Genomic DNA, 72,089 nt, shown 5'->3' with positions numbered 1-72,089 from the left:
CTTCCCCGCAGACGAAGGCAGACCGGTAATAAAGTCTAAGGCGATGTGAGACCATGGTCGAGAAGGAATGGGAAGCGGTCTGAGACGACCGGCAGGAGGAGAGTTACCTGACTTAGTCTGCGCGCAGTCCGAACAAGCAGCCACGAAACGGCGCGTGTCCCGCTCCTGAGTAGGCCACCAAAACCGCTGGCGAATAGAAGCAAGCGTACCCCGAACGCCGGGGTGGCCAGCTAACTTGGCAGAATGAGCCCACTGAAGAACAGCCAGACGAGTAGAGACAGGAACGAACAGAAGGTTACTAGGACAAGCGCGCGGCGACGCAGTGTGAGTGAGTGCTTGCTTTACCTGTCTCTCAATTCCCCAGACAGTCAACCCGACAACACGCCCTTCAGGGAGAATCCCCTCGGGGTCGGTAGAAGCCACAGAAGAACTAAAGAGACGGGATAAGGCATCAGGCTTGGTGTTCTTATTTCCCGGGCGATAGGAAATCACGAACTCGAAACGAGCGAAAAACAACGCCCAACGAGCTTGACGTGCATTAAGTCGTTTGGCAGAACGGATGTACTCAAGGTTCTTATGGTCAGTCCAAACGACAAAAGGGACGGTCGCCCCCTCCAACCACTGTCGCCATTCGCCTATGGCTAAGCGGATGGCGAGCAGTTCGCGGTTACCCACATCATAGTTGCGTTCCGATGGCGACAGGCGATGAGAAAAGTAAGCGCAAGGATGGACCTTATCGTCAGACTGGAAGCGCTGGGACAGAATGGCTCCCACGCCCACCTCTGAAGCGTCAACCTCGACAATGAATTGTTTAGTGACGTCAGGAGTAACAAGGATAGGGGCGGATGTAAAACGCTTCTTGAGGAGATCAAAAGCTCCCTGGGCGGAACCGGACCACTTAAAGCAAGTCTTGACAGAAGTCAGAGCTGTGAGAGGGGCAGCCACTTGACCGAAATTACGAATGAAACGCCGATAGAAATTAGCGAAACCGAGAAAGCGCTGCAACTCGACACGTGACTTAGGAACGGGCCAATCGCTGACAGCCTGGACCTTAGCGGGATCCATCTGAATGCCTTCAGCGGAAATAACAGAACCGAGAAATGTGACAGAGGAGACATGAAAGGCGCACTTCTCAGCCTTCACGTAGAGACAATTCTCTAAAAGGCGCTGGAGTACACGTCGAACGTGCTGAACATGAATCTCGAGTGACGGTGAAAAAATCAGGATATCGTCAAGGTAAACGAAAACAAAGATGTTCAGCATGTCTCTCAGTACATCATTAACTAATGCCTGAAAGACAGCTGGAGCATTAGCGAGACCGAACGGCAGAACCCGGTATTCAAAATGCCCTAACGGAGTGTTAAACGCCGTCTTCCACTCGTCCCCCTCTCTGATGCGTACGAGATGGTAAGCGTTACGAAGGTCCAACTTAGTAAAGAACCTGGCTCCCTGCAGAATCTCGAAGGCTGACGACATAAGGGGAAGCGGATAACGATTCTTAACCGTTATGTCATTCAGCCCTCGATAATCCACGCAGGGGCGCAGAGTACCGTCCTTCTTCTTAACAAAGAAAAACCCCGCTCCGGCGGGAGAGGAAGAAGGCACCACGGTACCGGCGTCGAGAGAAACAGACAGATAATCCTCGAGAGCCTTACGTTCGGGAGCCGACAGAGAGTATAGTCTACCCTGTCACAAGCCGGCTCATAGCCTGTGACAAAAATGAGGGGACACGAACAACAGGTATAGGCCAATTAAAAGTGTTCTTTATTATAAACAAACTATTAACTTAAACTAAGAAAAAGGTATGAGGTGTGGAAGTATCATGATGTAAGGTGTATGTAAAGTGCATGGATGTGTGAATATGTGTGTGTGAACATGACTGAGTGAAAACTATGCAAAACTTCAAAGGAACAAACAAATCATGAGCATACCTGGAGGAGCAGAGAGAGAGAGAGAGATGATTAGTAAGCAGTTTTATACCCTGAGCCCAGGTGGCTCCAATCACTAACGACACTCCTCTGCCTGCAGGAGGAACCGCCCCCTGCACTGCAGAGGAGGAGCCGTGACACCCCCCTCCTTAAAATGAGGGTCCCACCCTCAACCCAACTTCCTCCAACATATTCAAAATAATTCAAATTTCCCAAAAAACAAATAAACAACAAAAATACCAATCCCGGCTCCTAGCAGTAGCCCCGTGTCCCCCAGCTGACTGTCCGCCCCTCAAACTCAGCAGCCTTGGTACCTGAGGAGCAATTTAAGAGGAAAGAGGCGCAGACAGCCCGTAGGGGTCAGCAGAGAAAAGATACAAGCTAGGTTAAAGGAGCACGGGACAGAGCATCAGCAATGATATTATCCTTACCACTAATATGCCTAATATCAAGGTTGAATGGTTGCAAGAACAAAGCCCAACGCATCAGGCGCTGGTTGGGGTTTTGCAGGGACCTCAGAAAAACAAGTGGGTTGTGGTCAGTGAACACAGTTAAAGGGGTCAAACCAGAACCAACATAGACCTCGAAGTGCTGTAAAGCCCAAATGAGACCTAAAGCCTCCTTTTCAATTACAGAATAGGTTTTCTGATACTTATTAAATTTTCGGGAGAAGAAACTGACTGGACACTCAACCTTGTCGTCATTCTCCTGGAGAAGCACAGCCCCAGCACCGATTTGACTGGCGTCTACCTGCAATTTGAAAGGTTTCCCAAAATTTGGTGCTGCCAACACAGGTGCCAAACACAAAAGAGTCTTAACTGCATCAAATGCCTCTTGACACTGGGTGGACCAGATAAATTCAGCCTTGGCCTTCAACAGATTGGTCAGTGGGGACACTACTACCGAAAAGTTTTTACAAAAAGCACGGTAGTACCCCGCCATTTCCAGGAAGCGCATCAGTTCTTTCTTTGTAGAGGGCTGTGGGAACTGCTTCACAGCCTGAACCTTGGCTTCTACGGGACAGACAAATCCCTGACCAACAACCTTGCCTAGGTATGTGACTGTAGCTTTGGCAAAGACTGCATCTCTGTTTCCTATAGACTGCATCTCTGTTTCCAGTTTTAGTCTCTTCTCCTCAGATACACGATAAAATCTGTGTTTGATAGGCTTAGCATCTCCGATGTCTATATCATGTTCAATTAAGTGGGTTTGTGATGGAGTGTCAGAAAACAAAACAGGGTAGTTTCTAATAAGAGCTACCAATTCATCACGTTTCTCAGAGTCTAAATGATCTACCAAAACCCCAAGGTTTTGCAAAGTCTGGGAGTTTTTCAACCGACCTTGTAAGACCTGGTTTGGCTTACTTGTACACTGACACGTATGACAAGTTTTAATAAACTGAGATACATCCCACTTTAAACGTGGCCAGAAAAAATAACGAAGTATACGATCATACGTTTTACAAACACCCATATGACCTGCCACATCACCATGTGAAGTTTGCAACACTTTATTTCGCAAAGTAGTAGGTACAACTATTTGAAAGACTGGTTCTCCTAGACCCTGATCATAGTGTGGAACCCATTTCCTGACCAACAGCCCATCAAGAAGAAAATAACACTGAGCACTATTCCTCACCACTGAATCAGGAACCACTTTATCAAACAGATCAGCCAAAGTAGTATCGGCTTTTTGCTCAGCCATCAATGAATCTCTAGAACTAGTCAACTGTTCTGTCTGGAGTTTGACTGGCAACTCAAGACTTTCTGGCTTACTCTCAATCTCCTTACGAGAGGCTGCGCGGGTAACCGCACAAACTGGAAATACCTCAGGAGACACACAGTTCTGATCCGGAGATTCCCTTGCAGGGGACACTGAAGGTTGCTTCCTACAGATGTTTAATTTGCCATCTGCCCACACCTTACTACCTGCCAAGTCATTCCCCAAAATCATGTGCACTCCCTCTACTGGCAACTGAGGTCTAACCCCAACATCCTCATCACCCTCTACCAGACCACATTTTAGGGTAACTTCATGTAAAGGACAAGAGAATGGAACTAAACCCATACCACATACCATTACACAACGGCCAGTATCAGACTCTTTAGAGAACGGCAAAACAGATTCCAGAATAAAAGAATCTAAAGCTCCAGTGTCTCTTAGGATCTTGATTTTAACATTCTGGTTGCCATCTACCAGGGACACTACACCATCTGAAATAAAGGCTGAAAAATCACAGCGGGAAAACTGAGAATCAAACTCAACTAGTGGCTGAAACAGCTCACCCTGGTGGTCAGAGGCTGTAACAGGACTTGCCATCACAGCAGGTTTAACTTGAACTGACTGTTTTGATTTAAGCAGAGGACAATTTTTCTTCCAATGTCCTTCAACTAAGCAGTAGCGACAGGTATTAGCATTAACCGGTGCTTTAAATCCTCCAGACCCAAACTTCTGCTGAGGCCTTTGGAAAGATGCCCCCAAAAAAGGTGACCTACTATTCCTAGGAGTAAAGTTATTTTCATGGTACATGTCACTGTTTGACTCAAAATGGCTTTTATGTGTTAGCCTGTACTCATCTGCAAGGATTGCTGCATCACTTGGAGACTTAACTTTACGTTCATTCATGTATGTAGCAACCTGGTCAGAAACAGAATTTTTGAACTGTTCTAACACAATCAAATTAGACAGACCCTCAAATGTACTAACTTCAGAAGCTGTACACCAACGATTAAATGCAGTAGTCAAATCACGAACAAACTCAGAATAGGTTTGTGAATCTAACTTTTCCCTGTAACGAAAACGTTGACGATATGCCTCTGGCACAAGCTCGTAGACCTTCAGAACTGCTGATTTAACTTTAGCATAAACTTTACTGTCAGCTACACTCAGTGCTGCAAAAGCCTCACGTGCTTTACCTGTAAGTACACATTGCAACAACATAGTCATGTCCAAATCTGACCAAGCTCTAGCTTCCGCAATACGCTCAAATAAAGTAAAGTATGTGTCTGGATCTGACTCATCAAATTTAGGCAACAAACGAAGATTCTGTGAAACATCAAACTGTGGTAGTCTTTCCGGTCTATTAGCATTTCTCAATCGCTCTATCTCTAATTGCATTTGCAACAGTTCCCTCTGCTGCTCAAAAGTTAATGAAGGGCTAGACTGAAAACTTGCACCCTCACTACTAGCAGACTGACCGCCAAAAACACCCATTTCCCTAAGACCCTGCTTTAAGCTAGTTAACAGTCTCTTTAATTTTTTTATCAACAATCTCAATCTGATAATGTTCAGCAATTTCAATTAACTGCTCCTTAGTACACAACTCTAAGGCTACCTCTGAAGGAGCTTGAACAAAACTACTCAAAATGGAAGACATTTTCCTCAACCAATAATACTCTTACAAATGCTCAAAAAAACACACAACTCACCTGCTGTCAGTCTGGGTTCAAGGACAGGAGCCACACCCCACTATCCTCCAAAAACTACTAACTAACTGGCCCTGGTCTTCGTGCAGTCACATGTGGTGGGGTTTTATGCACACAAAACCAGTGGAGTGGAAAAGACAACCAGAAACTGGCGGCCCTCCCATAACCACGGAGGTGCTCCCGAGCCGATGTAGGGGAAAAGGGAAAGGGATGCTCTACCCACGTTCACTGCCACCTAAAACAAAAACACCACAAGCCTCCTATTGACACTCGCTGATATGCCTGAACAGGAGAGGACTCCCACCTGAACAAAACCCAGAAAAACACAGAGTGAATTGCTTAGCTACCAAGCTAACTGAACCAAAAGAACACATGGCTCTCAATGCTCTCAACAAAATTGGCCCAACCAAAACATACCCTCAAACAAAAAAAATTTGGCAAACTAAACTAAACTAACCCAAGTTAACTACGATCCCGGATGAGTCCCCACTTGTCACACGCCGGCTCATAGCCTGTGACAAAAATGAGGGGACACGAACAACAGGTATAGGCCAATTAAAAGTGTTCTTTATTATAAACAACCTATTAACTTAAACTAAGAAAAAGGTATGAGGTGTGGAAGTATCATGATGTAAGGTGTATGTAAAGTGCATGGATGTGTGAATATGTGTGTGTGAACATGACTGAGTGAAAACTATGCAAAACTTCAAAGGAACAAACAAATCATGAGCATACCTGGAGGAGCAGAGAGAGAGAGAGAGATGATTAGTAAGCAGTTTTATACCCTGAGCCCAGGTGGCTCCAATCACTAACGACACTCCTCTGCCTGCAGGAGGAACCGCCCCCTGCACTGCAGAGGAGGAGCCGTGACAACCCCGAGGGGGAGTGGTCCCCGGAAGGAGATCAATACAACAATCATACGACCGGTGAGGAGGAAGAGAGTTGGCTCTGGACCGACTGAAGACCGTGCGTAGATCATGATATTCCTCCGGCACTCCTGTCAAATCACCAGGTTCCTCCTGAGTAGAGGGGACAGAAGAAACAGGAGGGATAGCAGACATTAAACACTTCACATGACAAGAAACGTTCCAGGATAGGATAGAATTACTAGACCAATTAATAGAAGGATTATGACATACTAGCCAGGGATGACCCAAAACAACAGGTGTAAAAGGTGAACGAAAAATCAAAAAGGAAATGGTCTCACTGTGGTTACCAGATACTGTGAGGGTTAAAGGTAGTGTCTCACATCTGATACTGGGGAGAGGACTACCATCTAAGGCGAACATGGGCGTGGGCTTCCCTAACTGTCTGAGAGGAATGTCATGTTTCCGAGCCCATGCTTCGTCCATAAAACAACCCTCAGCCCCAGAGTCTATCAAGGCACTGCAGGAAGCAGCCGAACCGGTCCAGCGTAGATGGACCGACAAGGTAGTACAGGATCTTGATGGAGAGACCTGAGTAGTAGCGCTCACCAGTAGCCCTCCGCTTACTGATGAGCTCTGGCTTTTACTGGACATGACATGACAAAATGTCCAGCAGAACCGCAATAGAGGCAAAGGCGGTTGGTGATTCTCCGTTCCCTCTCCTTAGTCGAGATGCGAATACCTCCCAGCTGCATGGGCTCAGTCTCTGAGCCGATGGGAGGAGATGGTTGAGATGCGGAGAGGGGAAACACCGTTAACGCGAGCTCTCTTCCACGAGCTCGGTGACGAAGATCTACCCGTCGTTCAATGCGGATGGCGAGTGCAATCAAAGAGTCCACGCTGGAAGGAACCTCCCGGGAGAGAATCTCATCCTTAACCTCAGCGTGGAGTCCCTCCAGAAAACGAGCGAGCAACGCCGGCTCGTTCCAGTCACTGGATGCAGCAAGAGTGCGAAACTCTATAGAGTAATCCGTTATGGATCGATCACCTTGACATAGGGAAGCCAGGGCCCTGGAAGCCTCCTTCCCAAAAACTGAACGATCAAAAACCCGTATCATCTCCTCTTTAAAGTTCTGATAAACGTTAGAACACTCAGCCCTTGCCTCCCAGATAGCTGTGCCCCACTCCCGAGCCCGACCAGTAAGGAGTGATATGACGTAAGCGATCCGAGCTCTCTCTCTTGAGTATGTGTTGGGCTGGAGAGAGAACACAATATCACACTGGGTGAGAAAGGAGCGACACTCAGTGGGCTGCCCAGAGTAACATGGTGGGTTATTAACCCTAGGTTCCGGAGACTTGGAAGACCAGGAAGTAGCTGGTGGCACGAGACGAAGACTCTGAAACTGTCCTGAGAGATCGGAGACGTGAGCGGCCAGGGTCTCAACGGCATGACGAGCAGCAGACAATTCCTGCTCGTGTCTGCCGAGCATTGCTCCCTGGATCTCGACGGCAGTGTTGCGAGAATCCGTAGTCGCTGGGTCCATTCTTGGTCGGATTCTTCTGTTATGCTGGTGAATGAGGACCCAAAAGCGACGTAATAGAAACAGAGTCTTTATTCCAGTCTTAAACAAACAATGATTCTCCTGGATACTATCAAAGGTAAATCCAAAACAGGAAACTGAAATCCTCTCGTCAGTAGAGAGGAACGACTGGAGACGCGACCACAGACTGCAGGTCGCTTCAGGAAGGCACAGGCCGTAGCTGACATAGACACCTGCTCACACGCAGCATCTGAAGAAGGCAAAAACACGACAGGGCGGAACAAGGACACAGAACAGCAAACATCAAACAAGAATCCGACAAGGACAGAAGCGGAAAACAGAGGGAGAAATAGGGACTCTAATCAGAGGGCAAAATAGGGGACAGGTGTGAAAGAGTAAATGAGGTCGTTAGGAGAATGAGAAACAGCTGGGAGCAGGAACGGAACGAAAGAGAGAGAGAGCGGGAGAGGGAGAGAGGGAGGAGGAGAGAGAGGGATAGAAAGAGGGAAAGAACCTAATAAGACCAGCAGAGGGAAGCACAGGGACAAGACATGATGATCAAAGACAAAACATGACACGCTTATTGAATATATTTTCAGATGTGGTAATACCATTTCGATTGTAGCCTAATTAAGACATGACTTATGTGAGAAGATAATTACATTTCAACAGCACTTTTCTCATAACACAGACAGGCCGTAGTCATATGGGCCGACAGGTCCGTTATAAAACGGTTATAACGGTCGCTCGGGTCTCAGTTCTTGATTGATTGGCGATCAGCTGGAGTAATGTGGTACCTGATCTGAGCACGCGGCTCTTGTGCCTGGTGTTGCTTGTTATCTTGGCTGCCGAAACCTACAAGCTCTCACAGTCTCTAGCTGTGTTCCAATACTCACACTAACCGTACTATTTGTGACATAAATTGAGTATGTAGTGTGCTTAATGGTCATAGTATGGATATAGTTAGTATCCCGGATGTCGTACTACATTTGCCAAAATACGAAGTATTTCCGCACACTATTTCCGTGCTTTTAGGGCCCATAATGCAATTCTTCAGAAAATGGGCGTGGCTTCACAACGTTTTCAGATTTGAAGAAAATGGTGGAAAATATGCAACATGAAGTCCGACGAGAGCGGATACAAATGCGTTGCTTTAACTAATTATGACAAATGTTAACAAATGTTGAATTTACAAACACACCCGAAGTCTAGCTAGTAATTTGTTATGCTAACAAGCTAGCAAGAAGTTGCCTAGCAACAGCATCAACTTCCGGTCGACCGAGTACGCTCAACTGAAAGGATACCCTTTGTTTACAGTATACTAAAAATAACTAATAGTATATAGTATGTAATATATACTCATGAAGTATGTAGTATACAGTATGTTAGTATAGGTATTCGAACACAGCTTCTGTCTTTCAGAATTAGTCTGAAACACCTGGACTCGGCCGCGAGCCCGCCTTTCAAGACACTTAGGCCTATTGTCTAACGAAAAAATAACAATTGTAGGCCTATGAAACCTAATTGTAACAATAAACACAAGAAGAGCACTATACAACAAACAATCTCTACATTTATTTGACATTACTGTCGAGTACAAAACAAACAGTAGCCTTGTGTCTTTCATCTTGAGACCTCAGTGAATTCAATCTCTCAGAACTGTGTCAAGGTGTAGTTAATGGTTTCGGCCGAAGACTGGCAGTCTAACACCACTCCTAAACCAGACAATGAATGGCTCTGGATACTATTTGACAGGTCGGCTACAGTGGATGGGACTGTATCTTTACTATATGAGAGAGAGAGAGAGAGAGAGAGAGAGAGAGAGAGAGAGAGAGAGAGAGAGAGAGAGAGAGAGAGAGAGAGAGAGAGAGAGAGAGAGAGAGAGAGAGAGAGAGAGAGAGAGAGAGAGAGAGAGAGAGAGAGAGAGAGAGAGAGAGAGAGAGAGAGAGAGCATTTAACACACTTTGTTTGGGGCTATACAATGGTGCTTACAATGAAAAGCTCTTTGAGACCTAGTGAATGTAGGTTAGGCCATTATTGTGTTCTAGTTGTGACACAGAAAGGAAGTGTTTTGACAGGTACTCAGAGTTGGCCTCTCTGAAATGCCCCTACTCTCCCCTGGGAACGGATATAAATGTTTTCAACATCAAAGGGACTGTGCCTTAGAACTGTACCGATAAGCTACATAGAACTCAGTCTCTCTCACTCTCTTGCTCTCTCTAACAGTCCGACACACAGGCTCTCTCTCTCTCTTACACACACACACATGTTTGTTTTACTATCCTTGTGGGGACCAAATAATTGATTCCCATTCAAAATCCTATTTTCCCTAAACCTAACCCTAACTCTTAACCTGAACCCCAAAACCCTAATACTAAACCTAACCCTAACTCTTAACCTGAACCCCAAAACCCTAATACTAAACCTAACCCTAACTCATAACCCTAAAGCTAACCCCTAACCCTAAATGTAACTCTAATTGTAACCCTATACCCAGGGTTTCCCAAACTCGGTCCTCGGGACCCCAAGGGGTACACGTTTTTGTTTTTGCCCTATCACTACACAGCTGATTAAAATGATCAACTAATCACCAAGCTTTGATCATTTGAATCAGGTGTGTAGTGTTTCGGCTGCATGGCCTTCGTCAGGAAGTACAAATGTATGATAATACAATGTCCTCTTTTGAACAGCTTTTCAGAATTCATTAGACAACACCAAGTAAGCAATACTATACACATTGAAAAGTGAAATACATTAGATATGTTATCAAAAATGCTAATCTAGACTAGAAGCATCAGAACCCCTTGAAAGGTAGTTCTAATCTAGAATATGACTGAGCAAAGTGTTAAGAATAGGAGAGCCGTCTATTTTATAGTACACTAGAGCACAGAAAAAATGTACCACAACAGTCTAAACATAGCTGAGGGCAATAGAGCAATATGTCCACTAGATGACAGCAAAGGGACCTATCACAGTGAGAAATACATATCTTAATTTCAACCAGGGTACTTAGTGTTCTGTAGTTTGTAAATCCCAAAACTTTCCCTTTGGTTTAACTGTTTAAGACGGTCCCCTTTTCTAATTGACGCCGGAACATGATCAATACCCATAGCTTGAAGAGAGGCAGGGTCGCCATGGTGTAAGGACTTGTAGTGCCTTGCCATAGGGTAGTCTTCATTTCCTGTCTGTATGGCGTACTTGTGTTCCGCTAAGCAGTCACGAAGGCGTCTCTTTGTCCGTCCAATCTAGAACGTCTTACACGGTGGACATTCCAATCTGTAGATGACATGAGTGGTTTTGCAGTTAATGAAATGCTTTTAGAAGCTGTGTCAGCAAAACACTTTATATGTGCAATATTTCTTCAGTGGTTGCATTTAAACGAGCCCCTGGGTTTGTGGTCTAGCCAAGTTGTTTTTAGCGTCACCAGGACTAATTTGTCATTTAGTGTCGGACATCTCTAATAAGCTTATGACTGGTGGCTCTGGGAAGACTTTGTGTAGTGGCGTATCATTTTGGATGATTCCCCAATTCTTTCAGTGTTTCTTTTAATTTTCTCTTCTTTAAATCAAATTTTATTGGTCACATACACATGGTTAGCAGATGTTAACGCGAGTGTAGCGAAATGCTTGTGCTTCTAGTTCCGACCGTGCAGTAATATCTAACAAGGAATCGAACAATTTCATAACTACCTTATACACACAAGTGTAAAGAAATGAATAAGAATATGTACATATAAATATATGGATGAGCGATGGCCGAACGGCATAGGCAAGATGCAGTAGATGGTATAGAGCACAGTATATACATATGAGATGAGTAATGTAGGGCATGTAAACATTATATAAAGTGGCATTGTTTAAAGTGACTAGTGATACATTTATTACATCCAATTATTAATTGTTAAAGTGGCTAGATATTTGAGTGAGTATGTTGGCAGCAGCCACTCAATGTTAGTGATGCCTGTAACAGTCTGATGGCCTTAAGATAGAAGCTGTTTTTCAGTCTCTCGATCCCAGCTTTGATGCACCTGTACTGACCTCGCCTTCTGGATGATAGTGGGGTGAACAGGCAGTGGCTCAGGTGGTTGTTGTCCTTGATGATCTTTTTGGCATTCCTGTGACATCAGGTGGTGTAGGTGTCCTGGAGGGAAGGTAGTTTGTGTAGTGATGCATTGTGCAGACCTCACTACCCTCTGAAGAGCCTTACGGTTGTGGGCGGAGCAGTTGCGGTACCAGGCGGTGATACAGCCCGACAGGATGCTCTCGATTGTGCATCTGTAAAAGTTTGTGTGTGGTTTTGGTGACAAGCCAAATTTCTTCAGCCTCCTGAGGTTGGAGAGGCACTGTTGTGCCTTCTTCACCACGCTGTCTGTGTGGGTGGACCATTTCAGTTTGTCAGTGATGTGTACGCCGAGGAACTTAAAACTTTCCACCTTCTCCACTACTGTCCCGTCGATGTGGATAGGGGGCTGCTCCCTCTGCTGTTTCCTGAAGTCCACGATCATCTCCTTTGTTTTGTTGACATTGGGTGAGAGATTATTTTCCTGACACCACACTCCGAGGGCCCTCACCTCCTCCCTGTAGGCCGTCTCGTCGTTGTTGGTAATCAAGCCTACCACTGTAGTGTCGTCTGCAAACTTGATGATTGAGTTGGAGGCGTGCATGGCCACGCAGTCATGGGTGAACAGGGAGTACAGGAGAGGGCTGAGAAAACACCCTTGTGGGGCCCCAGTGTTGAGGATCAGCAAAGTGGAGATGTTGTTTCCTACCCTCACCACCTGGGGGCGGCCCGTCAGAAAGTCCAGGACCCAGTTGCACAGGGCGGGGTCGAGACCCAGGGTCTCGAGCTTAATGACGAGTTTGGAGGGTACTATGGTGTTAAATGCTGAGCTGTAGTCGATGAACAGTATTCTTACATAGGTATTCCTCTTGTCCAGATGGGTTAGGTGTGATTGCGATTGTGTCGTCTGTGGACCTATTGGGGCGGTAAGCAAATTGGAGTGGGTCTAGGGTGTCAGGTAGGGTGGAGGTGATATGGTCCTTGACTAGTCTCTCAAAGCACTTCATGATGACGGAAGTGAGTGCTATGGAGCGATAGTCGTTTAGCACAATTACCTTAGCTTTCTTGGGAACAGGAACAACGGTGGCCCTCTTGAAGCATGTGGGACCAGCAGACTGGGATAGGGATTGATTGAATATGTCCGTAAACACACCAGCCAGCTGTTCTGCGCATGCTCTGAGGACGTAGCTAGGGATGCCGTCTGGCCCGGAAGCCTTGCGAGACATCAATCAAAACCTCATCCCAACTGTAAAATATAGTGGATGGAGCATCATGGTTTGGTGCTGCTTTGCTGCCTCAGGGCCTGGACAGCTTGCTATCATTGACAGAAAAATAAATTCCCATGTTTATCAAGACATTTTGCAGGAGAATGTAGAAGGCTATCTGTCCACCAATTGAAGCTCAACAGAAGATGGGTGATGCAACAGGACAACAACCCAAAACACAGAAGTAAATCAACAACAGAATGGCTTCAACAGAAGAAAATACGCCTTCTGGAGTCCTGACCTCAACCCGATTGAGATGCTGTGGCATGACCTCGAGAGCGGTTCACACCAGACATTCCAAGAATATTGCTGAACTAAAACAGTTTTGTAAAGAGGAATGGTCCAAAATTCCTCCTGACCGTTGTGCAGGTCTGATACGCAACTAAAGAAAACGTTTGGTTGAGGTTATTGCTGCCAAAGGAGGGTCAACCAGTTATTAAATCCAAAGATTCACATACTTATCCCACCCTGCACTATGAATGTTTACACGGTGTGTTCAATGAAGACATGAAAATGTATAATTGTTTGTGTGTTATTAGTTTTAGCAGACTGTGTTTGTCTATTGTTGTGACTTAGATGAAGATCAGATCAAATTTTATGACCAATTTATGCAGAAATCCAGGTAATTCCAAAGGGTTCACATACTTTTTCTTGCCACTGTATTTGTCATTCAGGACCGCATTTTTAAACAAGTCAAAGAATGTGCCATGGGAGCTTGCTATAGCCCTTCATATGCTGGTTTGTACTTGGGAAAGTAAATGGGAAAATGACTTAATGTTGGATCCTTCTAAAAACATTATATTGATGATGTTTTCCTGTTTTGGTCCGGCTCAGAAGATGAACTTATTTCCTTCCACCAATACCTTAACAGCATCAATCCTAACATCAAACTAACTATGGAGTACAGCAAGGATAACATACATTTTTTGGACCTTGACATCAGTAAAATGACAAAAGTAATTGGCACACATCAATCTTTAGGAAGCCTGCAGATGGGAATACCATTCTGAGGGCAGACAGCTTCCACCCCAAAAAGGCTAAAAGAGAACATTCCATGTGGCCAATTCCAAAGAATCCGCAGAATTTGTGATCAGGAAACAGACTACATTGTCAAATCTGCTGAATTGGAGAATCACTTCTTGAATCGGGGTCACAGTGCTCAGGTCCTGAAAGATGCAGGTATAAGGGCCGGAAGTCTTGTGATGCACCAGAGAGAGTGTACTTTGTTACAAAATACAACACTGGGCCTCCTGAGTGGCGCAGCGGTCTAAGGCACTGCATCACAGTGCTAGGGGTGTCACTACAGACCTGGGTTCGATTCCGGGCTGTATCACAACCGGACGTGATTGGGTGTCACATAGGGCGGCGCACAATTGGCCCAGCGTCATCCGGGTTAGGGGAGGGTTTGGCCGGGGGGGCTTTACTTGGTATATTGCTCTCTAGCAACTCCTTGTGGTAGGCCGGGCGCCTGCAGGCTGACCCCGGTCGTCAGGTATTGTATTTGTATTTATTATGGATCCCCATTAGCTGCTGCCAAGACAGCAGCTACTCTTCCTGGGGTCCAGCAAAATTAAGGCAGTTTATAACATTTTTAAAGCATTACAATACATTCACAGATTTCTGTTCATGAGGTTCAGCAAAATTAAGGAAGTTTATACAATTTTAAAAACATTACAATACATTCACAGATTTCCCAACACACTGTGTGCCCTCAGGCCCCTACTCCACCACTACCACATATCAACAGTACTAAATCCATGTGTATATGTGTGTATAGTGCATATGTTATTGTGTGTGTGTGTGTGTGTGTGTGTGTGTGTGTGTGTGTGTGTGTGTGTGTGTGTGTGTGTGTGTGTGTGTGTGTGTGTGTGTGTGTGTGTGTGTGTGTGTGTGTGTGTGTGTGAATTCATGTCTCTGTGCCTGTTTGTGTTGCTTCACAGTCCCCGCTGTTCCATAAGGTGTTTTGATCTGGGGGGTTTTTAAATCTAATTTTACTGATTGCATCAGTAACTTGATGTTGAATATAGTTCCACGTAGTCATGGCTCTATGTAGTACTGTGCGCCTCCCATAGTCCGTTCTGAACTTTGGGACCGTGAAGAGACCTCTTGTGGCATGTCTTGGGTGTCCGAGCTGTGTGCCAGTAGCTTAGACAGATAGCTCGGTGCATTCAACATGTCAATACCTCTCATAAATACACGCAGTGATGAAGTCAATCCAGCCAGGAGAGATTGACGTGCATATTATTAATATTAGCTCTCTGTATACATCCAAGGGCCAGGCGTGCGCCCTGTTCTGAGCCAATTCCAATTGCAAAAGTCATTTTTTTGTGGCACCTGACTACACGACTGAACAGCAGTCAAGATGCGACAAAAATCTAGGGCCTGTAGGATCTGCCTTGTTGAGTTGTTGTGTTGTTAAGAAGGCAGAGCAGTGCTTTATACTGTATGGACATACTTCTCCCCATCTTAGCTACTATTGTATCAAGATGTTGGGAAATAAAGATAGACATGGTTTCAAAAAGGTTGTGGTAATATTTCATTCGGTACAGAAATCAAAAAGGTTGTGGTAATATTTCATTTGGTACAGAAATCTGTAGGAGACTGACCTCTACAGGATCGGTGGGTCCCCCATGGGACGGTTGAGCTAACGTAGGCTAATGCGATTAGCATGAGGTCGTAAGTAACAAGAACATTTCCCAGGACATAGACATATCTGATATTGGCAGAAAGCTTAAATTCTTGCACTGTCCAAATTCCTAACTGCACTGTCCAATTTACAGTAGCTATTACAGTGAAAGAATACCATGCTATTGTTTGAGGAGCGTGCACAGTTATGAACTTGAAAAGTTATTAATAAACCAATTAGGCACATTTGGGCAGTCTTGATACAACATTTTGAATAGTCTAAAAAGCTGCACATACACTGCTGCCATCTAGTGGCCTAAATCTGCATTTCCCCTGGGCTGGAATAATACATTATGGCCTTTGTCTTGCATTTCAAAGATGATGGTACAAAAAAAATACAAAGAAAAACATGTTTTTCTCTTTGCATTATCTTTTACCAGATCTAATGTGTTATATTCTCCTACATTCCTTTCACATTTCCACAAACTTCAAAGTGTTTCCTTTCAAATGGTATCAAGAATATGCATATCCTTGCTTCAGGTCCTAAGCTACAGGCAGTTAGATTTGGGTATGTCATTTTAGGCGAACATTGGAAACAAGGGGCCGATCTTTAAGATTAACTCTGACCAGCAGCACAGTTTACCCCATACCCGGGGTAAGTTGTGACAAGAGACCACTTTTTTGGGACAAGCTAGGTTTTCAAAACTGTAATGTTGACATGAATTCTCATTATTTCCAGAGATACAAAACATCCTGAAATCTATTTCGATATCTTTGTTAGAAAGAATACTATATTTCCCTTGACGGAGGGATGCTGAAAGTAAAACATGGCTCAACTTACCCCACTGTCCGCTACTTACTGTTTGTGTTGGGATATGACATGTAGGTCAAAGCAAATGTGGTCTCCTTTCCCCTACCTTTCATATTCCTCCTACCAGACCTCACATTCCACATTATATGTTCTTTATTCCATTAGTAGGCTGATAATGAGCAGGTACAGGAAATGACATCACTGCCATAGAGGAAGTGTGGTGGTCTGCCAGTAACAAAAGGGTTATTTGTGTTTGTTCAATTTAATGTGAGGATACTCTACTACCTACTATAATCTTCCTCTGTTTTATTTTAGCTGAAGTATACTCTTAGAAAAAAAGGTGCTATCCAGAACCTAAAAGGGTTATTCGGCTATCCCCGTAGGAGAACCCTTTGAAGAACCCTTTTTGGTTTTAGGTTTAACCCTTATGGGTTCCATGTAGAACCCTCTGTGTAGACCAAAAAGGGTTGTACCTGGAACCAAAAAGTGTTATCCTATGGGGACAGCCGAAGAACCATTTTCGAGCCCTTTTTTCTAACAGTGTAAGATTGTCGTCACTTTCCCCAATGACATCACATTTACCTTTGAGTCATTTAGCAGGTGCTCTTATCACTAATAGAGTGACTTATAGGATCAATTAGGGTGAAGAGCTTTGCTCAAGGGCACGTCGTACATTTTTGTTCACCTAGTCAGGTCTGGGATTTTGAACCAGCAACCTTCCAGTTACTGGCCCAACGCTCTTAACCACTACTTGCCTCCCTACTTCCCTAACAAGCATGGAACCTGATATGTTGTGATGCGTATGCTATTTTTGGTGTTCAATTGGTCACGTAAAGTGTTATTGTACAGAAGGTCCCTGGTTCCAGCATTGGTCGGGACAGAGACGGAACCTCCTCTGTTACACAACACGTAGCCTACTCACATGCATGTGTGCGTTATACTCACGTGTGTGTAGTGTATACACTTATGTACAGTAAGTGTGAGTGAACATTCTCTTCGTGTTTCCTCCGTACAGACTGAGCTATAACCCAGGGTCACACAATGACTTCAGCTGGGAAATGGGTTACCTCAGGAAAGCCAGTTTTCTAGCCCACACACGCATACAGTAGCCCATTAAATACCGTATGTATTTTCCCATTCGCCCCCGCTGCAGAGCAGCCGAACTCGCTGCAGGAAGCGTTTATTGTTCTCAAAAAGCTATTTCTCCCCAGCTGATGATCAATTGCGGAAGACGAGGGTAAAAGGGTTAGAGAGAGCAAGGAGGAAAACAGTACTATTATAATTTGTTTTGTGCAGACTGATGTATAGGAAAGGGAGCATGAGTGATGGTGTGCTGGTGGTTAAATCAGACACTTAAGAATGTTCCTCTCAGTGCATTCGGTTTTTTTCTCCAAATCCAGAGGACGAGATTTACTCTGCTCCCACTGGTTAAGGATTTTTTTTTACCATAACTGTTAGTTGTTTGTTTTTGAAAGATTGATCTTATTATCGGTCTGGTATGAGTAAACAAGACAGAGTAGATAGGAGGGTGAGGGTGGGACAGGGGGAGTGGGCGGGACACTCATTCGTAACTCTATCTTAATCTTCACAAAGTCTTCTCAAAATGACTAATCTGATATGAGTGTTCAGAGGAGGGGGGGGGGGGGGGTACCGGAGAGAGGATAGAGGGAGGGGGGAAGGGAGAGAGAGGTAGAGAGAAAGGGAGCGAGAGAGAGAGAGAGAAATGCAGCTGGGGCTGGTGACTGTGTTATCTCTCTGATTGCTCTTAATGGGGCCTGGAAACAGTGCCGTTCTGAAGAGGAAATGTGCTGATCGGATGATAGGAAGGGGAGGAAAATGGCTCCAGAAAATCATAACAGGCCAGGAGGAGAAACAGCTAGTGGAGACCTGGGAGGGGTTGTTCAAATCATGGTGGAACGCAGCAGGAGGTAGACTATCTATAGTGACTCACAGATTTTTCAGTTTGTGTAATGACTGTAACTCAGAGATGAATACACCCAAAGAAGACCATTAGGCCGGGTGGTAAACAAAGCTATGAGCTGGATTAACGCATCCTGATGTAGCGCAACAGTGTGGGTTTACCTCATGCCTTTTTTCTGACTGGCAATAATGTTAGGCTGAAATTCATTGCAGAGCACTTCACATGTAAAGATCATTTCAGATTGAGCCGACATCTGCAGCGTTAACCGTGAATGCGGTCTCCTCGAATGTGGGAACGTTGCCTTCAAAAAGGCGCATTGTCAACAGCGCTCTACAATGCACCTTGGATGGAATCCCGGCCTTAGTCGTACCCCTCGAGACAGGCCTGCTGCTATTAAGACAATCATAGCAACCCCCTAGAGGCCTTCTGGCCACTTAGGTCTTAGAGAACCACTTGGGCTAACACACACTATCAAGATGACCGACTAAACTTTTCCATGAGATAGCATCATGGTCATCAGAGTGTTTAAACGTGATGGTAAACAGACAATACACTGTAGATGTAAACAGTGACATGTCTGTCACCGCGGTGATTACCCTGACAGGAAACACACAGCATTAGTCTGATTACTGCTAGCATCTCAAGCATCATTGGCGTAGTTAGCAGCATTAGGATTGTTAGCGTCATTAGCGTAGTTAGCATCATTAGGATTGTTAGCATCATTAGCGTAGTTAGCAGCATTAGGATTGTTAGCATCATTAGCGTAGTTAGCAGCATTAGGATTGTTAGCATCATTAGTCCTTTATTGAATAACATTCAAGTAAACCGAATGTCATGAGAATGATCAAAAAAACGTCCCGTTATTGTTCTTGGAACAATTGGCATAACGTCCCATAACTAGAATAGAAATCGTCCTGAGGATGTCCCCCTGAGAGATATCGGGAACTATGAACTGAATGAGGAAAGAGAGGGGTATTTTATATGACATACAGTTCGTGGTAAAAGGCAGTGCAAGTTTGTGAAACATTGTGACATTGTGGGGCTGCCCAAAGTCCTTGGGATGTTCTTGTTACTCACCCAAAACCATGCTAGCCGCAACCCAATCTTTAGCAGTGACTTGAGAGGGACTGGCTACGATGTGGCCCACCATTGGGACTCAACCCACTGTTTGGGAAGCACTGGTCCAAGGTTATCTGTGGTAATACAACTGGATGCTCTGCTATGCTGAAATAGAACCACAGAGAACAAAGTGACCACTAATTCAGACATGCAAATACACATACACGCACCAAGTGTCAGACCCAACGGGCACACGTACCAAATTCTGGACGCAAAACACATACACGCCAAGAGATGTTTCAGCGGGGGTGGCAGGTAGCCTAGTGGTTAGAGCGTTGGGCCAGTAACCAAAAGGTTTCTGGATCGAATCTCCGAGCTGACAAGGTAAAAATCTGTCATTCTGCCCCTGAACAAGGCATTTAACCCACTGTTCCCCGGTAGTTTGTCATTGTAAAAAGGAATTTGTTCTTAACTGACTTGCCTAGTTAAATAAAATAAAAATGTAAGGTGCCAAACTCAGACACACATGCCACACCAGGTGATATTTCAGTGTGTGTGTTCTGTGAGGTGGTATTCAGAGACAGGACATCTTAACTGCTACTCCATCCTCCTCTCTCAGCTGGCCCCTGCTACGTAACACACTCCCCTTCCCTTCCTGGAGAAGCTGTCACTCTGACCCCCTTGGTTGATCTTATGCTTTATTCCTCCACCCACATATACAACTTGTTGTAGCAGTTAAGATGTCCTGTCTCTGTCCTACCGTTTCCCCTGAGCTGATGGTTCTCTGGTACCAGTGATCAACATTCCTCCTCACTTTCCACATTACTGCTTGAAATGGCTCCAAGAGTCTTCAACAAGTGAGAGGAATATAACAGTGTGTGTTTCAGTCTATTTTAGCCCCGGTGGATACATTTGGGATGGGCATATCACCCACTCGTTCTCCTTTGTCCTACTGCCTTTGCCCCACAACCTGCCCCCCTGTCCTCTTGTCCATCAGCTTCTCACCAGGCCTCCCAGACTTGAGGTGTGTTTGTCTGTGCACAGCCAACTACCTTCATCCCAGGCTCTGACGTAGATTATGAGGCCCAGAAAGCTAAGTCAGAGACACCTGGTGCTCAAGCAATACACATACACACATATCGGCATGCAACACACACACACCATAGCCGAGCAGAGGAAACATCTGGCCAGGATGCTAATACAACACACACACACACACAAACACCAAGCAGTGATTTCACGTCTGGGCCAGGGACCATTGTATAGATAGCTAGTGGACATCCGTGACCCACTCACCCAGTGCCTGACGTCATACACTGAGTGTGTGTGTGTGTGTGTGTGTGTGTGTGTGTGTGAGAGAGAACTGAGAATGTGCGTGCGTGCATACTTCACTAATGATATTTTGATACGGATAAGAGCTGATTGTCATATGAATGGAATGTTGTTTGTCAGCATGTCGACAATCCCTAACGAACAAACATCTAGTGCATCTGTGAACTTTGCTCTAATACATTTCATATAAAACCCATTCAAAACCCATTCACCCTTCATCTTGTAAACTTTATTATGAAAATCAGACTGAGGGGGTTATATAAGGAAGGGGAAGTTGGTTATAAGCAAATATATTATTATTTCAATAAATTCTCACGAAGGCATTAAGTACCCTCAACCTACGAAACATCCACGACAAAACACAAACTTCATGTCTTGTTTTGTGATTCTTTCTCCTGTTTAGGACAAAGTTGTTATCTGGGAGTCCCAGGCTTCCCTCCTCTCTCTCTCTCTCTCTCTCTCTCTCTCTCTCTCTCTCTCTCTCTCTCTGTGTGTGTGTCTGTCTGTCTGTCTGTCTGTCTGTCTGTCTGTCTGTCTGTCTGTCTGTCTGTCTGTCTGTCTGTGTGTTTTTCGGTCACGGTGCCACTGTGGAGGCATTGGTGTGGTTAAGGGTATTTAGTTTTGCCACATGTTAATTTAGTAATTAGGCGTGGTCCACATCGTTATCAACATGCATCACTTCTCTCAGCAGTAAACACTGTGGGCCCACATTACTCATCACACACACACACACACACACACACACACACACACACACACACACACACACACACACACACACACACACACACACACACACACACACACACACACACACACTGATGAGTTTGCATCTTCTCACAATGTGTAAGGACACACACAAACATAGTGAGTCAGTGTGATTGTTACTTAGACTAACCAGTCACTTACTGTAAGTTTAGTGAGACCAGACAATAATAAAAGAACATTGAGAGAACGTTTGTCAACCCTGTAGGAACACAATAGTGAGAACCAACAGAGCCCTCCGGCTACCTCTGTCTGTCTGGCCTGTCTGACTGATGTGAGTGACAACCTCCATTAGTGCAGTGGTGTAAAGTACTTAAGTGAAAATACTTTAAAGTACTACTTAAGTAGTATTTTGGGGTATCTGTACTTTATTTACTATTTATATTTTTGCCAACTTTTACTTTTACTTCACTTCATTCCTCAAGAAAATAATATACTTTTTACACTATACATGTCCCCTGACACCCAAAAGTACTCGTTACATTTAGACATGAAAATGGTCCAATTCACTTACGAAAATAACATCCCTGGTCATCCCTACTGCCTCTGATCTAGCGGACTCACTAAACACAAATGCTTTGTTTGTAAATGATGTCTGAGTGTTGGAGTGTGCCCTGGTAATCCGTCAATAAAAATAAAATAAAAAATTGTGCCATCTGGCTTGCTGAATATAAGGAATTTTAAATGGTTTATACTTTTACTTTTGATACTTTATGCATTTTATCAATTCCATATACTTTTGATACTTAAGTATATTTAAAACCAAATACATTTAGACTTTTACTCAAGTAATATTTTACTGGGTGACTTTCACTTTTACTTGAGTCATTTTCTATTAAGGTATCTTTACTTTTACTCAAGTATGACAATTGGGTACTTTTTCCACCACTGCATTAGTGCACCAGATAGCATTTCAGGGAGATCGTTCAAGAGTGCCGTCTAAATTGGACATCTATCCATGTCCTGAGGATGTTGGGAAATGCCTTCAAACTGGCCACTAGGGGCAGCAGTGAGCGCTATTACCATCAAGTAGCCTTCGGTTTTACTAGGTGGTGTGGATCCCATGACTGTGGATCAGAAGGTTGTGTGTTCAATCCCAGTTGTAGACACTGTTTTTTAAATACATGTTTTAACCCTATCCTAAACGTTAACCCCTACCTTAACCATTCGGAGTGAGTGCCTAAACTTAACCCTTAACTTCGAAATTTGACATTTGGAGAAATGGAACGATACAGAGCAGCAGGATGAATGTTACAGAGAGCAACAAAAACACTTTGAAATTTGACGTTTGGAGAAGGTGGATAGACGTCTAATTCTGCAGTGAGACGGTGAGAGCTTGTTGTTCTCCACGAAGTCAACAGCTAGATCGCCTCCATGCAAACCAGATACAGCGCCTTCAGAAAGTATTCATACCCCTTGACTTACGATATTCCAAATGTTGTTATGTTACAGCATGAATTCAAAATGGAATCTTTCTCACCCATCTATACAGAATACCCCATAATGACAAAGTGAAAACAGGTTTTTAGAAACGTTTGCAAATGCATTGAAAATGAAATGCAGAAAAATACAATTTACATAAATATTCACAGCCCTGAATCAATAAATGTTAGAATCTCTTTTGGCAGCGATTACAGCTGTAAGTCGTTCTGGGTAAGTCTCTAAGAGCTTTGTACACCTGGATTGTACAATACTTGTACATTATTCTTAAAACAAATATTCTAGCTATGTCAAGTTGGTTGTTGATCATTGCTAGACAGCCATTTTCAAGTCTTGCCATAGATTTTCAAACCAATTTAAGTCAAAACTGTAACTAAGCCGCTCAGCAACATTCAATGTCATCTTGGTAAACAACTCCAGTGTATATTTGGCCTTGTGTTTAAAGTTAATGTCCTGCTGAAATGTGAATTTGTCTCCCAGTGTTTGTTGGAAAGCAGACTGAACCAGGTTTTCCTTTAGAATTTTGCCTGTGCTTAGCTTCATTCCATTTATTTTTATACAAGAAAACTCCCTAGGCCTCGCCGATGACAAGCATAGCCATAACATGATGCAGCCACCACCATGCTTGAAAATATGAAGAGTGTTACTCAGTGATGTGTTAATGTATGTTGGATTTGTCCCAAACATACGCTTTGTATTCAGAACATAAAATTCATTTCTTTGACACATTTTTTGCAGTTTTACTTTAATGCTTTATTGCAAACAGGATGCATGTTTTGGAATATTTTTTATTCTGGACAGGCTTCCTTCTTTTCCCTCTGTCATCTGTCAAGGTAAAGCCCCGCCTTATCTCAGCTCACTGGTCACCATAGCAGCACCCACCCGTAGCACGCGCTCCAGCAGGTATATTTCACTTGTCACCCCCAAAGCCAATTCCTCCTCTGGCTGCCTTTCCTTCCAGTTCTCTGCTGCCAATGACTGGAACGAATTGCAAAAATCACTGAAGCTGGAGACCCATATCTCCCTCACTAGCTTTAAGCACCAGCTGTCAGAGCAGCTCACAGATCACTGCACCTGTACATAGCCCATCTGTAAATAGCCCATCCAACTAGCTCATCCCCATACTGTTATTTTTTTTTCTTCTCCTTTGTACCCCAGTATCTCTGCTTGCACATTCATATTCTGCACATATATCACTCCATTGTTTAATTGCTAAATTGTAATTACTTCGCCACTATGGCCTATTTACTGCCTTACCTTATTTGCACACACTATATATAGACTTTTTCTCTATAGTGTTATTGACTGTATGTTTGTTTATTCCATGTGTAACTCTGTGTTGTTGTCTGTGTCGCACTGCTTTGCTTTATCTTGGCCAGCTCGCAGTTGTAAATGAGAACTTGTTCTCAACTAGCCTACCTGGTTAAATAAAGGTAAAATAAAATACATTTAAAAAAATGTAGGTTAGCATTGTGGAGGAACTATAATGTAGTTGATCCATCCAAAGTTTTCTCCTATCACAGCCATGAAACTCTGTAGCCGTTATATATGGTGAAATCCCTGAGCGGTTTCCTTCCTCTCCGGCAATTGAGTTAGGAATAATACATGTATCTTTGTACTGATTGGGTGTATTGATACACCATACAAAGTGTCATTAATCACTTCAAAGGGATATTCAATGCCTGCTTTTTTTATTTTTTCACTTCTACCAACAGCTACCTTTCTTTGTGAGGCATTTGAAATCCTCCATGGTCTTTGTGGTAGAATTTTTGTTTGAAATTCACTGCACGACCGAGGGACCTTACAGACGATTGTTTGTGTGGGGTACAGAAATGAGGTAGTCATTCAAAAATTATGTTAAACACTATTATTGCACAAAGACTCATGTGAATTGTTAATCACATTTTTACTCCTGAATTTATTTAGGCTTGCCATAACAAAGAGGTCGAATACTTATTGACCAAGGTATTTTAGCTTTTAAATTTGATTAATTAGTAAAAATGTCAAAAATCATAATTACACTTTGACATTATAGGGTATTCTATGTAGGCTAGTGACACAAAAATGCAGGCTGTAACACAACAAAATGTGGAAAAAGTCAAGGGGTGTGAATACTATCGAAAGGCACTGTATACAGATATATCCCAGGATTCAAGACTCTTGTGGTCTCTCCATTGTCACAAAAATTCAGATTCAAAACTCTTGTGTTCTCTCCATTGTCTCTCCATTGTCTTTCCATTAATCCTTACCGTCATTCCTTCGCCATCAACCATCCACCCCCTTCCATCACTCTTTCCATCCTTCTCTCTCCTAGCAGCTGTGTTCAGCGATAGGCCAGAGAATGACACAGCGGACAACACTTCCTGTTTATGTATTTCCCAGAATGCCATGTGGTGGGCAAGAGGTCTCGGGAAAAACAGACAGGACACAAACAGGGAAAGGAAAGCGAAACAGACTTTGTCCGACATTGGCTTGTGGGGAACACACACACAAACTGTCACGCCCTGACCTTAGAGAGCCTTTTTATTTCTCTATTTGGTTAGGTCAGGGTGTGATTGGGCATTCTAGGTTTTCTGTTTCTATGTTGGTGTGTTTGATTCCCAATCGGAGGCAGCTGTCTATCGTTGTCTCTGATTGGGAATCAGATATAAGTTGTTAGTTTCCGTTTGGGTTTTGTGGGATCTTGTCTTTGTTTGTTGCATGTTTCTTTTTATACGAAGCTTTACGTTCGTTGTATTGTTTTTGGTGGAACATTAATAAAGAAAATGTACGCCTACCACGCTGCACCTTGGTCCGGTCATTCTACCAATGAGAGCCGTAACACAAACACACACACTTAAGTGATACTAGTTTTCTTACTAGTTTTTCTCAGAGGTGAAGCCGAGGGGCCTGGCTGGGCAGAGGTCCTGCCAGATTAAACACTGACCCACCCAATCAGGCTGCCTTACAATATATATATACACATTACCAGTCAAAAGTTTGGACACATCTACTCATTCCAGGGATTTTCTTTATATTCACTATTTTCTACATTGTAGAAATGTAAAGTGAAGATGTCAAAATTATGAAATAACATATGGAATCATGTAGTAACCAAAAAGGTGTTAAACAAATTATATTTTATATTTGAGATTGTTCAAAGTAGCCACCCTTTGCCTTGACAGCTTTGCACACTCTTGGCATGCTCTCAACCTGCTTTATGATGTAGTCTCCTTGAATGCATTTCAATTAACAGGTGGGCATTGTTAAAAGTTAATTTGTGGAATTTCTTTCCTTCTTAATGCGTTTGAGCCAATCAGTTGTGTTGTGACAAGGTAGGGGTGGTATACAGAATATAGCCCTATTTGGTAAAAGACCAAGTCCATATTATGGCAAGAACAGCTCAAATAAGCAAAGAGAAACGACAGTCGATCATTACTTGAAGACATGAAGGTCAGTCAAACCTGAAAATTTCAAGAACTTTAAAAGTTTAAGTGCAGTCTCAAAAACCATCAAGCGCTATGATGAAACTGGCTCTCATGAGGACCGCCACAGGAAAGGAATACCCAGAGTTACCGCTGCTGCAGAGGATAAGTTCATTAGAGTTACCAGCCTCAGAAATTGCAGGCCAAATAAATGCTTCAGAGTTCAAGTAACAGACACATCTCATCATCAACTGTTCAGAGGAGACTGCGTGAATCAGACCTTCATGGTCAAATTGATGCAAATAAACTACTAAAGGACACCAATAAGAAGAAGAGACTTGCTTGGGCCAAGAAACACGAGCAATGGACATTAGACCGGGGAAAAATATGTCCTTTGGTCTGATGAGTCCAAATTTTAGATTTTTGGTTCCAAAAGCCATGTCTTTGTGAGATGCAGAGTAGGTGAACGGATGATCTCTGCATGTATGGTTCCCGCCGTGAAGCATGGAAGAGGTGTGATGGTGTGGGGATGCTTTGCTGGTGACATTGTCAGTGATTTATTTATAATTGAAGGTACACTTAACCAGCATGGTTACCACAGCATTCTGCACCGATACGCCATCCCATCTGGTTTGCGCTTAGTGGGTGTCACGAATCCCGTTTCCTGAGTCGGTTTTTTGCCTGTGTTCTGTCCTGGAGTGTTTTTTCCGGCGTCCTGGAACGCACCCTGTCTGGTTGCCGGGCAATGTAGCCAGTTGGGAGTTCTGATTACCCGCACCTGTATCCCATCAGCTATCTGCACACCTGGTCCTGATCATCATCTCTCCTCTTCATAAGCCCGGACCTGACATCCATTCCCTGCCGGATCGTTAGCCATGAACAGTATGTTGTGCCATAGGATCAGCCTCAAGTTGGATAGAATTTGTTTTGTTGTTTTTTTACGTATTGCTTGCCTTAAACTTACCTCTGTTTGTTTTGTCTTCAGTTACTCACCCGGATCATTTACCCCATTCCCGCCTGGTCGTCGGAGGATTCCGCTACCACATTGGATTCACCTATTTACTCCCATCAACTCACCACCGCTGCCCGCTACGCCACCTGGATATATCTACCCATTCACATTCACTTGTAAATAAATACTCACCTTCTTCCTACGCTCCTTGTCCTGGTCTGCTTCTGGGTTCGATTTTGAAAGAACGTGACAGTGGGACCATCATTTGTTTTTCAACAGGACAATGACCCAACACACCTCCAGGCTGTGTAAGTTTATTTGACCAAGAAGGAGAGTGATACAGTGCTGCATCAGATGACCTGGCCTCCACAGTCACCCAACCTCAACCCAATTGAGATGGTTTGGGATGAGTTGGACAGCAGAGTGAAGGAAAAGCAGCCAACAAGTGCTCAGCATATGCGGGAACTCCTTCACCACTGTTTGGAAAAGCATCCCAGGTGAAACTGGTTGAGAGAATGCCAAGCGTGTGCAAAGCTGTCATCAAGGCAAAGTTTGGCTACTTTGAATAATCTAAAATATAACATATTTTCTGATTTGTTTAAAACTTTTGGTTACTACATGATTCCATGTGTTATTTCACAGTTTTGATGTCTTCACTATCATTCAACAATGTTGAAGATGTCAAACAGACAGACAGCAAGGTTTATTCAAATCTTTGTTGAAAGCCAAATGTTTGTCTAAAAGAAAGGGGAAATAATGTCTAGATGATTTTTTACATTGGAGAGAAATTTTTTGAATTGCCTGGCTCTGGCTGAGCTGATGAGACAGAACAGAACAGCCCTTAGCCATGGTATATTGGCCATATTCCACACCCCCTCAGGCCTTGTTGTCTAAATAGACAAAGACTGGAACGCGGTTTAAACCTATCCACATCCAGGATTAGACCCACCCGTTGTATAAATACACACACACTATGGTTTGCATATACTGTATAACAACAAATGAAATCTGTTTTCTCCTAATCAAAATAATGTCTATTATCATAAATAGTTGATAAATAGTTTCTGGTCTTCTGACCTCACATCATTGTTATTTTTTCTTTCTTCCTCAGAATCAATTCCAGGAAGACAGTTAACCTGCACATGTGTTGTGTTCCTTGTTCTGTTACTGCCATACTCTCTCTCTCTCTCTCCTCATTAAACTCTTTTGTCTCTCCGCATCCGAATTCTGCCTGCTCATTGGCTGATGCGGAGATGCGCTTGTCGCTGGTTGGCTCAAAGTTTATCCGCTTTGTTTTGACATATGTGTGTAACTGTCGCTCTGGACATTAGCGTGCGAACAACGGTCCCATAAATGACAAACCCTGCACCCCCTTCTGGCACAGAGTGGATTCAGACCTGCCAGAGAGACTATATACCTTAGGTTCTTCTCCTAGCCTCTCTTTGATCATCTATTACAAGCCTGACATTTCTAGAGCGAATAGGAGAAAGAGATTCTTCTGATACTCGAGTGGATATTAAATGACATTTGTATTCACTCTCCTCTCTCTGTTTTAAAGAAGAAAAAGGCTCACCATGCTCTCTGCGTGTCTGGAGTTCCTGGGGATGGGGTTGTGCCTACTGGGCTCGTTCCTGGTCATGGTCGCGTGCGGGCTGCCCATGTGGAAGGTGACGGCGTTCATCGATATGAATATCGTGATTGCGCAGACCATCTGGGACGGGCTCTGGATGTCGTGCGTGGTGCAGAGCACGGGTCAGATGCAGTGCAAAATGCACGACTCCATGCTTGCGCTCAGCCAGGACCTGCAGACGGCGCGCGCCCTCACGGTGATATCGGCGGTGCTGGGGGTGGCGGGGCTGGTGTTGACCATCGCTGGAGCACAGTGCACCAACTGCATCAAGACCGAATCGGTGAAAGCCAAAGTGGTGAACGCAGGTGGGGTGGTCTACATCATCAGCGGTCTATTGGTGCTGGTTCCCCTCTGTTGGATGGCCAATAACATCATAGTAGACTTCTACAACCCAGATGTGTCCTCGTCCAAGAAGAGGGAGATAGGAGCGGCCATCTACATTGGCTGGGCGGCCACAGCCCTGCTCCTTCTGGGGGGAACCCTGCTGTGCTGCTCCTGTCCCCAGGGGGCCAAGAGCGCCTACCCCAACAAATATGCCCCCACCAAGACCATCTCGGCCAATGGAGACTTCGACAAGAAACATTATGTGTAGGTGAGGAGAGGAGAGTTTTACGCACATCAAAACGTGGCACAGGAGCTGGACGGACAAGTTGCCTTCTTAGCCTACTGTTTGATGCTCATTGCGTGTGTTATCTTTATTGTGTTTCCCTAGAACGAAGGCTTCGATAAGGGACATTATGCGTAGGCAAGATGATATCAGGATCCTTTTTTTCCTTTGCTTTGATTGGCATGGCGACTTCACCAAAATGCCAACTGTTTTACTTTGTTGTAGGCTACAACTTTGTTTAGGGGTCTGGCCATGGGCTTATGGGTCTGATGACCAGAAAAGGAAAAATGTAATTTTTTTGCCAAGGGAATGGAACCCTCGCCGAGATCGTAGCTCAAGACTGACCAAGAAATTGAAACACTTGTTGTGTAGTCTATCTATTGCGTACCATTTTTAAGACTTAAGTCTTGTATTTGCATATGATTATTTTACATCAGGTATTATATAGGCTTTCTGTAAAAAATGTCATGTTCATGTTGTTATCGTTTGACACTAGTCTATTGTCTCGCCAGAGTCGGCTGTCACGGTCTGTGCGCTCTGTGAATATAGCCCATTGTTCTCCACTGGCTTTACTGTGTCAGCTTGGAAGTTTGAAATAACCACATAATGCACATGTTTGCAGAGACTGGTAAATAGTTAAAATGTTTAGGTTCCCACACTGGACTCCTTCTTTGTAACACAGTGAATGCTACTCAGACAAATGTTCACTCATACGATGATCAAAGGAGCTTATTTGCGTTTGAATGCTGTTGTATTTTACTGCATGGCTGAGTGTGTATCTGTATTTTGTCCTAGCCCTCTTTAAAGTATTGGGCAATTGTTGTTTTATAATAAAAAAGGAAATCCCCATTCACAATCTCCCTCGTGTTTCTGTGTAGTAGTATTATTGTGCATTAGGCTACTTTTATTATAATAGTATTACATAATATCTGAATATCTTTATCAAGTAAAGTTCACAATACAGTTTCAGTTGCATTACTGAAGTTTCTCTACATTGACCTTTTACCACACACTACACTACACACACACACACACACACACACACACACACACACACTCACTCACACACACACACACACACACACACACACACACACACACACACACACACACACACACACACACACACACACACACACACACACACACACACACACACCAAAGCCTTACACAAACATAGAGGGACTGTGTGTAATCCCTACCACAGCCAATTCAGCACACGCCAGCTATCACCTTCTGGTTCACAATGACATAAACAAGCACTGATGGATGAATGTCACTCAAAGTGACTGAATGTAAAAACACAAGCTTAATAACAGAGCGGTTCACAAACAATTATTACACTTTGGCCCAAAAATGTGTCATATTTATTTGGAGAGCAGCATGTGTGAGTATAACAGAGTTGAGAACTACAGTAGGCCTACAGGACTGTTCTCTGAACACAGTACAGCAAATCTCAAATGACACTGTGCGGGTTTTCGCTCTTCCCTTGTAATTGATTAGGAACTCCCCCTCTCCTGGTTGTCTAGGTGTTAATTGGACACAAATTTAAAGCAAACAATAAAAACCATTAGACATTCTTCCCTCCGGGAATTGAGTTTGACACCCTCTGGTATAGTGGCTAGGGGGTATTAGCTAGGAAGGTAGGGGCAGAGGGTGGATTTGGGGTTGGGTGTGTGCCTCTACTGAAGCTGCCTGTGCCTTGTGTCCTCTTCGGAAGGTCAGAGGTTAGGTGTCTTATCTGGTGTCGTTTCCAGTTGCTATCTTGGGAGAACCACTTCCCGCGCTCAGAGATGGAGCCGGAGAAGAAGGCTGACGTTTTACGTGTCCCTAACTGATTGTGTTTTTTTGTTTGTTTCTTTACATTGTTTGTAACTTGTTTTTTTACTTATTTTGTACCTAATTTTGCTGCTACCGTCTCTTATGACCGAAAAGATCTTCTGGACATCATAACAGCGATTACTCACCATGAACTGGCAGAATCCTTTTTTCCCCTTTAACGAGTCCAACGAGCCCGACGTGAATAACATACTGCTTTCCCAGGAACAGGCCCAGATCCCCGTCATTTGCGTGAAGAGAAGGCGGAGAAAAAGGGGCCGGAGGTCGGGCTGCCTTCTGAGAATTCGTAGGCAATCGAATAAACCCCCACTGCCTTCCATTCTGCTAGCAAATGTGCTATCTTTGGAAAATAAAATCGATGACCTACGAGGAAGATTAAACTACCAATGGGACATTCAAAACTGCAATATCTTATACTTCAGGGAATCGTGGCTGAACGACGACATTATCAACATAGAGCTGGCTGTTAATACGCTGTATAGGCAGGATAGAACAGCGGCGTCTGGTAACACAAGGGGTGGCGGACTATGTATTTTTTGTAAGTAACAGTTGGTGCATGATATCTCAGGAGGTCTCAAGGTTTTGCTTGCCTGAGGTAGAGTATCTCATGATAAGCTGTAGACCACACTGTCTACCAATAGGGTTTTCATCTGTATTTTTCGTAGCTGTCTACATATCACCACAGACTGAAGCTGGCACTAAGACTGCACCCAATGAGCTGTATTCCGCCATAAGCAAACAGGAAAACACTCACCCAGAGGTGGCGCTCCTAGTCATCGGGGACTTTAATGCAGGAAAACTTATATCTGTCTTACCAAATTTCTATCAGCATGTTAAATTTGCAACCAGAGGGGAAAAACCTCTGGACCACCTTTACTCGACACACAGAGACGCATACAAAGCTCTCCCTCGCCCTCCATTTGGCAAATGGACCATAATTCTATCCTCCTGATTCCTGCTTACAAGCTAAATTAAAGCAGGAAGCACCAGTGACTCGATCAATAAAAAAGTGGTCAGATGAAGCAGATGCTAAACTACAGGACTGTTTTGCTAGCACAGATTCCTGCGATGGCATGGAGGAGTACATCACATCAGTCATTGGCTTCATCAATAAGTGTATTGATGATGTCGTCCACACAGTGACAGTACGTACATACCCCAACCAGAAGCCATGGATTACAGGCAATATCCGCACTGAGCTAAAGGCCAGAGCTGCCGCTTTCAAGGAGCGGGACTCTAACCCGGAAGCTTATCAGAAATCCCGCTATTCCCTCCGACGAACCATCAAACAGGCAAAGCGCCAATACAGGACTAAGATCGAATTGTACTACACCGGCTCTGACCCTCGACGGATGTGGCAGGGCTTGCAAACAATTACAGACTACAAAAGGAAGCACAGCTGAGAGCTGCCCAGTGACACGAGCATACCAGATGCACTAAACTACTTCCATGCTCGCTTCGAGGCAAATAACACTGAAACATGCATGAGAGCACCAGTTGTTCCGGATGACTGTGTGATCACGCTCTCCGCAGCCGATGTAATTAAGACCTTTAACTCTATTCACAAGGCTGCAGGGCCAGACGGATTACCAGGATGTGTACTCCAAGCATGCGCTGACCAACTGGCAAGTGTCTTCACTGACATTTTCAACCTCTCCCTGTCCGAGTCTGTAATACCAAAACGTTTGGGCAGTATTTTGACGTCCGGATGAAAAGTGTGCCCAAAGTAAACTGCCTGTTACTCAGGCGCAGAAGCTAGGATATGCATATAATTGGTAGATTTGGATAGAAAACACTCAAAAGTTTCTAAACCTGTTATAATAATGTCTGTGAGTATAACAGAACTGATATTGCAGGCGAAACCCCGAGGACAAACAGTCCCCCCCAAATAAATTCAGCTTACCACTATTTTCAATGGCTATCACTTTTATTATAAGGTGAAGTCCTCCCAGATTGCAGTTCCTAGGGCTTCCACTAGATGTCAACAGTCTTTAGAAAGAGTTTCAGGCTGGTTTTTGGAAAAATGAGCCAGAAATTGTAGTTTTTCTAGGTAGCTCCCATTTTGGCTGTAGTGTTTCCAAGCGCGTGGAAGGGAGTGCATTCTTTGGTATTTTTCTCCGGTAAAGACAATAATGATTCTCCGTCTTAAATTGTATCGTTTATTTACATATTAGGGTACCTAAGGTTTGATTATAAACATTGTTTGACTTATTTGGAAAAGTTTATTATTAACGTTTGGGATTCATTTTGTATGCATTTTGATCGAGGGAAACTGGGTGGATTATTGACATAAGCGCGCCAGCTAAACTGAGTTTTTATGGATATAAAGAAGGACGTTATCGAACAAAAGGACCATTTGTGATGTAACTGGGACCTTTTGGAGTGCCAACAGAAGAAGATCATCAAAGGTAAGGATTTTATTATATCGCTATTTCTGACTTTCGTGTCGCACTTGCCTGGTTGAAATATGTTTTCAACGGTTTTGTATGCGGGGCGCTGTCCTCAGATAATCGCATGATTTGCTTTCGCCGTAAAGCCTTTTTGAAATCTGACAGCGGCTGGATTAACAAGAAGTTAAGCTTTATTTTGATGTATTAGACTTGTGATTTTATGAAAGTTAAATATTTACAATAGTGTAGTTTGAATTTCGCGCTCTGCAATTTCACAGGATGTTGTCGAGGTGTCCCGCTAGCGGCACGCCCATAGTCCCTGTGCCCAAGAACACTAAGGTAACCTGCCTAAATGACCCGTAGCACTCACGTCTGTAGCCATGAAGTGCTTTGAAAGGCTGGTCATTGCTCACATCACCACCATTATCCAAGAAACCCTAGACCCACTCCAAATTTGCATACCGCCCCAACAGATCCACAGATGATCCAATCTCTGTTGCACTCCACACTGCCCTTTCCCACCTGTACAAAAGGAACACCTATGTGAGAATTCTATTCAGTGACTACAGCTCAGCGTTCAACACCATAGTGCCCTCAAAGCTCATCACTAAGCTAAGGACTCTGGGACTAAACACCTCCCTCTACAACTGGATCATGAACATCCTGACGGGCCGCCCCCAGGTGGTACGGGTAGGTAACAAAACATCTGCCACGCTGATCCTCAACACAGGGGCCTCTCAGGGGTGCATGCTCAGTCCCCTCCTGTTCTCCTTGTTCACTCATGACTGCACAGCCAGACACGACTCCAACACCATCATTAAGTTTGCAGATCCCCGACAATGATGAGACAGCGTATAGGGAGGAGGTCAGAGACCTGGCCGTGTGGTGCCAGGACAACAACCTCTCCCTCAACGTGATCAAGACAAAGGAACCGATTGTGGACTACAGGAAAAAGAGGACCGAGCACGCCCCCATTCTCATCAACGGGGCTGTAGTAGAGCAGGTTGAGAGCTTCAAGTTCCTTGGTGTCCACATCACCAACAAACTGACATGGTCCAAGCACACCAAGACAGTCGTGAATAGGTCACGACAAGACCTATTACCCCTCAGGAGACTGAAAAGATTTGGCATGGGTCCTGAGATCCTCAAAAGGTTATACAGCTGCACCATCGAGAGCATCCTTACTGGTTGCATCACTGCCTGGCATGGCAACTGCTCGGCCTCTGACCACACGGCAGTACAGAGGGTAGTGCATACGGCCCAGTACATCACTGGGGCCAAGCTTCCTGCCATCCAGGACCTCTATACCAGCGGTGTCAGAGGATGGCCATAAAAATTGTCAAAGACTCCAGCCACCCTAGTCATAGACTGTTCTCTCTGCTGCCACACGACAAGCAGTACCGGAGCACCAAGTCTAGGTCCAAGAGACTTCTCAACAGTTTCTACCCCCAAGCCATAAGACTCCTGAACATCTAATCTAATGTCTACCCAGACTATTTGCATTGCCCCCCCCCCCCTTTTACACCGCTGCTGGTCTTTGTTGTTATCATTTATGCATAGTCACTTTAATAACTCAACCTGCATGTACATATTACCTCAATTACCTCGACTAACCGGTGCCCCCACACATTGACTCTGTACCGGTACCCTCTATATAGTCTCGCTATTGTTATTTTACTGCTGCTCTTTAATTACTTGTTACTATTATTTCTTATTATTATTATTCTTTTTTTTAAACTGCATTGTTGGTCAGGGGTTCATAAGTAAGCATTTCACTGTAAGGTCTACACCTGTTGTATTCGGCGCATGTGACTAATACAATTTGATTTGAGTAAATGTTTCTCGCCAGTGTGAATACTCATGTGTATTATCAGAGCTTTTCGTTAGAAACAGCGTTTCCCACAGCAGGGGCACTCATGAGGTCTCTCTCCTGTGTGAACCATCTGGTGTCTCATCACGCTGGGATAAACTCTACCCACACTCTGAGCAGCTGTATGGTTTTCTCCTGTGTAAGATCGCTGGTGTGCCTTAACTTTCCATGTTCAAAACTGTGCACTCTCCTCAAACAATAGCATGATATTCTTACACTGTAATAGCTACTGTAAATTGGACAGTGCGGTTAGATTACCAAGAACTTAAGCTTTCTGCCAATATCAGATATGTCTATGTCCTGGGAAATGTTCTTGTTACTTACAACCTCATGCTAATCGCATTAGCCTATGTTAGCTCAAATAGTATTTTGTCTGAGAACTACTTTCCACAGTCAGAGCAATTGTGAGGTAGCTCTTCAACAGTTACCTGTAGATGTGTGTAAGAGTAATTTTTGTGTAGAAAATGTATTATTACTATGGAAAATATGTAGTTTGGACACACCTACTCATTCAAGGGTTTTTCTTTATTTTTACTATTTTCTACATTGTAGAATAAGACATCAACACTATGAAATAACACGTGACCCAATTCAGGAAACTAGGTGTATGTCGCAAGTCATGTCTTTACAGGAGAGCCGTTTGGACGTAAAACAATTTTTGGGGGCAGAAATGCCTTCTCGAACATGTGAACTTTCATGTGCCTTAATAACAAACTTGTATGCCATCTGTAAATATGAATCAAATTGTTAAATTGCCAGCCTTGTTGGTTAGCCACAGAAAAACCCAGCAACCTTCCAACTAGCCATGATTGGTTGAGATAATAAGTGGGCTGGACAGAGATGAGTTCGGATTGGTCTGCCATATAGAAGGCTCTGTTTATTTGAGCTCGTCAGTCTGTGTTGATAATTCTGTTGAATGCGGCTTTTTTTAATGTATTGTGTAGTGGAGCTGCATAAGTGTTTCTCTCCACTTTCTGGAGGATCAAGTTTTAAAATCAGAGGAATTAGTATGATAACTAAAGAGATGGAGAAAACACCTGTCTCCGGATTACATCTTCAAACTAAGGGCAACCGTGGTATGGCATTCCTGACAGGGATACCCGTCCATCATGCATGATGATGTATACAGGTAAGATAGTCTCGCATTAGCTAGCTACATTTTCAGATATTACATGTTTCTAATTTTGACAGAAAGGGGTTTAATTTCAAGCTAAAGTGTATTGTTAGCTAGCTAGCTAACGTTAGGTGTATGGCTCCCTAGCTAACATTATTAGTCATATCCCGGAGCTGTTTGCTTTTCTAGTTAGAGCCTAATGTTAGCTAGCTAACATTGAATCTGGTTGGTTAGCTCTGTGGCAGTGTTGGCACTGTTCATTGTTGTTTAAGTAGCTAACTGGCTGGCTCGTAGTTAGCTGGCTGGCTCGTTAGCTAACATTATGTGACGTGTGTACAACACATGTTGAATATGGCCAGTGTCAATAAACGTCTGCAAAAAAGCGTAATGAAATTGTTCCAGCAGTGCTGGTTAGGCTGTTTTCATGTTATGCATAAACAAATCATCGACCAGAGCGTGAAGTGTGCGCTCCGAGAGCGAAACGAGATGGGTGGAGCTAAAGCTTAAGAGGGTGTGAACGATGCTGAATTGGTGTAGACAAAGAAGAGCTCTTCACTAGATACCAAAACATTCAAAGGCGATTTTCTCAAAAGTGAGTTTACTAGTTGATCAACTTTCATAGCAGAATTACTTTCCCATTGTTCCTCAAACGCAGTGTATGATATACCCTTTTGTAGCTTTGAGTCTCTACTTTAATCCAATGTAAAAAAAAATAATTAAAAAAAACAATTTCAAAATGTTCTACACAAGAACGAATCCAGGTGGTGAGTTACATTGGGAATCAACTTGTCACACCCTGATCTATTTCACCTTTCCTTGTGCTTGCCTCCACCACCCTGCAGGTGTCACTCATCTTCCCCATTATCCCCTGTGTATTTATACCTGTGTTTTCTGTCTGTCTGTGCCAGTTCATCTTGTTTGCCAAGTCAACCAGCGGTTTTCTCTTAGCTCCTGTTTTTCTTGTCCTCCTGGTTCCTACCCTTGCCTGTCCTGACTCTGAGCCCACCTGCCTGACCATTCTGTCTGCCCCTGACCTCGAGCCTGCCTGCAGCCCTGTACCATTTTGGACTCTGATCTGGTTATGAACTCTTGCCTGTCCCCGACCTGCCTTTTGCCTACTCCTTGGACTATAATAAATATCGGTTGGAACCAAAAATCTCAAATTTGGACTCATCAGACCAAAGGACAGATTTCTACTGGTCTAATGTCCATTGCTCGTGTTTCTTGGCCCAAGCAAGTCTCTTCTTATTATTGGTGTCCTTTAGTAGTGGTTTCTTTGCCGCAATTCGACCATGAAAGCCTGATTCACGCAGTCTCCTCTGAACAGTTGATGTTGAGATGTGTCTGTTACTTGAACTCGGTGAAGCATTTATTTGAGCTGCAATCTGAGGCTGGTAACTCTAATGAACTTATCCTCTGCAGCAGAGGTAACTTCTTGACATTTTCCAGATTGACTCACCTTCATGCCTTAAAGAAATGATGGACTGTCATTTCTCTTTGCTTATTTGATCTGTTCTTGCCATAAATAGGGCTATCTTCTGTATACCACACCTACATTGTCACAACACAACTGATTGGCTCAAACGCATTAAGAAGGAAAGAAATTCCACAATTTAACATTTAACAAGGCACACCTTATAAATGAAATGCTTTTCAGGTGACTACCTCATGAAGTTGGTTGAAAGAATGCCAAGAGTGTGCAAAGCTGTCATCAAGGCAAAGGGTGGCTACTTTGAAGAATCTCAAATATAAATGTATATAGTTTTTTGGTTACTACATGACTCAATATGTGTTATTTCATACTTGTGATGTCTTCACTTTTGTTCTACAATGTAGAAAATAGTAAAAAATAAAGAAAAACTCTGGAATGAGTAGGTGTCTCCAAACTTTTGACTGGTAATGTATATTGAAAACCTTTACGGTTTGGTATTGTGACACCTGTGTGGTTTACCTTTAGAGTAGCATAAATGCGTATGGGTAGACACGCACGGAAGCCAATTCCGACCAAAATCTGCAGAATTTCAAATAGAATGCATATGATTCTGAAACTAAAAATAAGCTGCCAGCTGACAGCAAAGTTAAATAAAATGTACTTGTTGAATTTAAGTTGTTCCTCTATTCATTTATGTATTTCAATCATCGAAATGCGTAGCCAGAGGTGTAGCCCACTCTCCCCACCGTAGCCCCTCCCCTGTGTGGGTGACAGCTGCAGGGTGCAGACAGCTGCCTGAATGATTGACAGCTGTCTGAGGAGAGAAGTATCTGAAAGAAAATGCGCAGATTTACAGCAGAGGAGCTGAGAAGTAAACACTTGGCAACCAGAATAACAGCCAGGGACAGGGCCAGGGAGTTTCCAGCTGAACTTTACGTGGATGTAGGAGTACTTTTCTGCTAAGTCTGTCAGCATTCAATCGACTGCGAACGTCTGGGAACACACACGTCATCAGAGTGCATTATATATATTATATATTATAAATATATATTATATTATTATCATACCACTCTATGCTGGAAACACTCGGTTTGTTATTTTTTACTAAAACATAACCAATCTTTGTTAAATATAAATACCAGATATGTTTTTGCATGGATTCCGTGCCGCGGTTAGCTTTTAACGGCTAGGGCCACTATTTCTTGTCCCGGAATCCCGCTTAACTGACAGCCATCAAGCCAATGAAGTTGGTCCCAGATGAGTTTCGCAATGGAGCCCACTTTGTCTGGAGAAGTAAAAGAACAGCTCCAGCGCTGTAGGAGCTGTATCTACTACGCTTTGTTTCGGGACAAACCGGATCATTTAGAGTTCCAATGCTACAATTGTTTGCTTGCCGAGGATTATTGTCTTGAGGTGACTTCCTTGATCACGCAGGTCACCAGCCAATGTAAGAAATTGGGAAAACACAGAGTGGAATGTTGACCTTTTCTACGCTGGTGGCTGGACAGCGTTCGCGCTTGTTGGATGCATCTCTGCCTTGTCGTTCGTCGTTAACCGACTGGTCGGTGTTGCCCGGAGTTTGTTCGCCAGGGGATCTCCTACCTCTCCTCCCCCATCTGATAGCGGAGTCGAAGGAGCGCAGCAAGAGGAGCGTGGTTGCACGTCACTAGCCGTGGATGTCACAGCGGCCTTCCGCGAAGGAGTCTTCACTCCCAACAAGAGGCCCGGAGTGGATACAAACAACAAATATTTTTTACACCCTGGAACCTGATCTTCCTGCACCTTTGTTGCTGGGTGTACCTGTGTCTGCGGCCGCTGTACCTACTCCTACTCCTTCCACTACGATTTCAAAGTCGAGGTCGGCAACCTTTCATCCCTGGATCGAGCGGAGCTTCTCCATCTGTCGGAGGCCTGCACCAGGCGCCGGGAGCTAAGGACACAAGTTATCCTGCCTCTCGCCCATCCTTAAAGGGTTCTCCGAATCCTGTGAAGTGTGGGAGTGGGAGGATTTCCTCGTCCTTCTCTTCAGCTGTGAATTTAGTTAGCTCCATGATAAGAAATGTGACTGTTCCAGGTGCAAAAACAATGTCCTATCCTTACATTAACCAGCTGCTCCCGAATGTACTACATCAGGACATGGAAATCGATTCTATCATAGTCCATGTGGGTTTTAATGACATTATGAAGGGAAGCTCTGAACAGCTGGATTTTAAAGAGCCGATTGACTCTCTGCTAGACCCTAACGAAAGACCCATCATATCTGGCCCTGTGTCCTCTCTGAATTGTAGCATTGAACGCTTTAGCAGGATTCTTTCTCTTCACAACTGGCTACATGATTATTGCAGCTCAATGGGTGTAACTTCTGTTGACAATTTCGATACCTTTTGGAAACAAAGCACGTTTTATAAGACGGATGTGATCCACCCAAATCATTTGGCTTCCTGGATTCTTTCACAGCATTATAAGGCTGCGTTGAGACAATGACTTATCAATGACCCAAGCCCAGCTCAGTTATCCTCACTGGTGTAGGGGGCAGTATTTTCACATCCGGATGAAAAGCGTGCCCAGGGTAAACTGCCTGCTACTCAGGCCCAGAGGCTAGGATATGCATATTATTAGTAGATTTGGATAGAACTGTTTGAATGATGTCTGTGAGTATAACAGAACTCATATGGAAGGTGAAAACCTGAGAAAAATCCAACCAGGAAGTGGGAAATCTGAGGATTGTAGTTTTTCAAGTGATTGCCTATCCAATATACTGTGTCTATGGGGTCAGATTGCACTGGAAGATTGCACCTGGGGCTTCCACTAGATGTCAACAGTCTTTAGAACATTGTTTCAGGCTTCTACTATGAAAGGGGAGCGAATAACAGCTGTTTGAACCAGTGGTCTGGCTGAAAGCCTCTAGTTTAGTCACACGCGCGGCCGTGAGCACGAGCTCCGTTCCCTTTCATTTCTAAAGACAAAGGAATTGTCCGGTTGGAATATTATTGAAGATCTGGACTTAGTGCCCGCGCCTTGTGATTTGGATTACTGGACTAAACGCGCAAACAAAAAGGAGGTATTTGGACATAAAGATTAACTTTATCGAACAAAACACACATTTATTGTCTAACATGGAGTCCTGGGAGTGCCATCTGATGAAGATCATCAAAGGTTAGTGATTAATTTAATCGCTATTTCTGACTTTTGTGACACCTCTCCTTGGCTGAAAAATGGCTGTATGGTTTTCTGTGACTAGGCGCTGACCTAACATAATCGCATGGTGTGCTTTCGCAGTAAAGTCTTTTTGGAATCGGACACTGTGGTTGGATTTACAAGAAGTTTATCTTCAAAATGGTGTATAATACTTGTATGTTTGAGGAATTTAATTATGGGATTTCTGTTGTTTTGAATTTGGCGGCCTGCAATTTCACTGGTTGTTGTCGAGGTGGGACGCTAGCGTGGTGGGACGCCCACTTACACCAGAGAGGTTAATCCCTACCATTGTGTTGCTGAGTTGTCATAATGCTTTAGCAAATATACATCATACCAGGGGCGTTGGTAGACACATGTAAGTAACCTAATTTAGGTCCCTGAATGCCTCTGCTGATCCTACAGCTATTGTATGCAGCAATGATGTGCAGATTAACCAGATGTATGCTGTTAGCGCTGAGTCGGTGTGCCCTAGTTGGAAGTCCACTGTGTGCAGCTCACCCTGCACTAACATAAATAACATGAGCATGTATACTTCTGTAACAGATTACATTAATATCTCTGAAACTCACTTAGATAATACATTTGATGATGCAGTGGTAGCAATACAAGGTTATAACATTTACAGAAAAGACAGTAATACCAATGGTGAAGGTGTTGCTGTTTATGTCCAGAGCCACATTCCTGTAAAGCTTAGAGAGGATCTAATGTTAAATACTGTTGTAGTAATACAGCTACAGGTTCATCTGCCTCACCTAAAGCACATTCTGGTGGGAAGCTGCTATAGACCACCAAGTGCTGACAGTCAGTATCTGGATAACATGTGTGAAATGTGATATCAACAGAGAGGTATGTTTTCTGGGTGATTTAAATATCGACTGACTTTCATCAAGCTGCCCACTCAAGAAAAAGATTCAAACTGTAACCGGTGCCTGCAACCTGGTTCAGGTTATTAGTCAACCCACCAGGGTAGTTACAAACAGCACAGGAATTAAATCCTCAACATGTATTGATCACATCTTTACCTAATGCTGCAGAAATGTGCTTGAAAACAGTATCCAGATCCATCGGAAGTAGTGATCACAATATAGTAGCCATATCTAGGAAAACCAAAGTTCTAAAGGCTGGGTCTAATATAATGTATAAGAGGTCATACAATAAGTTTTGTAGGGATTTCTATGTTGTTGATGTAAAGAATATTTTTTCGTCCGTGGTGTGTGATGAGGAGCAAACATATGCTGCTCTTGACACATTTATGATATTGCTTATCTCAGTTACTAATAATAATGCACCCATTAAGAAAATTACTGTAAAAACTGTTAATCCCAGTGGACTGATGAGGAATTTAATAATTGTCCGGTTGAGAGGGATGAAGCAAAAGGAATGGCAAATAAGTCTGGCTGCACAACCGATTGGCAAACGTACTGCAAATTGAGAAATCATGTGACTAAACTGAATAAAAAGAGAAACTACACAATGAAACAAAGATAAATGACAAAGAATCATAGTAAAAAGATTTGGAGCACGTTGAATTAAATTTTGGGAAAAAGGCAAACTCAGCTCCATCATTCATTGAATCAAATGGCTCATTCATCACAAACCGACTGATATTGCCAACTACTTTTTTTTAAATGGCAAGATTAGCAAATTTAGGCATGACATGCCAACAACAAACACTTACATTACACATCCAAGTATATCTGACCAAATTATGAAAGACAAGCATTGTAATTTTGAATTCCGTAAAGTGAGCGTGGAAGGGGTGAAAAAATGATTGTCATCTGTCAACAATGACAAGCCACCGGGGTCTGACAACTTATAGCAGATGATATTGCCACTCCTGTTTGCCATATCTTCAATTTAACCCTTGTGTGGTGTTCAGGTCTGTGGGACCAATTTTCAATGTTTACTAAAAGAAAAATGATACAAATAATTATTTTCCTTTGCTCATTTTCTGTGAAGAACATGTAAAAGAACACATTTTCATTAAGTGCACCCCCCACACATTTATATTACATGTGGTGTTCGGGTCCACTGGACCCGAGGGTAATAAAAGTGTGGAAAGTGTGTGTGTAAGTGAAAACCACAGGTGCAGCAGCAGTTGCTCTCGTCTGTAGAGTGAACACAAGAGTTCCTAAATCCTCCGACAATGTCTTCAGCCTCGTCTCATGGCGACCAATCACTGTTCCATGGTGAGTGAGAGCCGACCGTAAATGGTGGAGCTCGGAGTGTCCCTCGGACGATGGAGAAATCTCTGCTGGGTGACATAAGTGCTAGTACGGACTCGGACCCAGGCAGAGAGAAGTCAATGGAGTCATTGCACACACACATGCACACAGAAATGAATACACACACCCAAACCGGAATATACAGAAAGGAACACACACAAGATCGACGTCTGCTCCAGTGACCCAGTCACAAGGATGAGGAAGAGATTATTGTGCAGGGTCTCCTGAATGAGCCCTGATACAGTCTGTCAGAGCCAACAGGCTTATCAGGCCTTGGAGAAGCAGACAATTACTGGGCTATGCAACAAATGAAGGTGAGGTAAGTGAAACAACAACATATTAAGATCATTGCAAGTAAACCCTTCAAAAAAAGCTGGCCTATACCTGTTACTTTCTTTTCAGAATCTTGGTGATTTGTCTGTAAGGCCTATTAGGCTATTGTCTTCATTGCTGTATGATTGTAGGGCTACTGCAACCAGTCTAAAAACAACTATAGCCAAGTTCCTTTACAAACATGTAACATTTTTTGCAGAAATGAAACTCTTTAGTAAGTGGGAAGCGAAACCCATAGCCACATGTTGATTGGGGCCGCTCTCACTCAGGATCGTACTTCTCTTAAACGCCTCACACTGCCAAAGCGTCCGACTCGAGAAGATGGAGATGCTTCCCGTGCTGTTCAACGCTCTCGCACTGCTGTCGGTGTTGGGACGAACTGGGGCAAGAACATCATCGCCCAATACAACCCCTTCAGGTACCTTTTTTCAAATACACAAACACACACACAGGTAGTATTGTAGTGATCCTCTATATGAGGCACGTTACAATTCCCACCAAGTGGGTCAATGCTACTGGCACGATGTGTAGGGTGTTTGCCTTTCACGTCAGCGACCGGGGTTTGCTTCGCTTCCCCACCGTTCGTTACACTGCATTTGGTCTGGGTTCTTTGAAGTGTACAGCAACAAATCACTTTTTAAAGATATACAGATAATATTTGATTGATTGATTGATTGCTGATGGAGGGATTCATTAGTGATTGATTCTCTGCCCCCAGGCCCAGGCCCCTCCACCTCAGACCTGCGTGGTCAGATGATAACAGTGTCATATTCGTATAGCATAGGATTCACCATGTACACAGACGCAATCTTTCCCTCTCCTTCCCCCACCATCTACCCTTCTCCTTCTACCTCTCCTTCCTCCTCCCCATCCTCCTCCTCTGCCTACTCTCCCTACCCCTCTCCTCCCTCCTCCTCTCCCTCCCCCACCACCTCTCCTTCCTCCTCCTCTGCCTATTCCTCTCCCTACACCTCTCCTTCCACCTCTCCTTACTCCTCCTCTCCCTCCCCCACCACCTACCCCTCTCACTCTTCCACCTCTCCTTCTCCCTCCCCCACCACCTACCCCTCTCCTTCTCCCTCATCCTCTCCCTCGCCCTCGCCCTCCCCCACCACCTACCCCTCTCATTCTCCCTCCTCCTCGCCCTCCCCCACCACCTACCCCTCTCCCTCTCCCTCCTCCTCTCCCTCCCCCACCACCTACCCCTCTCCTTCTCCCTCCTCCTCTCCCTCTCCCTCTCCCTCTCCCTCCCCCACCACCTCCCCCTCTCCTTCTCCCTCGCCCTCCCCCACCACCTACCCCTCTCATTCTCCTTCTCCCTCCTCTCCCTACTCTTTTCCTTCCACCTCTCCTTCTCCCTCCTCTCCCTACTTTTCTCCCTCCTCCACCCCCTACCCCTCTCATTCTCCTTCCACCTCTCCTTCTCCGTCCTCTCCCTACACCACCCCCTCTCCCTCTCTCTCTGCTCTGACTGTGTGTCTGCGTTACATGGCTGAGGAGGGAAAAGACTTGACTCTATTCAGCCTCACTCAGGGGAACTACTGGAACCTGTTACTGGAAAGGAACAGTGGGATGGACTTCCTCTCCATCCATTCCTCCTCTCAGTCCTTCCGCTCCTATAGGCTGATGTGGTCCATCGCAGGGCCACGCCCCTGGACCAGCCTGTGCGTTACCTGGGAGAAAAACACGGGCGTGGCCCAGGTGTGGAGAGGCGGGACTGTCAGCGTCAGGAAGAGGGTGTTTGGCCAGGTATGAGGAAAGAAAGTGGTGAAGATGAGGGAGAGGGGGAGACAGGATGAGGGGGTGGGGGAATAGGTGAGAGAGAGGGTGATATACAGTGAGCTCCAAAAGTATTGGGACAGTGACACATGTTGTTGTTGTTTTGGCTCTGTCCTCCAGCCCTTTGGATTTGATATGATACAAAACGGCAAATGCATTACAAGCTTGATGTAGTCATTGGGTACTATGAATATGGGACCAAATACTGACATTTTTAGTACTTTATTACACATACGCTTAAGTAAATTTGTCCCAATACTTTTGGTCCCCTAAAATGGGGGGACTGTGTACAAAAAGTTCTGTAATTTCTAAACGTTTCACCCGATATGGATAAAGAATACTCTCAACTTAATGCTTACAGCCTACACTCTCATAGTTATGTATCATTTCAAATCCAAAGTGCTGGAGTAACAAAAATTGGTTACTGTCCCAATACTTTTGGAGCTCACTGTAAGTGCACCGCCACTGACCCCGAGCCTCTCAACATCCGTCTTGAGGTATTTTCGATATCTCTCCGAAAATATACTGAACTGTCTAATGAAGTAATTCAGCATAATGTATATGAGTGTGTGCCTTTATTATATAGAGTGCCTTCAGAAAGTATTCAAACCCATTTACTTTCCCACATTTTGTTGTGTTACAGCCTGAACTTAAAATGTATTAAATTGAGATTTGTTTGATGACTGGCCTACACGCAATACCCCATAATGTCAAAAGTGGAGTTATGTTAAAAAAAAGATTTTTTACAAATTATTCAAAATTAAAAGCTGAAATGTCTTGGGGTCAATACGTATTCAACCGCTTAGTTAAGGCAAGCCTAAATACTGTAAGTTCAGGAGTAAAAATGTAATATTTATCATGGACTCACTCTGTGTGTAATAGTAGTGTTGGAAAGGGAATGGAGCTAAGCGCAGGCAAAATCCTAGAGGAAAACTTGGTTCAGTCTGCTTTCCATCAGACACTGGGAGATGAATTCACCTTTCAGCATCACAATAACCTAAAACATCTACACTGGAGTTACTTACCAAGAAGACAGTGTATTTTCCTGAGTGGCCGAATTACAGTTTTTACTTAAATCTACTTCAAAATCTATGGCAAGACCTGAAAATGGTTGTCTAGCAATGATCAACAACCAATTTGACAGAGATTGAAGCATATTGAAAAGTATAATGGGCAAATGTTGCACAATACAGGTGTGGAAAGCGCTTATAGACTTACCAAAAAGACTCGCAGCTGTAATCACTGCCAAAGGTGCTTCTACAAAGTATTAATTCAGGGGTGTGAATACTTATGCAAATTAGATATTTCTGTATTTATTTTTCTAGAAATCTGGAAACATTTGTAAGAACTTGTTTTCTTTTCACTTTGTCATTATGGGGTATTGTGTGTAGATGGGTGAGACAAATATATATTTAATAAATGTTTTATTCAGGCTGTAACACAACAAAATGTGGAATAAGTCAAGGGGTATAAAGGCACTGTATTATCATGTTTTCTAATTAAATGTTTGTGTGTGTGTGTGTGTGTGTGTGTGTGTGTGTGTGTGTGTGTGTGTGTGTGTGTGTGTGTGTGTGTGTGTGTGTGTGTGTGTGTGTGTGTGTGTGTGTGTGTGTGTGTGTGTGTGTGTGTGTGTGTGTGTGTGTGTGTGTGTGTGTGTGTGTGTGTGTGCGTAGGTGACCAATGGGCCTCCTGTCTTGAAAGTGTATAAGTTTGAGGGTCAGGTAACTGACGTGGAAGTGTGGGACAGAATCCTCTCCCCAAGATGGATAATGTCCTACATGTCTGGGTGGCAGTCCTACTGGTCCTACACCCCTGGTAATGTGCTGACCTGGTCCAAGGCCATCTACTCCACCAATGGTGAGGTTCTCCTGGAGAGAAACACCTACAACTCTGACCATCAGCCTATCAGAGGCCAGCGCCAGCTCCCAAGACCAATGAGAAGGAAGAAAATGAGGAAATGTGAATGGAAGAAGAGAGCGAGGGCAGAGCAGATAGCGAGAACACGGCCGTAGGGGAGAGTAGTGATTGCCACTAACACTTACTTTAGAAGATGTACAGTATGTCCCATCTTCATGTATGACCCAGCGATGCTCCTTACTTGTGATTCACTCTGGATGAATGTCTGCTCAAATTCTGATTCTGTGATTTCCCATGTCTGCCCTGATGGTCCCCAGGGTCAAATGAAGTCCTACTCTGGCTGATGATCAGGTCGTTTGCCCCTTGCGTCTTCCATGTCTGTCAGCTAAGTATCTCCGCTAGCCAAGTGTGGACGTGAGCTCACCTAGCTAGCTATGATAGTGCTAACCGTTAGAGCTGTAGCAGCACCTCCTCCCTGACGGAAAACACATCACACTTTATGCTCAGCACATAACCTGCCGGGGAAATCCGACCCAACAGGGAAAATGAAAACCAATGAATACAGCAGTTCTCAGGCAGGCTAGAAGCACGATATTGTTACTGTTGCATCACATTGGATGACCACAAGTAACTTAAGTTACATACTGCAGCTTTAAATGATTGTTAAAGGATTTCGTTTATTGTTACATCATTTGAATGTTTGCAAGATGATTTAAAAGATTGTTAAAATGAAGCATGTGGCAAATTAAAAGTCATTGGTGAGAAACATTTGTGTGTTATGTTTATTGGAATAGGGCTTAACCTCGGTCTTCGAAACTTGCCTTTTGGTAAGGTTAATACTAAAATGTTACCATGTCAAAACAGCATCATCACTATTTAACATAAAAATATGTTACGGAGCACTCAGCTGTCCTGACTTTAGGAGGAAGCTTGTTCCACCATTGGGACGGCAGAACAGAGAATAGCTTGGACTGGGCTGAGCAGGAGATGCCCTCCCGTAGGGGTGGGAGGGCCAAGAGAACACAGGTGGCAGAACCGATTGCTTGGGTTGGTACCTGAGGTTTGAGCATAGCCTGTAGATAAAGAGTGTCAGTTCCCCTTGCTGCTCCGTTGGCAAGCACCAGGGTTTTGAAGATGTAGCGACCATTTCCTGTGTGAGAATAAATTCATTCCATATGAATGTTGTAGAGCATGACCCTGCAGGAGCGAGTCACTGCTTTGATGTTTGCAGAGAAAGACAGCATGTTGACCAGTGTTGTGCCAAGGTTCTTTGCACCCTGGGAGGGGGACACCATGGAGTTGTCAAGTGTGATGGAGCGGTCTTGGAGCGGGCAGGCCTTCCCCGGGAAGCAGAGCAGCTCCGTTTTGTCGAGATTGAGCTTGAGGTGGTGGGCCGACATCCAAGCTGAGATGTCTGCCAGAGGAGAGAGAGGCAGCTTTGGCAGAGCGGAGAGCCTATTTGACACAGAGGAGAGCGGTCTCAGTTGAATGAGCTTTCTTGAAGCCTGACTGGTTAGGATCAAGTAGATTGTTCTGAAAGAGATAGCGAGAGAGTTGGTCAGAGACGGCATGCTCAAGTGTTTTGGAAAGAAAAGAAAGAAGGGACACCGGTCTGTAGTTTTTAATGTCAGAGGAGTCGAGTGTTGGTTTCTTGAGGAGGGGAGGGACTCTGGCCATGTTGAAGTCAGAGGGGACACAGTTAGTGGTCAGGGATGAGTTGATAAGGGAAGACAGGAATGAGAGAAGGAAGTGGTAGATAGGAGGTTGTTGGTCGGCCAGACATCACTAGTCACAGGATTTCATCTGGAAAGACAGGGAGAAAGGAGTCAAGGCGTAGGGTAGTTTTGTATTAGTGGGATCTGTGGGCTCAGTAGGATGAGTGAACGAGGAGCAGATGTTGTCAACCATTTGTCCAAAGTGGTTGACAAAGTCGTCCACAGAAAGGGAGGAGAGAAGGGGAGGAGGTGGAGGATTTAGGAGCGAGTAGAAAGTGGAGAAGAGTTTCCCAGGGTTGGCAGAAGCTTGAAATTTAGAGTGATAGGAAGTGGCTTTAGCAGGAGATACAGAGGAAGAGAAGGTAGAGAGGAGTGAGTGGAAGGATGATAGGTCCTCCGGAAGTTTAGTTTTCCTCCATTTCCACTCCATTTCAACAGCCATGTTCTGTTAGCACGCAGTGAGTCACTGAGACATGGAGCGGGAGGGGAAGTTTGTGCCGGCTGGGAGGAACGGGAATGGTGAGAGTCAAAGGATGCAGAAGAGGCATAGGCAGGAGAAAGGAGAGAAAAGGATTTAGCAGAAGAAGGAGAGGATAGGATAGAAGAGGAGAGAGTAGTGGGAGAGAGCGAAGATTGCGGAAGCGCATGACCATCTGGGTAGGGTCTAAGAGGGTAGGATTGAAGGAGAGATGGTGAGAAATTAATCAAAGTAAGTAGAGACATGGAGGGGGGTTGCAGTTAGATTAGTAGGCGATGAGGTCAAGCGTATTGCCTGCCTTGTGAGTGGGAGGGGACTCGGAAAGGGTGAGGTCAAAAGAGAAAAGAAGTGAAAAGAAGTGAAAAGAATGAGGTGGAAAGAAATTCATTCAAGTCAGGCATCGGGAGGTTAAAGTCGCCCAGTACGATGAGTGGTGATCCATCATCAGGAAATTAGCTTATCAAGGTGTCAAGCCATGAGGTCGAAGGAATTGTCCATAGAGCTCTGAGACAGGATTGTGTCGAGGCACAGATCTGGGGAAGGGTACCAAAACATTCTGCAGCATTGAATGTCCCCAAGAACACAATGGCCTCCATCATTCTTAAATTGAAGAAGTTCGGAACCACAATCAAGGGAGAAGGGACTTGGTCAGGGAAGTAACCAAGAACACGGTGGACACTCTGACACAGCTCCAGAGTTCCTCTGTGGAGATGGGAGAACCTTCCAGAAGAACAACCATCTCTGCAGCAATCCACCAATCAGGCTTTTATGGCAGAGTGGCCAGCCGGAAGCCACTCCTCAGTAAAAGGCACATGACAGCCCGCTTGGAGTTTGCCAAAGTGCCTTTCCTAAAGGACTCTGACCATGAGAAACAAGATTCTCTGGTCTGATGAAACCAAGATTGAACTCTTTGGCCTGAATTCCAAGGATCACGTCTGGAGAAAATCTGGCACCATCTCTACAGTGAAGCATGGTTTTGGCAGCATCATGCTGTGGGGATGTTTTTAAGCAGCAGGAACTGTGAGACTAGTCAGGATCGAGGGAAAGATGAACAGAGCAAAGTACAGAGAGATCCTTGATGAAAACTTGCTCCAGAGCACTAGGGACCTCAGACTGGGGCAACTGTTCACCTTCCAACAGGACAACGACCCTAAGCACACAGCCAAGACAACGCAGCAGTGGCTTTGGGACCAGTCTTTGAATGTCCTTGAGTGGCCCAGCCAGAGCCCAGGCTTGAACCTGTTCTAACATCTCTGGAGAGATCTGAAAATAGCTGTGGAGCGACGCTCCCCATCCAACCTGACAGAGCTTGATAGGATCTGCAGAGAAGAATGGTGTGCCAAATACAGGTGTGCCAAGCTTGTAGCATCATACCCAATACTTGAGGATGTAATCGCTGCCAAAGTTGCTTCAACAAAGTACTGAGTAAAGGGTCTGAATACTTATGTAAATGTGATATTTCAGTTGTCTATTTTCAATACATTTGCAAAAAAATCGAAAACACTGTTTATCCTTTCTCATTATGGGGTATTGTGTGTAGATTGATGAGCAGGAAAAAAACTATTTAATCCAATTTAGAATAAGGTTGTAAAGTAACAAAATGTGGAAAAAGTCAAGAGGTCTGAATACTTTCCGTATGCACTGCATGATGAGATGAACTCAGCCTTAACGACCGCAGATCAGAAGTTCCAAACGCTGCCGGAGACTAGGAATTCCACATGGGTTGCGTGCGCAGGGTACACTAATATGTGTGTGTCTGTGTGTGTGTGTGCGTGCCTGTTTGTGTGCGTGGGTGAGTGTTTGTGTGTTCCTCCAACTGCCATATTCAAATTTAGATCAGAGGTTATGTATTGCTGTGGCATTCACAATTTACAATTATCTGAACAGATCACACACTTTATATCAAAATGGAAATCAATTAACATTCAATGCAATAACCCTAAAAACTGACGGCCATAGAGAATCAAACATTTTAAACCATTAAAACCACTTCCCAGTTCTTGCAGTTCCATGACAGTCCCGTAATAACACGTTGTGTATGGTTTCTATGTATAGCCTGGAGAACAGCAACAGGAAGGTTTTGAGGTGTGTTTGACTTGAAAATGCATCTCTCCCTCCTGCTTGACATATTCATTCCAACAGGATAATAGCTACAAGTCTCATCCACCAGCCTGGATACGAGGTTAGCCCACTACAGTACGCAGTCGAATACAGTCAAGACACTACACTGCTCTCGAGTGGCTTGAATAGGCACTGTACCTCACACAGACAACAGGGTCGTGTTCAGGAGAGTTCAGCCGCATACTGGATATTGCAGATATAAGTGCCATGAATAGAGTTGAAATGACGCCTTACTACGCATGTCAAAGAGGCATGTCAGTTCTACACAATATATTTCTATCTGTGTGCTCCAGTGACCCAGTCACAGGGATGGGAGGGAATTATGTTGTGTGTGTGTGTTCCTCCAACGGGCTTATCTGGCTGTACAATAAAGTAAGGTGAGGTAGGTGAAAGTAGACCCTTCAAAATAGCTGATCAATAACATTGTATAGGTGGTCTACAGTGTGTGAATTTTTTGTTTTCATAATATGATATAAGTGTAATCTTGGTGGTTTGTATGTTGTTAGTATCAGGGCACAAGGCGAGACCCAGATGCAGACACAGGAGGCAGATGGTTGGAGTCTTAGATGTTCATTGAACTAAAAGGGGTAGGCAAGAGAATGGTCGTGGACAGGCAAAAGGTCAAAACCAGTTCAGTCCAAAAACAGGCAAGGGTCAAAACTGGGAGGACTAGCAAAAAGAAAATAGAGAAGGCAGGCGCACAGGAAAAACACACTGGTTGACATGGACATAAAAGACGAACTGGCACAGAGAGACAGGAAACACAGGGATAAATACACTGGGGAAAACAAGCGACACCTGGAGCGGGTGGAGACAATCACAAGGACCAGTGAAACAGATCAGGGTGTGACAGTTAACCCTATTAGCCTACTGTATTGTTACTGTATGACTATGGGACCAATTCAGCCAGCCTAAAATATACTATTAGCGTGACATTTCTGCAGAACTGAAACTCTTCAGTAAGTGGGAAATGAAACCCATTGGCCTACATATATGCTGTTGGAGCCGTTCTCACTCGTAGGATTTTACTTCTCTAATACTCCTCACACTGCGTCTGGCTCGAGAAGATGATTTCCATTCTTCTTAACGCTCTCGTGCTGCTGTCGGCATTGGGCCGAACTGGGGCAAGATACCCAACAACATCATCGCCCTATACAACCCCTTCAGGTACAGTATTCAAATACGCCCACACACCCCAGGTAGCACATTTAAATCCTTGGAAGTTGTGGGAACATAGGATTTTGGTTCCCCATTGGTTCTGAGAACGAAGCCATACGTTTCCAGACTGTTACCGTAAAATTAACATTCTGAGAACATTAGGGAACTTACATTTTTAGGTTGCAGCGCGGTTCAGAGAATGTTTTTCTATGGTTCCCTGAAAGTTTTCCTCTGAGGTTTTATTGACATTCCTATTTGAAGGTAATTAAATAACGTTCTGAGAACATGTTCCAATAAGACTTTTAATAACTCTTATTAGCTTAGTTTACCCGTTTCGAACTCCAAGCACAGATAGGACAATGGAAATGTATTTGCTTGGGCATTAATGCAAACACATTTATTTTATATTGTTGCATGGCGTCAGTGAGATTCAAATCATGTTTAGTATATTCAATCATACCATATTTCAAAGGACTCATTAAGATCAGGTGTGGCCAATTAGTGGACGTGGCAAACACACCTGAATACACTACAATGCAATATTCTCACGAAACATTCTCAACATTCTCACGATGTCTGGAACATTAATATCTAATCTTTTGAGAACATGGTTGCCATGTTCTGTGTATGCTTGGTGGGACGTTGATGGAATATTCTCCTAACCCACAGAAAACTAGACATTTCAATGTTCTTGCAATGTTCCCATGAAACGTGTCCAGAACATTAGTATCTTATGTTCTGAGAACATGGTAACCACGTTCTGGGTAGGTTATATTTGACATTACGGGAACAATATCTTAGAAACATAAAATTTACATGAAAACATTAGTAAATGACCTAACGCGACTCTTAAGGGAACGTTCTCTAATGTTGTGGGAACGTTTGTTGTTATCTGGTCAGCTGCACGCACGCACCCACACACCCACACACACTTAAGACGTTAGGTCTGGGTTCTTTGAAGTGTTCCGTGACAAATTGATTGATGGATTGTTTGATTGATGATTGATTGATTCTCTGCCCCCAGTTCCCACCACAGACCTGCGTGGTCGAATGTTTACAGTATCGAACTACGGGGGATTTATCATGTACACAGACGCGGTCTCTCCCTACTCCTCTCCCTCCCCCACTGCCTACCCCACTTCTTCTCCCTCCTCTCCATACACCTCATATCCCTACACCACCCCCTCTCCCTCTCTCTCTGCTCTGACTGTGTGTCTGCGTTACATGGCCGAGGAGGGAAAAGACTTGACTCTCTTCAGCCTCACTCAGGGGAACTACTGGAACCTGTTACTGGAAAGGAACAGTGGGATGGACCGCCTCTCCACCCATTCCACCTCTCAGTACTTCCGCTCCTATAGGCTGTTATCGAAGTACATCACAGACATAGAGCACCGCCCCTGGACCAATCTGTGTGTTACTTGGGAAGCAGAGACGGGTGTGGCCCAGGTGTGGAGGGGCGGGACTGTCAGCATTAGGAAGAGAGTGCTTGGACAGGTAAGAGGAGAGAGTGGGGAGACAGGGGAGTCAACATAGGGAGGGAGACGGGGAAAGGAGAGTGGGGGAGGATAGGTGAGAGAGAGGGTGATATACAGTGCCTTCAAAAGGTATTCACACCGTTGACTTTTTCCACATTTTGTTGAGTTACAAATTGGGATTAAAATGGATGTAATTGTCTTTTTTTTCAATGATGTAAACAAAATACGTCAAAGTGGAAGATTTTTTAAAATATTTTTTGAAGATGAATGAAAAATAAAACACTAAAATATCTTGATTAGATAAGTATTCAACCCCCTGAGTCAATACATGTTAGAATGACCTTTGGCAGCGATTACAGTTGTGAGTCTTTTTGGATAAGTCTCTAAGAGTTTTGCACACCTGGACTGTACAATATTTGCCCATATTTATTTTTTTAAATCTTCAAGATCTGTCAAGTTGGTTGTCGATCATTGCTAGACAGCCATTTTCAAGTCTTGCCATAGATTTTCAGGCTGATTTAAGTCAAAACTGTAACTATGCCACTCAGGAACATTCAATGTAGTTATGGTCAGCAACTCCAGTGTATATTTGACATTGAGTTTTAGGTTATTATCATGCTAAAAGGTGAATTTGTCTCTCAGTGTCTGTTGGAAAGCAGATTGTACCAGGTTTCCTGCTAGGATTTTACCTGTGCTTAGCTCTATTCCATTTATTTTTATCCCCCCAAAAAACTCCCTAGTCCTTGCCGATGACAAGCATACCCATAACATCATGCAGCCACCACCGAGCTTAAAAATATGATGTGTTGTTATGGATTTGCCCCAAACATGATGCTTTGTATTCAGGACAAATAGTATATTTCTTTGCCACATTTTTTGCAGTATTATTTTAGTGCCTCATTGCAAACAGGATGCATGTTTTGGAATACTTTTTTTTCTGTACACTTCCTTCAGATTCTGTACAGACTACAATGTTAATCCATCCTCAATTCTCCTATCACAGACATTAAACTCTGAAACTGTTTTAAAGTCATGTTAACCAATACCATTACACACAGAGTCCATACAACTTATTATATTACTTGTTAAGCAAATGTTTACTCCTGAATGTATTTAGGCTTGCCATAACAAAGGGGTTGAATACTTGGATGATAGCGGGGTGACTTCAGGAAACAGCAGAGGGAGCACCCCCCTATCCACATCGACGGGACAGTAGTGGAGAAGGTGGAAAGTTTTAAGTTCCTCGGCGTACACGTCACGGACAAACTGAAATGGTCCACCCACACAGACAGCGTGGTGAAGAAGGCGCACCAGCGCCTCTTCAACCTCAGGAGGCTGAAGAATTTTGTCTTGTCACCGAAAACACTCACAAACTTTTACAGATGCACAATTGAGAGCATCCTGTCGGGCTGTATCACTGCCTGATATGGCAACTGCTCCACCTACAACCGTAAGGCTCTCCAGAGGGTAGTGCGGTCTGCACAACGTATCATCGGGGGCAAACTATCTGCCCTCCAGGACACCTACGTCACAGGAAAGCAAAAAGATCATCAAGGACAACAACCGCCACTGCCTGTTCACCCCGCTATCATCCAGAAGGCGAGGTCAGTACAGGTGCATCAAAGCTTGGACACAGACTGAAAAACAGCTTCCATCTCAAGGCCATCAGACTGTTAAACAGCCATCACTAACATTGAGTGGCTGCTGCCAACATACTGACTCAAATCTCTAGCCACTTTAATAATAAAAAATTGGATGTAATAACTGTATCACTAATCACTTTAAACAATGCCACTTTATATCATGTTTACATACCCTAAACTACTCATCTCATATGTACAGTATATACTGTACTCTATACCATCTACTGCATCTTGCCTATGCCGCACAGCCATCGCTCATCCATATATTTATATGTACATATTCTTATTCATCCCTTTACACTTGTGTGTATAAGGTAGTTGTGAAATTTTTTGATTATTTGTTAGATATTACTGCGCTGTCGCATTTCGCTACAGTCGCATTAACATCTGCTAACCATGTGTATGTGAGCGATACAATTAGATTTCATTTGATTTGAAAACATTTCAGTTTAAAATGTTTTATTAATTTGTGAAAATGTCAACAAAAAATCCACTTTGACATTGTGGCATTGTGGGGTATTGTGTGTAGATGAGTGGCACAAAAGTTTAATTTAATCAATGTAAAATTCAAACTGTAACACAACAAATGATGGAAAAAGTCAAGGGGTGTGAATAGTTTCTGACAGCACTGTAATTGCACCACAGCTGGCCCTGTGCCTCTTAACGTGAGTCGTGGGGTAGTAAGGAAAGACACAAGACACATTTCAAATAAAATAAAATAAAACTAACCGGGGGCACTGTTGGGAGTGTTAAAGTGACTATGCATAGATTATAAACAGAGAGTAGCAGCAGCGTAAAAGAGGGGTCTGGGTAGCCCTTTGATTAGCTGTTCAGGAGTCTTATGGCTTGGTAGAAGCTGTTAAGAAGCCTTTTGGACCTCAACTTGGTGCTCCGGTACCGCATGCCTTGCGGTAGCAGAGAGAACAGTCTATGACTAGGGTGGCTGGAGTCTTTGACAATTTTTAGGGCCTTCCTCTGACACCGCCTGATATAGAGGTCCTGGGTGGCAGGAAGCTTGGCCCTAGTGATGTACTTGGCCGTACGCACTACCCCGGCCGAGCAGTGCCGTACCAGGCAGTGATGCAACCAGTCAGGATGCTCTCGATGTTGCAACATGCTGATAGAAATTAGGTAAAACTGATTTAAGTTTCCCTTCATTAAAGTCCCCGGCTACTAGGAGCGCCGCCTCTGGATGAGCGTTTTCCTGTTTGCTTATGGCTGAATACAGCTCATTGAGTGCGATCTTGTACCAGCATTGGTCTGCGGTGGTATATAGACAGCTACAAAAAATATAAATGTAAACTTTCTTAGTAAATAGAGTGGTCTACAACTTATCATGAGATAGTACCTCAGGCGAGCAAAACCTCGAGACTTCCTTAGATTTTGTGCACCAGCTGTTGTTTACAAATATGCATAGGCCACTGCCCTTTGACTTACCAGAGGCCACTGTTCTATCCTGCCAAAAAAGCTTAAAACCCACCAGCTGTATGTTAATCATGTCACCGTTCAGCCATGACTCTGGGAAACATAAGATATTACAGTTTTTAATGTCCCGTTGGTAGGATATACGTGCTCGTAGTTCATCCATTTTATTATCGATTGATTGTACATTGGTTAATAGGACCGATGGTAAAGGTAGATTATCCTCTCGGCGACTAATCCTTACAAGGCACCCAGACCGTCGTCCACGATACCTCCGTCTCTTCCTCCTACGAATGACGGGGATGAGGGCCGTGTCGGGTGTCTGGAGTAAATCCTTCCCGTCCGATTCATTGAAGAAGAATTCCTCCAGTACGGGGTGAGTAATCGCTGTACGGGGTGAATAATCGCTGCCCTGATTTCACGAAGCTCTTTTCGGTCATAAGGCACGGTGGCAGAAACATGTACAAAATAAGTTACAAATAACGCGATAAAACACACACAACAGCACAATTGGTTACGGGATCGTAAAACGGCAGCCTTCTCCTTCTGCGCCATTATTTCAGTATTTCCTGAAGTAATTCAGCATAATTTAGACAATGATTGTGTGCATTTGTCATATATTATTCTAATGATTGTATTTGTGTGTGTGTGTGTGTGTGTGTGTGTGTGTAGATGAACAGTGCACCTCCTGTCTTGCACATATATCAGTTTGAGGGCCAGGTAACTGACGTGGAAGTGTGGGACAGAGTCCTCTCCTCGAGCGTGATACTGGACTACATGTCTGGGTGGTATTACAACCCAACGTTCTACCACTACACCCCTGGTAACCTGCTGACCTGGTCCAAGGCCATCTACTCCACCACTGGAGACGTCCTCCTGGAGGGAAACGCCTACAACTCTGACCATCAGCCTATCAGGGGCCAGCACCAACCCCCAGGACCAATGAGAGGGAAGAGAAAGAGGAAGTTTTTGAAGGGAGGGCGCAGAGAGATTTCCACAAATCTTAACATAGACTAGAAGATGCCTATAGAAAGTCTACACTCCCTTTAACTTTTCACATTTAGTTGTGTCAGTGCATGCATTTAAATTAGGATTTTTCCACTTATCTACACACCATACTCTACACTTTTAAGAGGATTTATTTTATTGTGAAAAAAAAGTATATCTTAAAAATACGAAAAACTGAAATATCATAATTGGATAAGTCTTCACCCCCCTGAGTTAATACTTGGTTGAAGCACCTTTGGCAGCAATTATAGCTGTGAGTCTGTTGGGATAGGCTTCTACCAACTTTGCAAATCTACATTTGGCATTATTTGACCATTCTTCTTCACAAAACAGTTCAAGCTCTGTCAAGTTCCTTAGGGACCATTGATGGGCAGCAATCTTCAAGTCATGCCACAAATTTTCAATTGGATTTAGGTAGGGGCTCTGACTGGGCCACTCAAGGACATTTACCTTTTTATTCCTTAGCCACTCCACTGTAGCTTTGTCTGTGCTTCGGGTTGATGTCATGCTGAAAGGTGAACTTCCGTTACATTTTCAGCTTTTCTGTACATTGCTCCATTAATTTTCCCATCTATCCCGATAAGTGCCGATGAGAAACATTCCCATAACATGATGCTGCCACCACCATGCTTCACATTAGGGATGGTGTTCTTTGGGTGATGTGCCATGTTGGGTTTGTGCCCAATGTAACGCTTTAAATTTAGGCCAAAAAGCTCCACTTTAGTTTCATCAGACCACAAAACTTTTTTTCACATGGTTACAGAATCTCCCTAGTATTTTTGTTGCATACTTCAAATGGGATTCAAGGGGCGTTTTCTTGAGTAATGGCTTCCTTCTTGCCACCGTTCCATACATGCCAGATTTGTGGAGTGCTATTGTTGTCACATGCACACTTTAACCAGTCTTGGCCATAAAAGCCTGAAACTCTTTCAAAGTTGCCATTGGACTCTTGGTAGCCTCTCTGATCAGTCTCCTACTTGCTCTGTCATCCAGTTTGGAGGGACCAGCCTGATTTAGACACAGTCTTGGTGGTGCCATACACCTCCACCTCTTAATAATTGTCTTGACTGTTGCCCAAGGGATGATCAAGGCCTTTGAAATATTTTTATATCCAGCCGCTGATTTGTGCCTTTCCACAACTTTGTCCTGGAGTTCTTTTTAAAGCTTTGGTGCTCATGGTTAAATGTCTGCTTTGCAATTCACTACCCAGCAGAGCGAACCAACAGGAACTGCTGAACTTATCCTGAAATCATGTGAATCCCTACCATTTAACACAGATGGAGGCCATTTAACTTGGTGTGTGATTTTGAAGGTAATTTGGTACACCTGCGCTAATTTAGGATTGCTACTACAAGGGGTGTGGACACTTATCCAACCAAGCTATTTCCGTTTTAATTTTTTATTGATTAAAAAAAATCCACAGTGTTTTTATCCCTTTGTAGTTGTGGGGTAGGATTTGTAGATCAATAATAAGGATCTACACATAATAAGTTAACAAAAATAACATTTTGAAAGGGAATGTAGACTTTCTATAGGCACTGTATGTCCTAGCGATGCTCCTTGGATGATAGTTGTGTATCGCTAAATTACTACATTCTGATTCCAATAGATTAACCATGTCTGTTCTGATGGTCTCCAAATGAAGTCCTTCACTGGCTGATGATGTAAAAGATGTTTTAAGGTATTAAATGATTAATACATGATTTAAATGGTTGTTAAGCACTTAAATTAAAAGCAATTGATGATAAACATTTTTGGAGATTTTTGTAGGAGTAGGGTCTGGGAAGCCGTCGCTTTGGCAAGTTTAATACTGAAATGTTGCCATGTCACAAAACAGCCTCAGCCAGGTGTGTAACTTGTGGGGGGCAGGGGGGGTCAATATTAGAAACAGTTCAATTTGACCCCCCCACCCCAATAATATACCATGATTAGTTTGAATGGTTGGTGTTGCATCCTTGCTGGGTTCTTTTACTGAAGACTCCGAAGCGTCCTTCTAATAAACGGAACAGATTTATTTAATGTTCTCCGTAACACATTACGGTCGACTACTCTCTACAGTGTCTTCAGCCCAACTCTCTAATACATCATTGAACTTTTGTCCGCCTGTAACGGTTGTCATAATCTTCCTCCTCCTCGGTCGAGGAGAAGGAGTAGGAATAGGACCAAAACGCAGCGTTGTATGAAGACATAATGAATTTATTAAACAAGACGAACACTGACACGAAATACACTTGAATAACTACAAAACAACAAAACGACAAAGACAGACCTGAACATGAGAACTTACAATATAACACGAAGAACGCACGAACAGGAACAGACTAACCAAACGAACAAAAACGAAACAGTCCCGTGTGGTGCGACAGACACAGACCCAGACACAGGAACAATCACCCACAAACAAACAGTGAGAACAGCCTACCTTAATATGGTTCTCAATCAGAGGAAACGTCAAACACCTGCCCCTAATTGAGAACCATATGAGGCAACACATTTAACCCAACATAGAAACACATAACATAGACTACCCACCCAGCTCACGTCCTGACCAACTAAACAAAGTTAAACAAAGGAAAATAAGGTCAGGAAGGTGACAGTACCCCCCCCCCCCCCCAAGATGCGGACTCCGGCCGCAAAACTGAACCTCAAGGGGAGGGTCTGGGTGGGCATCTGTCCACGGTGGCGGCTCCGGACGTGGTCCCCACCCCACCATAGTCAATCCCCTCTTCCGTAGCCTCCTCCAAATTAACCCCACTAGATTAAGGGGCAGCACCGGAATGAGGGGCAACACCGGAATGAGGGGCAGCTGGCTGGTCCTGGCTGGACGGCTCTGGCTGGTCCTGGCTGGACGGCTCTGGCTGGTGCTGGCTGGACGGCTCTGGCTGCTCATGGCTGGCTGGCGGCTCTGGCTGCTCATGGCTGGCTGGCGGCTCTGGCTGCTCATGGCTGGCTGGCGGCTCTGGCTGCTCCTGTCTGGCGGAAGGCTCTGGCTACTCCTGTCTGGCGGAAGGCTCTGGCTGCTCCTGTCTGGCGGAAGGCTCTGGCTGCTCCTGTCTGGCGGAAGGCTCTGGCTGCTCCTGTCTGGCGGAAGGCTCTGGCTGCTCCTGTCTGGCGGAAGGCTCTAGCGGCTCCTGTCTGGCGGACGGCTCTAGCGGCCCCTGTCTGGCGGACGGCTCTAGCGGCTCCTGTCTGGCGGACGGCTCTAGCGGCTCCTGACAGACGGGCGGCTCTGAAGGCTCAGGACAGACGGGCGGCTTTGAAGGCTCAGGACAGACGGGCGGCTTTGAAGGCTCAGGACAGACGGGCGGCTTTGAAGGCTCAGGACAGACGGGCAGCGCAGGCGGCGCTTGGCAGACGGACAGCTCAGACGGCGTTGGGCAGACGGGCAGTTCAGGCGCCGCTGGGCAGACGGCAGACTCTGGCCGGCTGAGGCGCACTGTAGGCCTGGTGCGTGGTGCCGGAACTGGAGGTACCGGGCTAAGGACACGCACCTTCAGGCTAGTGCGGGGAGCAGCAACAGGACGCACAGGACTCTGGAGACGCACAGGAGGCTTGGTGCGTGGTGCCGGAACTGGTGGTACCGGGCTGAAGACACGCACCATAGGGCTAGTGTGTGGAGGAGGAACAGGGCTCTGGAGACGCACAGGAAGCCTGGTGCGTGGTGTAAGCACTGGTGGTACTGGGCTGGGGTGGGGAGGTGGCGCCGGATATACCGGACCATGCAGGCGTACTGGCTCCCTTGAGCACTGAGCCTGCCCAACCTTACCTGGTTTTATGCTCCCCGTAGCCCGACCAGTGCGGGGAGGTGGAATAACCCGCACTGGGCTGTGTATGCGAACCGGGGACACCATGCGTAAGGCTGGTGCCATGTATGCCGGCCCGAGGAGACGCACTGGAGGCCAGATGCGTTGGGCCGGCTTCATGACATCCGGCTCAATACTCAATCTAGCCCTGCCAGTGCGGGGAGGTGGAATAACCCGCACCGGGCTAAGCACACGTACAGGAGACACCGTGCGCTTTACCGCATAACACGGTGTCTGCCAGTACTCTCGCTCTCCACGGTAAGCTCGGGGAGTTGGCGCAGGTCTCCTACCTGACTTCGCCACACTCCCTTGTAGTCCCCCCCCAAGAAATTTTTGGGCTTGACTCACAGGCTTCCGTGCTAGTCGCGTACCCTCATAACGCCGGTTCCTCTCTCCGGTTGCCTCTGCTCTCCTAATCGCCTCCAGCTGTTCCCATGGGAGGCGATCCTTCCCAGCCAGGACCTCCTCCCATGTGTAGCAACCCTTGCCGTCCAAAACATCCTCCCATGTCCATTCCTCCTTCGTGCGCTGTTGCTTTCTCCCACGCCGCTTGGTCCTTGGTTGGTGGGTGATTCTGTAACGGTTGTCATAATCTTCCTCCTCCTCGGTCGAGGAGAAGGAGTAGGGATAGGACCAAAACGCAGCGTTGTATGAAGACATAATGAATTTATTAAACAAGACGAACACTGACACGAAATACACTTGAATAACTACAAAACAACAAAACGACGAAGACAGACCTGAACATGAGAACTTACAATATAACACGAAGAACGCACGAACAGGAACAGACTAACCAAACGAACGAAAACGAAACAGTCCCGTGTGGTGCGACTGCGACTGCGACAGACACAGACACAGACACAGACACAGACACAGACACAGGAACAATCACCCACAAACAAACAGTGAGAACAGCCTACCTTAATATGGTTCTCAATCAGAGGAAACGTCAAACACCTGCCCCTAATTGAGAACCATATCAGGCAACACATTTAACCCAACATAGAAACACATAACATAGACTACCCACCCAGCTCACGTCCTGACCAACTAAACAAAGTTAAACAAAGGAAAATAAGGTCAGGAACGTGACACCGCCCTTGCATCTCGTAATCCAATCAAAGTTTATTTGTCACGTGCGCCGAATACAACAGGTGTAGTAGACCTTAGAGTGAAACGTAATCCAATCACTTCAATGCAAGACCAGAAACCCCATTGTCATTTGTTAATTCAAATAACTCAACCCATGCATACAAATCCCATTGGCTATTTGCAATCATTTTACATCTAAACTCATTAACACAAAATACAATTCTCAATACACCACACTTCTCCCCGGAAATTCTCACTTCCTCTGAAAACATCCTTGATGAACATCATGGGTTTTCCAAAACAGTTTCACTTATCAACTCATATACAACCTGTTTAAAGATCCAATCGGTCCGGAGGCCTTCTGACTCTTTTTGGCCTCTCATGACGCTCTGGGCCCTCAGGCTCACGGCCTGGCACAATCTGTGTCTCTGTATGCGTGCCTGTCACAGTCGTAGTTCCCAAGTCCCAATCAGAAATGTTCCACTCTGACACATTCAGGTCTTCTCTTTAATTGTGTTGCATCATCATTTGATTCACATGCTTCTTACACAATTTTCCCTCAGTCTGCACTACATGTAAGTTCCCTTTTTACAACCCTGGTACCCATTTCTCTCTCCTCCCCGGTAATCTCGGAAAGCGCTGTTTGTTCCGACTGAAAAAAATGAACAAGCTTGCCCACCCACTTGTCCTGTATCTTAGACTGCATGTCAGCTGAAAACCTGGGATAACCTTGATAACCAGTGATAACCTTGTTCTAACCTGTCTTTTTCGGGAACAACTCTGCTGGAGTTTTCCCAGTTGTGGCATGTGGCGTATTCCTGTAGGCAAACAGAAAGTTGTCCACACTATGCGGTACAGACCGTTCTGATGACTTGTCCTTCTCTAGAGCCTGTTTTAGATTCTCTACAAGTCGCTCTGCTGCGCCATTTGAAGCTGCATGAAACGGAGTCGACTTGATGTGTTTCACCCCATTCAACTGGAAGAATGTCTCCAACTCGTTTGACACCAGCTGCGGCTCATTGTCTGAAACACGCTCCTCAACTAACCCGTAGGCTGAGAACATTCCCTGGAGTGTCTCTACCATGGCTGTAGCTGAAGTATTACTCATACACTTTACTTCTGGCCAGTGTGAGTCGGCATCCATAACTACTAAGAACCGATGCTTTCCCGTTTGAGCAAAATCGATATGGATGCGCTGCCAGGGCCTCTCCAGCCATTTCCAAGGATGAACTGGTGCAAGGTTAGGCATTTATCTGTTAGACTGACACCTGGCATCTCCTTACCATGTCTTCTATGTCTGAGAGAGAGCTTTCATTTTGACCATGCCCCAGTGGTTTTGATGTAGCTCCTTCTGTAGGTCCCTCTGTAGAGGGCACCACCGCTCTCACACCCATAACACACAATCACTTTCTACAGTGAGCTCATCGATTCTCACCCAATAAGGCTTTAATTCAGGGTCAGTTACATGGTTAGGCCACCCTGTAAGTGTGAAGTGCTTCACCTTAGCCAAACCCTTGTCCTTGGTAGTTTCCCTGGCTATGTCCTTAGCTAAAATGGGAAGTACATCTAAAAATGACACTCGATAGTTTGGATTGCTCTCTGCCCCCCTTCATGGGAAGCCTAGATAACCCATCTGCATTAGCATGCTGCTGAGAGGGCTGTCATACTGATATGCAGCTAGTATTATCGCCCACCTCTGGAGTCTGGCTGCTGCTAGAGCTGGAACTCTTGTTTTTGTTCCTAGTCGCTGATGATCTGTCAGCAATGTAAACTTACGACCATATAGGTAGTCATGGCATTTCATTACCCCAAATATGATCCCTAAGGCCTCCTTCTCTATTTGGGCATACTTGTATTTGGGTTGAGTTATTTGAATTAACAAATGACAATGGGGTTTCCGTTCTTGCATTGAAATGATTGGATTACGAGATGCATGGGCGGTAAAAGTTCAATGATGTATTAGAGAGTTGGGCTGAAGACACTGTAGAGAGTAGTCGACCGTAATGTGTTACGGAGAACATTAAATAAATCTGTTCCGTTTATTATAAGTGTGCTTCGGAGTCTTCAGTAAAAGAACCAAAACATTTTAACAGTTAAAGCAATCATTTTAGTGAACAATTCAAAAATCTGCATTCTGATTGGCACACACACACTCATACATAACACACACACACACACACACACGGGATTACACAATTGTCTTGTCTGAACACCGTCTATGGTACAGGGGAGTCAAGGGCTCACTGATAAGAGAATTATATGCTTAAAGGTAATGATTAGAATATTCCACCCAGAAACCATATAATTGTATGAAATTTATTAGAATCATAAAACTATATTCTGATGATGTGTGTAGTTTTAGTCAGAATTAGAACAAGGATCTTTTGTTCCTTTTTAGTTTGTAAGCAGGGTGCAAGTGTGATACAAATGATGAGCTATCGACAGACAAGCTGGACTACTGTGTTCCTTACAGGACATTCTGTCTCCACCCGTGGAGGGGAGAAACTGTTAGGCTGGCAGAAAATTATGAAACATATTGCAGATTAAACAATGTATATGTGTAGTGGAAAAACACTGACTGTCTGAGCAAGGCGTAGCTTAAGATTTGAACTTGTTTGTGTGTGTTATAAAGACTGGGTTTGCATTTTTGATGTTAGAACGTTCTCGTGAATAAACTGTACTATCTTTTTGCATAAGCTGAGTCTTTGACTAATTATTATTAAACCCATGGTCTTACAGACCTCTGGGATTGGTCAGAGCTATTGATTGTTAGTTATTATCATTGGGATTGAAAATTCTCGTGACACTCACTCCTCCACAACCTCTGCAACCCTCTCTGCAACCTGTAAAACAAAGAGTTCCCGATGAGTTAAATACTACTATCCGAGTTCTTAAGGATATTGTGTCTTTCCCAAAAGTTTAGCAATGTGCATTGGTAGTTCATTGGTATTTAACTTATGTTTAAAAAAAAGTATCTGTGCTTTGACCAAAAAAATCGGAAATCATATGCATTTGCTAGGTTTTAAATCCAAACGGAAAAACAAAACATGACTCAATCCAATGCTTTAATGAGGGGTGCCATTGGTGCACACTTAGGGAGGTAGAGCAGGGTTTCTCAAACTATGGGTCAGGACCCATAGTGGGCCCTGGGTATGCGAGAGGTGGGTCGCAATAAATACATTTATAATCATATATAATACTATTTCTTATTCATTTGGGTTGTTGGAGGACAGTGATTTCCTAATTTGGGCCTCGAGCTGAACCCCTGAGGTAGAGAACCAGGACATAACACAAATCATGTCACATACACACAAAGGTGATGAGAGAGAGAATGCTGTACTGATCAGAAAGCAGACGGAGCAGACCCTCAGCAGAACCCTGACGGGAAAAGACGGTCACCACCTGGGCCAAATTATTGTCCCTGACTGTTTGTGTACTTTGTAAGAGACATTTTGCCAGTCTGTGGTCGGGAATCAAGAAAACTGCACAGCGCAGAAAGTGCAGTGAGGATGATTACTTCCTGTGTAGCACAGTGACATTGGTTGTGATGGCAGTGCGTCAAATTCTGCAATCAAAAGATGGAGGGGAAGCCTTAATCCTGCATAATCACAAGTCTCTGTACTCACAATGATTAAGGCAGGGATGGCATGCACCTGTTCTTGAAGAGAAACTTGTGTTGAAGGAATAAGAGAGAGAAAACAAACAGAAGGAAAAGTAGGCAGCTTGAACTGGACATCAAATATCTACCAATACTGGTGCCCTCAATGTTTAAAATCACTGAGGAGAGGAGCAACATGAAAGCTCCCACTAGGATGGACTCAACAAAAAATCTGAACACTAAAACAAATCCCAAACTCTCATTCCATGTCACACACACAGAATGTGCAACCTAAGGATAGAATATACAGTACACACAGGAGGACCAAGGACAATATTAATCCTCCTCCAGACACCGGCCCATGTCTCAATCAGGCCTCAGACCCATGTCTCAATCAGGCCTCAGACCCATGTCTCAATCAGGCCTCAGACCCATGTCTCAATCAGGCCTCAGACCCATGTCTCAATCAGGCCTCAGACCCATGTCTCAATCAGGCCTCAGACCCATGTCTCAATCAGGCCTCAGACCCATGTCTCAATCAGGCCTCAGACCCATGTCTCAATCAGGCCTCAGACCCATGTCTCAATCAGGCCTCAGACCCATGTCTCAATCAGGCCTCAGACCCATGTCTCAATCAGGCCTCGACCCATGTCTCAATCAGGCCTCAGACCCATGTCTCAATCAGGCCTCAGACCCATGTCTCAATCAGGCCTCAGACCGATGTCTCAATCAGGCCTCAGACCCATGTCTCAATCAGGCCTCAGACCCATGTCTCAATCAAACCCCCAGAAATGTTTGGGCTCAACCATGTTTCTGTCAGAGCCCTTGATTCCACCAGTAGACTCAGGTCCCTCTTAGACCCCATAAGTCAAACTCTCCTAACTCTAACTGAAAATACACCCCATGTATCTAGTTTGAAATGTGAAGATGGTCACTCAGTGGATTTTATTTTATTTTATTAGGATCTCTTTTAATCCTCATTTGGACTAATCTTCCAAGAGTCCTTAAACATTCAAATACAATTCATAATACAATCACATTTTCACATATAACACACTGTTACAAACAGACATAATACACTGACATATTGACCAGATAAATACTCTTAACAGTCTAAAATATAGTCCAGCACAACTTTCCTATGTATTGTATTTAAATGGTTTTAAAGTATTGTTGGAATTTATATATTGAAAGGTTTCTGGTTTGCTCAATCAAATGATTCAATTTCTTTATTGCTCTAAATCGAAATGTTATTTAACCTATTTCTCTTTTCTGTCTGGATAACGTAGATGGTGGACAATCTATTCCTAGTATTTACTGAATGACTGTCTCTTACTAACTGAATACCGTTGTGAATAGAGTTTGGCCGTTTTAAATGGTGTATATTATGAAATAAAATAAGCATGTTTTTTTCTCTCGATTATCTTGTTGATTGATGACCAACCAAGAGCATTGTGCATGACTACAACAGAAGAACCACATATCCACCTTAATACAATCCTTGCTGTTTTGTTCTGTGCATTCTGCAGCCTCCTAATTTCACTTGCTGAGCAGTGTACAAAAGAAAGGAAATGCTCAAGGAGTACATCACCTTTCTACAGGAAGAGGGATCTATTCTGGCTGCTCATAGGATCGTTGCTGCCTGCCTCTCAACCCAACCAATAGCAACACTCTTGCTAACCATCAAACAGCTGGTGTTGTTGGGCACAGGAAGCAAGAGTAAGAACTGGAGACACACACAGAGGAAGGCGCAAGCTGAAACATATCCGTGTAGTGTATTAAGACATTTTGCAAAGCTTTAACTGCAAATCACATCAAAATGTCTAGGTGTAGCAGGTAAGGCGGAGTCAGGCACAGGACACAGAGATGAGTAATTCACGTAACTTTACTCAAAACAACAAATATTCCAAGAAGGAAAATAATCAAGCTCACAAATACAGACTAACTTACAACGAACAAACACGCACAAAACCATGGGGGAACCAGAGGGTTAAATAAGGAACATATAATTATGGGAATGGAAACCAGGTGTGTACAATGAAGACAAAACAAATGGAAAATGAAAAGTGGTTCGGTGGCGGCTAGAAAACCGGTGACGTTGACCGCCGAACGCCGCCCGAACTTCGGCGGAAGTCGTGACATCGAAGTGATGAAGTGGGTTACCTTCTGTATTTGTACAAATGATGAGCCTGTGAAAGCTGTTGCCAGTGACAGGTGAAGGTTGCTGGCCGGATACTTGCCAACATGTGTCTCACTGTTCCAATCATTGGAATGCTCACAAGGAGTGCGTGTCTGCATCATGCTGATGAGGGCCGCCTTGCAGATCTTCTCTATGCTTCATTTTCGTTTGCAAACTGGACATCTGCCGAACAACTGCAGCAGGCAACTTAAGAGGTGGTGTTGACTGGGTGGGCCTGTGACAGGGTGATAGAGGCTGTATATAGACAGCCAAGTCGTGAATTGCATTTTGTTCTAAAGAAAGGATAAAGCTTTTTGCAAGCTTTACAGATGTATACTGACTGGCTCCAGATTGGATTAGATTCAGGCCGGTGACGCCATTACACTATAAACTGTGACATGTTTTTCTATGGCCCTTGGTTGGTTTGAGTCTGTTGCTGCTAGTTAGTACACTGTTGTAGTCAGACATGAGTTAGCTAGTACCACCATAGCTGGATCCGATATCTATTTGTGCCCTAGACATGGGTTGCACCTCAAAGGCTAATGTGGGAGATGCAGTAGACTACTGAGTAGTGGAATGCAGTGCTGAGGCAGACGGCTTGTAATGAGGACTGGCTAATACTCTAAACTGTTTGTGGTGAACTTTCTGGTGCCCATAGCTGCTGAGGCATCACCCAGCCAGTGGGTGCCATACATTGTGAAGGAGGAGTCCAGTGGCTACACAACTCAGTGTGTTTCCAGAGTAGCTAGACTTCTACAAGATCCCTACCAGACCAACTTCATCAACCATCTCCCTGAACAAGCCATGAACTGTCCCTCTCAATTTCTGGAGGATGCATGCACTCAAAGACTAGGCCTCTATTGGTTGACCTAGCCAACAGTAGCTAGGCTACTCATGATGATTTATTGGTTGTTTTTTTTGCTTTTGATGCACTTTGAGATTGTTATGAAAAGCACTATAGAAATTGAATCAAGGACTATTATACCAAAGACGATTTATTTATTGTGAACACAAAGATTAACGCAACTTGTAAAATGTTGGTCCCGTGTTTCATGAGCGGAACTAAAAGATCCCAGAAATGTTCCATATTGTCACGCTGGTATAAATGATTAAGGAGATAGGCACGGGAATGCGTAATTTTATCACGCCCCAAACTACGCCGTGCCGTGTAAAGGCACGGGGACGAAGACCAAACAAACACGTAACAAAAACACAGGGTTGAAACCCAAAACAAAAGAGCAAGGAGTACATCAAATAAATAACACACGCGCACAATGATTATCACACGGGACGAGACCCATAATCGTCTGCGCAATCCACAAGGGCACGAAAGCCCAAAACACACAGCACAGGTACTCACACGCACCAGCGGACATTGTAACAATAATCAACAGCACCATGGTGAACAAAGGGCACATATATACAAATATAATCAGTGGGAATAGGGGCCAGGTGTGTGCAATGAAAGTTCCAGAGGGATCCGTGACACTTATGCACAAAAAGTGTTTTTCTCTAAAATGTTATGCACAAATTGTTTACATCCCTCTAGTGAGCATTTCTCCTTTGCCAATATAATCCACCCACTTGACAGGTGTGGCATATCAAGAAGCTGATTAAACAGCATGATCATTACACAGGTGCACCTTGTGCGGGGGACAATAAAACACCACTCTAAAATGTGCAGTTTTGTCACACAACACAATTCCACAGATGTCTCAATTTTTGAGGGAGCGTGCAATTGGCATGCTGACTGCAGGAATGTCCACCAGAGCTTTTGCCAAATAATTGAATGTTAATTTCTCTACCATATGCCGCCGCCAACATAATTTTGGAGAATTTGGCAGTATGTCCAACTGGCCTTATAACCGCAGACCATGTGTGACCACGCCAGCCCAGGACCTCCACATCCGGCTTCTTCACCTGCGGGATTGTCTGAGACCAGCCACCTGGACAGCTGATGAAACTGTGAGTTTGCACAACCAATGAATTTCTGCACAAATATTCAGAAACCATCTCAGGGAAGATCATCTGTGTTCTTGTCGTCCTTACCAGGGTTGTGACATTACTGCAGAAACCGACTTTAGTGGTGTGTAGAGACCGACTTTAGTGATGTGTAGAAACTGACTTTAGTGGTGTGTAGAAACCGACTTTAGTGGTGTGTAGAAACCGACTTTAGTGATGTGTAGAAACTGACTTTAGTGGTGTGTAGAAACCGACTTTAGTGGTGTGTAGAAACTGACTTTAGTGGTGTGTAGAAACTGACTTTAGTGGTGTGTAGAAACCGACTTTAGTGGTGTGTAGAAACTGACTTTAGTGGTGTGTAGAAACTGACTTTAGTGGTGTGTAGAAACCGACTTTAGTGGTGTGTAGAAACCGACTTTAGTGGTGTGTAGAAACTGACTTTAGTGGTGTGTAGAAACCGACTTTAGTGGTGTGTAGAAACCGACTTTAGTGGTGTGTAGAAGCCGACTTTAGTGGTGTGTAGAAACCGACTTTAGTGGTGTGTAGAAACCGACTTTAGTGGTGTGTAGAAACCGACTTTAGTGGTGTGTAGAAACCGACTTTAGTGGTGTGTAGAAACCGACTTTAGTGGTGTGTAGAAGCCGACTTTAGTGGTGTGCAGAAACCGACTTTAGTGGTGTGTAGAAGCCGACTTTAGTGGTGTGTAGAAACCGACTTTAGTGGTGTGTAGAAACCGACTTTAGTGGTGTGTAGAAACCGACTTTA

The 72,089-nt window shown here is 44.2% G+C and overlaps 3 protein-coding genes and 2 long non-coding RNA genes across 6 annotated transcripts; 4 read left to right on the top strand and 1 right to left on the bottom strand.

Moving 5' to 3' along the window:
• Positions 1-9,343: 9,343 nt before the first annotated feature.
• On the bottom strand, positions 9,344-12,108 carry LOC139551935 (uncharacterized). 2 transcript variants are annotated; one of them, XR_011670338.1, is made up of 3 exons: positions 11,798-12,108; positions 10,867-11,036; positions 9,344-9,546 (listed from the first exon to the last, which is right to left on the bottom strand). It is a non-coding gene; the product is annotated as an uncharacterized lncRNA (long non-coding RNA). The 2 variants fall into 2 exon arrangements; XR_011670337.1 differs by lacking the exon at positions 9,344-9,546 and having other exon boundaries at positions 9,617-11,036.
• A 15,103-nt stretch (positions 12,109-27,211) lies between these two features.
• Positions 27,212-27,595, top strand: LOC139551934 (uncharacterized). The gene is made up of 2 exons (XR_011670336.1): positions 27,212-27,323; positions 27,427-27,595. It is a non-coding gene; the product is annotated as an uncharacterized lncRNA (long non-coding RNA).
• A 1,130-nt stretch (positions 27,596-28,725) lies between these two features.
• LOC139552106 (claudin-4-like) lies at positions 28,726-30,488 on the top strand. The gene has a single exon (XM_071363516.1). The coding sequence runs from the start codon at positions 28,968-28,970 to the stop codon at positions 29,613-29,615; it is 648 nt and encodes a 215-aa protein (XP_071219617.1). The 5' UTR covers positions 28,726-28,967; the 3' UTR covers positions 29,616-30,488.
• A 13,749-nt stretch (positions 30,489-44,237) lies between these two features.
• LOC139552104 (mucin-1-like) lies at positions 44,238-48,435 on the top strand. Its single transcript, XM_071363515.1, has 3 exons — positions 44,238-44,449; positions 44,750-45,780; positions 47,484-48,435. The coding sequence occupies exons 1-3, from the start codon at positions 44,353-44,355 to the stop codon at positions 47,820-47,822; spliced, it is 1,467 nt and encodes a 488-aa protein (XP_071219616.1). The 5' UTR covers positions 44,238-44,352; the 3' UTR covers positions 47,823-48,435.
• Positions 48,436-52,982: 4,547 nt separating this feature from the next.
• On the top strand, positions 52,983-60,430 carry LOC139552103 (jeltraxin-like). The gene is made up of 3 exons (XM_071363514.1): positions 52,983-53,148; positions 54,164-54,633; positions 58,352-60,430. Exons 1-3 carry the CDS (start codon positions 53,049-53,051, stop codon positions 58,694-58,696), a joined length of 915 nt encoding a protein of 304 aa, XP_071219615.1. The 5' UTR covers positions 52,983-53,048; the 3' UTR covers positions 58,697-60,430.
• The last annotated feature ends 11,659 nt before the right edge of the window (positions 60,431-72,089 follow it).

Source organism: Salvelinus alpinus, chromosome 24 (assembly GCF_045679555.1).
Source record: "Salvelinus alpinus chromosome 24, SLU_Salpinus.1, whole genome shotgun sequence".
Classification (NCBI taxonomy): Eukaryota; Metazoa; Chordata; class Actinopteri; order Salmoniformes; family Salmonidae; genus Salvelinus; species Salvelinus alpinus.
The sequence above is the reverse complement of the archived record's forward strand: the minus strand, read 5'-3'. Positions and strand labels throughout refer to the sequence as shown.

Coding starts and splice junctions, on each gene's coding strand:
- LOC139552106 (XM_071363516.1), top strand. CDS start 28,968: ATGCTCTCTGCGTGTCTGGAGTTCCTGGGGATGGGGTTGTGCCTACTG.
- LOC139552104 (XM_071363515.1), top strand. CDS start 44,353: ATGGAGATGCTTCCCGTGCTGTTCAACGCTCTCGCACTGCTGTCGGTG. Junction 44,450..44,749: donor GCCCAATACAACCCCTTCAG/GTACCTTTTTTC, acceptor CTCTGCCCCCAG/GCCCAGGCCCCTCCACCTCA. Junction 45,781..47,483: donor GGAAGAGGGTGTTTGGCCAG/GTATGAGGAAAG, acceptor GTGTGTGCGTAG/GTGACCAATGGGCCTCCTGT.
- LOC139552103 (XM_071363514.1), top strand. CDS start 53,049: ATGATTTCCATTCTTCTTAACGCTCTCGTGCTGCTGTCGGCATTGGGC. Junction 53,149..54,163: donor GCCCTATACAACCCCTTCAG/GTACAGTATTCA, acceptor CTCTGCCCCCAG/TTCCCACCACAGACCTGCGT. Junction 54,634..58,351: donor GGAAGAGAGTGCTTGGACAG/GTAAGAGGAGAG, acceptor GTGTGTGTGTAG/ATGAACAGTGCACCTCCTGT.